At 37.4% G+C, this 64,684-nt stretch overlaps 7 protein-coding genes and 1 non-coding gene across 11 annotated transcripts; 2 read left to right on the forward strand and 6 right to left on the reverse strand.

Moving 5' to 3' along the window:
* Nucleotides 1-1,855: 1,855 nt before the first annotated feature.
* On the reverse strand, nucleotides 1,856-6,435 carry LOC147940058 (uncharacterized). Its single transcript, XM_087461123.1, has 5 exons — nucleotides 6,302-6,435; nucleotides 4,906-6,256; nucleotides 2,409-4,841; nucleotides 2,095-2,332; nucleotides 1,856-2,016 (listed from the first exon to the last, which is right to left on the reverse strand). Exons 1-5 carry the CDS (start codon nucleotides 6,433-6,435, stop codon nucleotides 1,856-1,858), a joined length of 4,317 nt encoding a protein of 1,438 aa, XP_087317249.1.
* Nucleotides 6,436-16,071: 9,636 nt separating this feature from the next.
* LOC147940059 (uncharacterized) lies at nucleotides 16,072-17,523 on the reverse strand. The gene is made up of 6 exons (XM_087461124.1): nucleotides 17,467-17,523; nucleotides 17,107-17,418; nucleotides 16,961-17,037; nucleotides 16,661-16,748; nucleotides 16,399-16,470; nucleotides 16,072-16,299 (listed from the first exon to the last, which is right to left on the reverse strand). The coding sequence occupies exons 1-6, from the start codon at nucleotides 17,521-17,523 to the stop codon at nucleotides 16,072-16,074; spliced, it is 834 nt and encodes a 277-aa protein (XP_087317250.1).
* A 5,317-nt stretch (nucleotides 17,524-22,840) lies between these two features.
* On the forward strand, nucleotides 22,841-25,796 carry LOC104709512 (uncharacterized). 3 transcript variants are annotated; one of them, XM_087463266.1, is made up of 5 exons: nucleotides 22,841-23,053; nucleotides 23,473-24,007; nucleotides 24,085-24,332; nucleotides 24,409-24,658; nucleotides 24,817-25,796. In XM_087463266.1, the coding sequence occupies exons 2-5, from the start codon at nucleotides 23,785-23,787 to the stop codon at nucleotides 25,698-25,700; spliced, it is 1,605 nt and encodes a 534-aa protein (XP_087319392.1). In that variant the 5' UTR covers nucleotides 22,841-23,053; nucleotides 23,473-23,784; the 3' UTR covers nucleotides 25,701-25,796. The 3 variants fall into 3 exon arrangements, with proteins under 3 accessions (XP_087319392.1, XP_087319390.1, XP_087319391.1); XM_087463264.1 differs by having other exon boundaries at nucleotides 23,033-23,361; XM_087463265.1 differs by lacking the exon at nucleotides 22,841-23,053 and adding an exon at nucleotides 23,087-23,209.
* A 303-nt stretch (nucleotides 25,797-26,099) lies between these two features.
* On the reverse strand, nucleotides 26,100-30,156 carry LOC147940060 (serine/threonine protein phosphatase 2A regulatory subunit B''beta). Its single transcript, XM_087463263.1, has 13 exons — nucleotides 29,731-30,156; nucleotides 29,006-29,242; nucleotides 28,794-28,899; nucleotides 28,612-28,711; nucleotides 28,346-28,451; nucleotides 28,148-28,238; nucleotides 27,712-27,853; nucleotides 27,467-27,614; nucleotides 27,233-27,342; nucleotides 26,993-27,149; nucleotides 26,777-26,902; nucleotides 26,535-26,688; nucleotides 26,100-26,412 (listed from the first exon to the last, which is right to left on the reverse strand). The coding sequence occupies exons 1-12, from the start codon at nucleotides 29,887-29,889 to the stop codon at nucleotides 26,545-26,547; spliced, it is 1,626 nt and encodes a 541-aa protein (XP_087319389.1). The 5' UTR covers nucleotides 29,890-30,156; the 3' UTR covers nucleotides 26,100-26,412; nucleotides 26,535-26,544.
* Nucleotides 30,157-30,205: 49 nt separating this feature from the next.
* LOC104707131 (uncharacterized) lies at nucleotides 30,206-32,312 on the reverse strand. 2 transcript variants are annotated; one of them, XR_015564285.1, is made up of 5 exons: nucleotides 32,053-32,312; nucleotides 31,743-31,828; nucleotides 31,477-31,527; nucleotides 30,935-31,051; nucleotides 30,206-30,565 (listed from the first exon to the last, which is right to left on the reverse strand). It is a non-coding gene; the product is annotated as an uncharacterized LOC104707131 (transcript). The 2 variants fall into 2 exon arrangements; XR_015564286.1 differs by having other exon boundaries at nucleotides 30,221-30,565; nucleotides 31,743-31,825; nucleotides 32,053-32,235.
* Nucleotides 32,313-37,975: 5,663 nt separating this feature from the next.
* Nucleotides 37,976-39,105, reverse strand: LOC104709511 (uncharacterized). The gene is made up of 3 exons (XM_087461125.1): nucleotides 38,857-39,105; nucleotides 38,544-38,799; nucleotides 37,976-38,454 (listed from the first exon to the last, which is right to left on the reverse strand). The coding sequence occupies exons 1-3, from the start codon at nucleotides 39,103-39,105 to the stop codon at nucleotides 37,976-37,978; spliced, it is 984 nt and encodes a 327-aa protein (XP_087317251.1).
* A 6,004-nt stretch (nucleotides 39,106-45,109) lies between these two features.
* Nucleotides 45,110-46,488, forward strand: LOC147940061 (uncharacterized). The gene is made up of 4 exons (XM_087461126.1): nucleotides 45,110-45,258; nucleotides 45,303-45,713; nucleotides 45,799-45,988; nucleotides 46,123-46,488. The coding sequence occupies exons 1-4, from the start codon at nucleotides 45,110-45,112 to the stop codon at nucleotides 46,486-46,488; spliced, it is 1,116 nt and encodes a 371-aa protein (XP_087317252.1).
* An 8,727-nt stretch (nucleotides 46,489-55,215) lies between these two features.
* On the reverse strand, nucleotides 55,216-59,297 carry LOC104707130 (serine/threonine protein phosphatase 2A regulatory subunit B''beta). Its single transcript, XM_010423406.3, has 13 exons — nucleotides 58,850-59,297; nucleotides 58,139-58,375; nucleotides 57,927-58,032; nucleotides 57,745-57,844; nucleotides 57,479-57,584; nucleotides 57,281-57,371; nucleotides 56,847-56,988; nucleotides 56,602-56,749; nucleotides 56,334-56,443; nucleotides 56,094-56,250; nucleotides 55,878-56,003; nucleotides 55,636-55,789; nucleotides 55,216-55,512 (listed from the first exon to the last, which is right to left on the reverse strand). Exons 1-12 carry the CDS (start codon nucleotides 59,006-59,008, stop codon nucleotides 55,646-55,648), a joined length of 1,626 nt encoding a protein of 541 aa, XP_010421708.2. The 5' UTR covers nucleotides 59,009-59,297; the 3' UTR covers nucleotides 55,216-55,512; nucleotides 55,636-55,645.
* Between the last annotated feature and the right edge of the window lie 5,387 nt (nucleotides 59,298-64,684).

Consider the following 64,684-nt stretch of genomic DNA (forward strand, 5'->3'; position numbering starts at 1 on the left):
TGAGGGGGATGATGTGATCATGGATGGAGCTAAGGAGGATTAGCTTGTAGCTGAGCTTGAACCTGAGGAATGTGTAGCGGAGCTTGAACCAGAGGAGCTTGTAGCTGAGGAACCATTGCTTGTACCTGAAGGACCAATGACTAGAGCAAAAGCTAAGCAGCTAAGGAATGCACTAAATGGGCTTATTCAAGAGCTTATGGCCAAAGAGAGCATGGGAAAATCTATTGGGATGATACCTATCAAGTCCAACCCACTTTGAGCCTAATTCAAGTCCAAGAAAGCCCAAAATAATCACTCTATTTTGTGGCCGAAGAGAAGTGACGAAGTTCAACTCACCTTGGGAAGACAAACTTCAAGAGTTGAATCTTCATTCAACTATCTATCTTTATTGTTCTTTTTAGTTTCAAGAATAATATTTGGCTTTGTTACAAAGTTTCCTTAACCTATATAAACTCATGTATTAGCAAAGAAATAATCATTCCACCGTTTTTATAAAACTTTTTCTTTTTGAGAGTGATTCTCTTCTGTTCTTTGTGAACAAAACCCAATTGCTTGGTGTGATCCCAACAATCAAAACCGACTAATTGGTTTGATTCCAATAGTCAAAACCCTGATCTCCTTGGTGCGAGGCTGCGAGATCCGATCCTTTTGGTGTGAGACTGAAAGATCAAACCGGTATATCAAGAGTCTTTCCGCAACCCTTGTGCGACCATTCATTCCACCATCCTTATTCTTGAGGCTTCCTTGTCTTGAGAATCAAGTTGTATCTATCTACCAAGTCGAGGGTGCTGATTCCTTGGGAGAATAATATCAACCATGTTCTTCATCTTTTCTCTCACTCCTTCAAGAGTAACCTTAGACGTAAAATGCCTCTTCATGAAGTTCTTACTTCCAGATTTCATATAGTCAACTGGATAGTTGCGGTAGTTGAATCCTGATATCAAGGCGTTTTCCTTGATACCATAACGGGTGGGAACACTATTTACAACGAACAAAACTTCCCTTTTATTTTCAATGCATTTTGTTTGGAGAAGGGGCATTCACATGCCCATAACCTTGTGTTTTGTGTCCTTTGGCAAGTGCCAAATGTGTTTAAACACAGTGGATGGTTCTCAAACCAATTTGATGTGATTCTCCCAAGGAATCGACGCTCTAAGGTAGGTAGACTGATAATTCTAGAACTCTGATTGCTCGCGAAGCTGGATGATAAGACGTGAGATAAACTCAAAAACTCCTTATGCCCCAAACTCTCTTAAAACAAACCAAACAAAGCAAGGCGGTGGAACTTTAGATAGAAGCTTCGTGGAGACTGATGACAAGGCGTGAGACAAATCCCGAAAATCCTTGTGCCCAAGACTCTCTTATAACGACTCTTCAATCCTCAACTAATGAATGGCAACGTCAAGTGCGGAGGAATCACTTGATATACTGAAAACTCTTTGATGTAACCCACCAAGGAGAAAGAACAAGTTCCAGAGGAACAAAGGAGTTTACGACTCTCAAATAAAAGATAAAAGACTTCTTGATTGAATGATTTTCTCAAATGAGATTACATGTGTTTATATATGGATAGAAAACTTGGTCACAAAGCCAAGTATTGATTATTCTTGAAACTAAAAATACATTAAAGATAGTAAGTTGAATGAAGATTTAATTCTTGGTGCATGTATCCCTTCCCAAGGTGACTTGAACTTAATTTTCGTCACTCTTCTTTGACCACAAAATAAAGTGATTATTTTGGGCTTTCTTGGGCTTGTATTAGGCTTAAAGTAGATTGTACTTGATAGATAGCATCCCTAATACAATTTCTCATGTTCTCTTTGCTCCAAATATCTTCAAATATCAACTGAACAGCTCAAGCAAGCTGTTTGGTCCTTGCCCTTGTCATTGATCCAACTGGTACAAGCATAGCATCCTCACGAACAAGCTCAACTTCCACTTGATCATCCTCATTGCTTTCCATTATCATATCATGCCCCTCCTCTTCAAAAGGATTTGTCCTCAAATCCGGTCTATCTGCAACAAATGGAGCCAAATCACTTTAAAAATGGAACTCACTTTAAACATTAAAAATGGAACTCATTTTGTACTTACCTTGCAAATCAAGTTCGTAACCATTGTCACTGATTTTCGTCAAGACTTTGAATGGACCATCAACCCTTGGCATTAGTTTAGACTCTCTTTCAGCTAGGAAACGTTCCTTTCTCAAGTGTATCCATACTAGATCTCCCACTTCAAAAACCAGTTGTCGTCTTCCTTTGTTTGCTTGCTTCTCATACTGACTTGTTTCTGCAGCTCCTTTGTCTCCACATGATTGGTTCTCTAGGCTGGCCTATTAGGAAGTGAAGCTCATGGGAAAAAGTCTATTTGATGTTCAATTCCTCGCCATAGTCCTGCATAAGAGAAACAATATTGCTCGGAAGTTCCGGCTCAAGATTAGTCAAACTCATGAGAGTTTCCTTGTACATAAGCACAAAGATAGGTTGATCCAAAAATAAAGCTCTCTTAATCTCACTTGCTCTCACAAAGAAATTAGATTGTCTCACAGGGGTACTCTCAAAGGCCTTTTGCTGGGTTTTTCTCAAACTCTCACTCTCTTCTTTATGGTTTTTAGTGTTTAGGGGTTCACTCACATTGTTATTTCCAAGTTGCAGCTGATCTTCGTAGACCTCTTGTGGTATTAATGGAACTAGTGTGATGTTTTTCCCTTTGTGCTCAAAAGAATGTTTGTTGGTGTAGCCGTCATGATTAACCTTGCGATCAAACTGCCATGGCCTTCCCAACAAAATGTGACTTGCTTCCATATGCAATATATCACCCAACACTTCATCTTCATACTTCCCAATGGACAAGGGAATCAACACTTGCTGGTTAACCTTCATAATCCTTTGGTTATTCAACCACTGAAGATTATATGGCCTGGGATGCTTCTTTGTATCCAAAGTCAGCTTCTCCACCAAAATAGTGCTTGCAAAATTAGTACAGCTTCCTCCATCAATGATAAGACTGCACACTTTATCCTTCACCAAACACCTTGTGTGGAACAATTTTTTTCGTTGTTCTAATTCCTGGACCTTGTCTTGCATCACCAAAGCTCTTAGCGTAACCAACAATTTCTCCTCTATAGCACAAACCTCATGTTCTTCCAAAGATGAAGTAGAATCACATTCTTTTTCTTCCTCGGGTTCAATCTCTCCATTCTCCATCACTATCATGGTTCGCTGGTTAGGACATTGGCTAGCATAGTGTCCTATCCCATGACATCTGAAGCATTGGATATCTCGGTTCCTAATGTGAGTAGCCTCCGCTTTTTCTTTTGACTCTTGTCCAACAACATTTGGCTTAGCTCCCACATTTGGTTTGAAGTTTGTCCTAAGCCGAAAACTTAACTTATCATATAAGCCTTTAATATGATCAAATCCCATGACCTTGGCCTCCATTGTAGTGATCAAAGCATGTTTTCTTGATAAAGCATCAGCTACAATGTTCTCTTTGCCCTTCTTGTACTTAATCACATATGGGAATGTCTCCACAAATTCAAGCCACCTTGCGTGCCTCTTCTTAAGTGTTGTTTGTCCTCTTAGGTGCTTGAGTGTATCATGATCTGTATGAATAACAAACTCTTTGGATAGCAGATAATGTTGCCAAGTTTCTAGAGATCTTACCAAAGCATTGAGCTCTTTATCATAGGTTGGATAATTAAGTGCAGCTCCGCTGAGTTTCTCTTTGAAATATGCTACTGGTTTTCCTCCTTGAGTTAGAACAGCACCTATTCTTGTACCAGAAGCATCACATTCAATCTCAAACATTTTTTCGAAGTTAGGAAGTACCAAAACGGGTGCATGTGTGAGGCTGTTTTTGAGCAGATTGAATGCATCCTCTTGTGCTTGACCCCATTTGAATTCCACATTCTTTTTAATCACTGATGTCAAGGGTGCATCAATGGTACTAAATTCCTTCACAAATCTCCTATAGAAGCTAGCCAGCCCATGAAAGCTCTTAACATGTCCAATGGTTGTTGGATTTGGCCAGTCTTGTATAGCCTTCATCTTTTCCTCATCCACCTTTAGTCCCTGCGAACTCACAACAAATCCTAAAAACACAACTTGATCAGTGCAAAACGTGCATTTCTTAAGATTAGCATAGAGATGTTCAGCCTTAAGCGCTTTTATTACCATTTCAAGATGCTTTACGTGATCTGCAAGACTGGTGCTATAAATCAAGATATCATCAAAATAAACAACCACAAACTTACAAATGTACTCCCTTAAGACTTGATTCATTAACCTCATGAAGGTGCTTGGGGTGTTGGTGAGTCCAAATGGCATGGCTAACCACTCATATAATCCTTGTTTGGTTTTGAAAGCCGTTTTCCATTCATCACCTTCTTTCATTCTCACTTGATGGTAACCACTCCTTAGATCAATTTTAGAAATGATAGTAGCTCCATTAAGCTCATCTAACATGTCATCAAGCCTTGGAATGGGATGCCTATATTTGACAGCGATGTTGTTGATTGCTCTGCAGTCTACACACATTCTCCAAGTTCCATCTTTCTTAGGCACTAGAAGAACCGGTACGGCACAAGGGCTTAGGCTTTCACGAATGTAGCCCTTTGACATTAGATCACGAACTTGTTTTTCCAGCTCTTTTGCTTCTTCGGGGTTTACTCGGTAGGCTGGTCTATTAGGCAGTAGTGCTCCCGGAACTAGATCAATTTGATGTTCGATTCCTCTTATTGGTGGTAGTCCAGGTGGTATCTCATCAGGGAAGACCTCCTTAAACCTTCCTAATAGTTCAAGCACTTCTGGTGGTAACTTTTTCTCTTCTTGATGTGGTTCCTATGTAAAGATTATGTTTGTTTGACTTAGCTCCCTTTGACATGGTCTGTTGCATTTCATGCACTTCTTGAGGGGTGAGTGGAGCAAGAGTATGCTTCTTGTTGCTATGTGAGAACGTGTAGTAGTTGGTTCGGCCGTTGTGTAAAGTCTCCTTATCAAATTGCCATGGCCGTCCTAGAAGAAGGTGTCCAGCTTGCATAGGAACCACATCACACACAACTTGGTCGAAATATTTGCCTATGATGAATGGTATGGTGACTTGTTCGGAGATCCTTGGTTCAGCCTCATCATTGAGCCACTTAAGTCGATATGGATGGGGATGCTTTGTCTTTTGGAGACCTTGCTTATCAACCAAATACTTGCTGGCTACATTAGCACATGAACCACCATCAATGATTAAGCTACATACCTTGGAGTTTATGGAGCAGCGAGAGTGGAAGATATTTTCTCTTTGAATTGTTTCAGGATCAAAAAGAGTGCTAAGAGCCCTCCTTATGACTAGAAGCTCTCCCATCTCTGGATAGTCCACAATATCCTCCTCAGATTCTTCACGTTCTTCTTCCTCATCTTGTGATTCATACCCTCCATTACTTTTAAGGATCATTACTCGCTGGTTTAGGCACTCCCTTGCATAGTGTCCTTTTCCCTGACATTTAAAACAATTAATATCGCGAGCTCTTTGGTTCGTAGGCTTAACTTGCTCCGGTTTGGTTACCTTTGATGTCTCAGGTGCAGCTCTTTTAAATCTCTGGTCCAAATCAAGAGATTTTCCTTTGTCTAAAGCTTTTTGAGGTGGTGGTGGTGTCCATGGAGTCTTATTGCGGTTAGTAGAAGCTGTCTTCCTTTTGATGTGTTGTTCAGCTTGGACTGCTAGGTGCAACAACTCTTCAAGATCATGATATGTTTGTCTTTCCACCTTTCTAGCAACCTGATCATGAAGACCATCTAGAAACTGCGCCATCAAGTTTTCCTCAGACTCTTCTACCTCCAATCTGTTCTTAAGAGATTCAAACTCTTCAAAGTACTCCTCAACAGATTTGCTTCCTTGTGAGAGCTTGCGGAACCTCTTTTGTAGCTCTTGGTGGTAATAAGCTGGGACATATCTCTTTCTTAGTTGAAACCTCATATCATCCCATGTGGTGATTGGTATATGTCTATGCCTCCTCCTTTCAGACACATCTCTGTCCCACCAAGCTAAAGCATTGTCGGTGAGTTGAGCAGCAGCTAGGGATACCTTTCTTTGTTCGGAATAGTTGTAGTATCCAAAGATATGCTCCATACGTCTTTCCCAATCAATGTAAGCTTCAGGATTAACCTTTCCAGCAAATGTCGGCGGATTAAGCTTAAGATCATAGCCTCCTTCTCTTATGTTGCCTTCGTCACGTCCCCTACCTTGTTGGTAGTGCCTCCTTGGCCTTTGGTGTTGAATAAGATCATGATGTTCTTCCTCTTAATCAGACTGATCTCCATTATCAACCTCATGGTTTCCTCTTGGCAAGTTACGAACTGGTGCTCTTGGTGCAGGTGGGGGTTGTTCAATCCTTGTCATGCGATCACCAAGCGTTTGGAGTTGGGCTTGAATAGGTGTAAGCATCTCAGCGATGTTCACCTCTCCTCCTTGTTCTCCAATGGTTCAAAAAGTTTTGTGTAAGATTAGTAAAAGAGATCAAGTGCACAGGTTGAAAGGTTCAAATAAGGAAAACTGCCAGATCTAGGTTTGAAAGGGATTAACTTGATTTACACTTTTCCCCACTTTAAACCTTAAAACTAGTTTTTTTGTTTGGATAATCATAAAAGATAACAGAACAATAATGTTCGTCAATGCAAAATAGTTAAATTAACTTGTTTTAAAATCTAATTAGTTTTATTATTTATTAAAAAAATAAAAACTTCATGTTCTTAAATCTTTAACGCCCGCAAACCAGAAGTATTGTTCGGGGTGGGTGTCGAGCCACTTAAAGGGTGTCAGTCGACACCAACAAATTTTGTGTGGCAATTTTTGTTTCAAATCGCCGGTTTAGTTTGGTTAGGGCTAGGGAAACCCTAGGGCTCGAGTATATAAGGGATATCCCGATGTCCTTGTTAGGGGGTTGGCCGTCTTGTCATTCTAAGGAAGATAAAAGCGAGGATAGGTGTGCTTTGGTCTCTTTGGGAGAAAGAGAGAGGGGATGCAGATTGGGTATGGACAGGAAAGAGGAGAAGGTCTTTGTATGAGGGAGAAGAGGAGATCGAGCAATGGGCTTGAGGGAAGCTTCTCCTTCATCGTGCATCAAGGATGCTGGAGGAAGAGACATTGTGTTTGGGGCATAAGAGGAGGAGAATGGAGATCTATCTTCTTCATGTGTGCAAGGAAGGATGAGATCATGTATGGTGGATTGGAAGAGACAAGGAATATCTCTCATGGTTGTTATCGAGGTAAATCGTGTTGTTGGATGTTTAATCGATTAGAGAATTGATAGTTGTTAACGATTAAGGTTTTGTCGTGAAAGGGAGACTCTATTCGTGATTTCTGGGTTGGTGTCGTTCCACAACAACACTTATGTACAGACAGCGCGGTCTAGTCCAGGATTGCTACTTCAGAGCAAAATTTGGAGGATGAAATGAACTCCGATTTGGCTGAAATTTGGTGGGGAGCTTCGTGGTGCTACACGCTCCATATCCAATGGTGGATTTGTGGAGTGAATTGATATTTTGTGTTTTAAATAGAAGTTAATACAGATGTTTTCCATGGTTGTGTCATGGCAATGTTGGTGTCAAGCGACACTAAAGTGTTATTGATCGACACCAGCATGTTCTAGTGTGATTGGGTCGTAGAAAAACGACTGGAGTGAGTACTTGTGGAGGAAGGATTGACGGAGGTGATGTCGTAGACGTTGATATCGACCGACACTAGGAGAGTGACGATCGACACCATGTGTGTTGGTTCGCAAGTGGTGCGATGGGTGGCGATCGACACTGGAGAAGTTGATAGAGAATCGGAGTAATCAAAAATTCCAGCCCACCTCTCTTGTTACTCGGTCGCTAGGGGTGGTTGGTTGTGCGACTCAATGACTAGATGAGGTAGAGTTTTTGTGTCTTTGTGGGACTTTTTGTAAGGAGCGATTTCTACGCCGGTTGTCTCATAAGAAGTATGGGGTGTTCCGGGAGGGAATATAGTGGTTGGTAGAACATTTTGATGTGTTAAGAGGATCACGGGGGTGGTCATGGTTAAGGAAATGCTAATAGACGTTATGAGATGGTTTTTATAGGGACGAGGGGTTCTAAAAAAATTCATGAGGAGATGGGGGTTCTCCTGAGGGGACGAGGGGTTCCTTAGGTACTGATAGTTCAAGGAACTGTGGTCCAGAGGGTGGCAGAGGAGATGGGGTTCCTCCTGAGGGGACGGGGTGTTCCCTAGATACCGGTAGTTCGAGGGACTTTGGTCCTAAGAGTGGAAGAGGAGATGGGGGTTCTCCTGGTGTCGAGATCTCAAGCGTGATGACCCAAGGGTGAAACAATATTCCTCAAAGACGGGGGGTCTGAGAGTGAGATCGGTATGGCGCGACGACGGGGGGTTTGAGAGTGAAATCGGTATAACTAAAATGTTGCAACCTAAGAGTAGATGAGTTGGAGGCAAAAGTGTCAAGGATGTGGGATAAGCATTGTAACCGGATGCGGATCTTGGATATCGATGGTGGTTCAATCTTTGATTTTTTTTTGTTCTTTCACGGGAGGGTCAAAGATTATGCTGGCTGGGAGGGCTAGAGTTGAGTTGACCAATGGGGTCGACTAGTGGCGCGAACCATTGCTACAGTGGTAGAATGCGTCTTGTGGATAGACGTATTTTTAGATTCGAGGACGAATCTATTGTTAGTGGGAGAGAATTGCAACGAGGGAACCAAAAGTGTTGTTCGAGGTGGGAACAACTTTGGTGTGGGAATTTATGTTCTAAATCGCCGATTTAGTTTAGTTGGGTTAGGGAAACCTTTGGTCTTGAGTATATAAGGGATATCTCGATTTCATTGTTAGTGGGTTGGCCGTCTTGTCGTTCTAAGGAAGATATAAGCGAGGAGAGGTGTGCTTTGGTCTCTTTTGGAGAAAGAGAAAAGGGATGTGGATTGGGAATGGGCAGGAAAGGGAAGGAGGACTTTGTGTGAAGGAGAAGAGGAGATCGAGCAATGGGTTTGTTGTGCATAAAGGATGCTGGAGGAAGAGACCTTGTGTTTGGGGCATAAGAGGCGGAGAACGTAAATCTATCTTCTTCATGTGTGTGGGGAAGGATAAGATCATAGATAGTGGATTGGAAGAGACAAGGAAGCTCTCTCGTGACTGTTATCGAGGTAAGTTGTGTTGTTTGATGTTTAATCGATTAGGGAATCAATAGTTGTTAAAAATTAGAGTTTTATCGCGAATGGGAGGCTCTGTTCCTGATTTATTGGTTGGTGTCATTCGATACCAAGGTGGTGTCGGTCGACACCAACACTTACGTACCGACAGTGCGGACTGGTCCAAGATTGCTACTTCAGAGCAACATTTAGAGGATGAAACGGAGTCCGATTTGGCTGAAATTTTGTGGGGAGTTTCATGGTGCTACAAACTCCACTTCCAACAATGGATTTGTGGAATGAACGGTTATTTTCTGTTTTAAACGGAAGTTAATATGAATGTTTTTCATGGTTGTGTTGTGGCAATTTTGGGGTGTCGGGCGACACAAAGGTTGTGTCGATCGACACCAGCATGTTCTTGTGTGTTTGGGTCCTAGAAAATAACGACTGGAGTGAGGACTTGTGGAGGAAGGATCAATGGAGGTGTTGTCGTAGGCGTTGGTATCGACTGACACTAGGAGAGTATCCATCGACACCATGTGTGTTGGTTCGCAAGTGGTGTGATGGGTGGCAATCGACACCAGATGGAGGTGTCGGTCAACACTAGAGGAGTTGATAGTGAATCAGAGTATTCGTGGGGAAGTGTTGTCCATGGCTGGACGGAAACAAATATTTCAGCCCATCTCTCTTGTTACTCGGTCGCTAGTGGTGGTTGGTTGTGCGACTCAGTAACTAGATGAGGTGGAGTTTTTATGTATTTGCAGTTTTTGTAAAGAGCAATTTTTACGCTAGTTGTCTCGTCGTAATTATGGGGTTTCGATGAAATCGTTTCCTGTGGATCCTGTGTGAAGATTGATAATCCAGGTACGGTCGGCTTAAAACCACTCACAACTACACAACTTTTCCGACTCTTTATATTATTTTTTTAGTAGATGCATCTCCACTGAGTTCTTATTCAAACCGATTGATTTCTCCTTGAAACCAATGAATTATCCGGACCTATTGTTGTCATCAGTTTCTCAATAATTTTTCCAATGTTTTATTATGACCAACTATTTCCTTGCACATGTATGGTTATTTATTTTTTGGTTTTGATTCCTTTGTATTTTAGTCTTTAGTTTTAGAGGTTTATCAATGATCTAAGTAGAAAGTAACCACTATGATGCAGCAAAGATTAAGGTTGGGCGAAATGTTTTTGGTTGGTCGGTAGATAGAAAAAGAAAATGAACATTTTATTATTATTTTTATTAATTGTTATAAATAATAAAATTAATCTATTTTAATATTTTTGAATACATTTTGTGTTATGTCCTTTTAGTTATAGTTATTTAAAAAATTAACCCCTAGAAAATTACACAAAATAACCATAATTAAAATATGGCTAATCAAAATATATTCATAATATAATATGTCTATAAAATCGCATTTATGATCATGTCGAGATGTTTTCCGAAAAAATGATCATGTCGAGATTTTGGTAATTTGGTATTGATTTTACAATATTTTGATTTTACAATATTCAGTTAAGCATGAAATAATGCGTAAAATTAGTATTACTGTTACTGGTTAAGTTCGCAAACCTTATTTATATACTAATATCTCAACCAAAACTAATATATTAGGAATTAGTAATACATAACAGCAATTTAAGAGTATATTCCTTAACTAGATTCTAAATCATAATTGTATTTTCCAATTTTGACAAGATTTGCTACCAAACCTAATTCTATCCTTAATAAGTTACTCTATAAATAATCTTAAGACCAAAAATACACCAACTCATAAGAAATTTTACCTTTCAAACAAACCTTATGCCTTCAGTGGACAAATCTTTTTACTCTATATTATTTCGTTTCTGCAATTTAGATCATTGGTACTTTTCAAATACAACTCATTATTCATACTTTTTTCCCTATTTTACAACAGCTGAAGAAAGGTAAGTGAAACGAAGGTTAATATCAAATAAACAATTTTTTAAGAGATGTTGAATTTTTGATTTTGGGGAACTTTTTTTCGTCAAAAAGTATCGTATTAAGATTAATCAATGTTTGGATGATACAAGGTTGGAATTAGCCAAGGAGGCTTATTCAAAGAGCTAGAATAAAAGTCAAATTGAATACAACCAAATCTTGCCAAAACATGAGCTGATTGATTATAGAAGCGTCGTACGCAATCAAAACTTGTGTACTTGAACTTTGTTGCCCAAAATGCTATATCCATACAAATGTTCCGAATAGCTACATTATTCGATCGACCATTAATGTTGTTAATTAGAATTGTACAATCTCCCTCAAAAATGACCTAAGTAAAACCTCTTATCCATAATTGTTGTATCGCTCCAAGCAATGCCTTTGTTTCCGCCTCAAGTAGTGATCTTGCTGATCCTAATTTGCTTGCTCCCCATGCTAAACTTTTACCTGTATGATCTCGGATAATCAATCCCCCTGTTACCAATTAATCATCCTCATTAAAGCTTGCATCAAAATTACACTTCACAAATGGAAACCGTGGAGGACTCCATCGAATTGTGTCTAATGTAGGACCATGTAGAGTAGGATTTTCTCTTTGTCTTTTTGTCGCTTTTATCCATTCCTGAACCTCAGCTCTTGTCTGCACACATATTGTCATCGGACTGACTTGAATTTTCAAAAATATGGTTGTTTCTTGATTTCCATCTTTTTCACATTAACCATAATGGAGTCAAAATTTGATCTGTTGATATAGTACAATTAAGCTAGAGATCTAGGAAGTCAGTGAGGATGTTCTCTATATTAGATTTAGAATATTGCAGAAGTGTCACATTTGGTAAATTAGCCAGCTGCCATATTTGTTGTGCATAAGAGCATTCAAAAAGGATATGGTTAATTGTTTCATCATGTAGTTCACATCATGAACATACTGGATCTAGGTTCATTCCCTGTGTATTCAACCTTGTCTTTGTTTCAATTGCTTGGGAGAGGACTCACCATAGAAAATGTTTTTATCTTCGGAAGTATAGGATGTTTCCATATTCTCTTTTTGATGCTGACCGAACCACGTGGAATGAGAGATAACTCTTGCCTAGCAAACCAATCTCCTGATTATTCACCCGACGAGTGATAGTTCCAAAACAACTTGTCTTCACCCACCTGTGACGGGATATACATTTTTCGGAGCCTAGTACTATCTTCAATTGAAACGTGAGCAGCAAGTAGTTCATTGTTCCAAAAACGATTGTTACCAGATAAAGAGATATAATTCTGGATTGGGCAATCTGTTGCTTCGTCTATAATTTGGATCGGTCTAGGAGGATTAGTCGCTATAAAGTTATCTCTCACCATTCGAATCGTAGCACCATCTCCTAACTCCCAATAATACCTTTATTGATTAAATCGATCCCCACAAGTATAGATGACCAGCCATAAGATTGATATTGTTGAGATTTTTCCTCCAAGATGGAGGTGTCTTTAAAGTATCTTGCCTTTAATAACCTTGCCAATAATGAATTTTGATTTCTTATTATCTTCCATGCTTGTTTAGCTAAAAGAGCATCATTGAATTTTGCTAAATAGCGGAAGCCTAATCTTCTCTCTTTTTTTTAGTACTGCAATCTTCGCCAAGCAATCCAAGGTATGCTTTTATGTTAAGAAATTTTATCCCACCAAAACTGCATTTGCAGTGTCTCAATATAATCAACAACTCCTTGAGGAAGTTTAAAACAAGACATGGAAAATACTAGCATTGAAACTGTTACCGTTTTTAGTAGTATTTCTTTTCCTGCAGGAGAAAGTAACTTAGTTGTTCATCCAGAAGTTCTTTTTTTGACCCTGTCAATGATATACTCAAACATCTCTTTTTCTTTCTTCCAAATTTTTTTGGCAAACCAAATATTTTCCATTACCACCATGATTTGGTATATGCAGTAAACCTTTTAGTCTGTTTTGGGCGGATCCATAAACCCTTGAACCAAAGGTAATTACTGATTTAGTTGTGTTTATTTTCTGGCCTGAGTAATACTCATATACATCAAAAGCTTCCTTTAATGCTTTGCAATTTCTGACATTTTCCTGACAAAAAAACGTCATTCCCTACACGAATGCCATGAATGTCACCAGATGAAGCTGAAACGACCGTACCCGAATTCTCAATCCTCACATAGGATCCTTGGGAAACGATCTCACCGGAACCCCATAATTCTGACGAGACAACTGGCGTAGAAATCGCTTCTTACAAAAACTTCCACAAATACACCAAACACCACCTCATCTAGTTACTGAGTCGCACAACCAACCACCCCTAGCGACCGAGTAACAAGAGAGGTGGGCTGGAATATTTGATTCCATCCAGCCACAAACAACATTTCCCCACAATTATTTCAACTCACTATCAACTCTTCTAGTGTTGAACGGCACCTCCACCTAGTGTCGAATGTCACCCATTGCACCACTTGCGAACCAACACACACCGACGCTCATGGAATCACTTTCGTCAATCTCTCCTCATCCAAACCTAACTCCAGCTGTCCTCCTAGGACCCAAACACACAACAACATGCTGGTGTTGACCGACACCACCTTGGTGTCGCTCGACACTCCAAATTTACCACAAAACCATCTATACCAGACCACAATACAAACACTTGATTAAAACACAAACCAACCGTTTCATTTCACAAACCCAACGTTGGATATGAAGCTTATAGCACCACGAAGCTACCTACCAAAATTCAGCCAAATCAAACTTTGCCCCAAGGTAGCCATCTCGAACCAGTTCGTTCTGTTCATCTGTAGGTGTTTGTGTCGACTGTCACCACAATGGTGTCGAATGCCACCAACCTAGAAATCACGATCCGAGCCTCCCTTCAAGATCATTCTTGCCGCAAACCACTAATCCTTCACAACTATCGATTCCCTAACCGATTAAGCATAAAACAACATGACTTACCTGGATAACAACTAGGAGAAAGCGTCCTTGTGTCTCCAAATCCACCACCAATCTCCCATCCATCCCCTCACACATGAAGAAGATGGATCTCCCTTCTTCTCCTTTGTTCCTAGCACCAGATCTCGACTCCACAGGAACAGATCTCTCAACAAGCCAAGAATCACCACAATCTCTCAAGAACACTCTCCCTACTCTTTTTTTGTCTCTCAAAGCGGTGACCAAAAAGCTTCTCTCAAAACCCTGAGTTGACCTCCTCTTTAAATATGTCAGTTTCGGCTTCCCGTGAACCAAAACAACCCAAAAATCGACAATTTAAATCAATCTGGCCGAACCAGAAAAGTTGGTGTCGATCGACACACCCCAAATCTCACTATTTGGTTCGCGGATGTTACTATTCTCCCCCACCAACAAGGATACGTCCTCAAATGCCACAGCACCGTCCATCCGCCGAGGACCTCCGTGCCACCGTCAACATTGCCCGCACGTCCTCTGACCAGACTGAACACCGTCAGCCAAGGTTTCCTGTGCAATTGTCGCAACAGTCGCACACCTCCGACTGAACCCCCGAAATCTCCCTCTAGCCAATATACTCACATCCTAGACGTTATTTTCTCACAACTCAATACTTCCCCTGTCCGCGGTCGCAACCAACGAATCATGATGGCTCGCTATCAGGCCATTCGCCTTAAGCTACGGTATCGAGGAAGTCACTCACACCCACTCTATCTGCTCTCGGGTCGCAACCCTCAAGACATCTCAGCTCAAAGCTATGGTATCCAGGGAGTCTCAAAATCCCGATCTTGGGTCGTCACCCTAAAGCGCACTCTCGGATCGTCATCTGAAGCAACATACTACTCCCACTCTCTGGCCACAAAGTTCATCGAGCTATCAGTATCACATGAGTTGGGCCCACATGGCTTTGAGCAAAACAAGTGTGATGCCATCGATTATCTCTTGACTAGATCTATCTTAACACTTTCGCAAGAACATTTCAATGTTATACGGCCAACACTCGCCACTTAGGCTACTGAGATGTCACAAAGACCCTAAACAAGTCACAAAAACTCCAAAAACATCACGAATACCATACAAACGTACCGTAGGACCGCCACTAAGGCCACGAGAATGTCCAAAAGAACCGCCACAAAGGCAACAAACTTCATTGGGACCGCCGCCATGGTATCCGATATCACTAAGACCACCACCAAGGTATCTGGCGTCACCAAGACCACTACCACTGACCGGCGTCACCAAGAACTCTATCACCAAGACCACTGTCAGGGTACAAACGTCACTAAGACTCCTATCAAGGCACAAGCGTCACCAAGACCACTCAATGCCATGATACCAAACGTCACAATGACCGCCACCCATGCACACATCCTGTAGGATCATCCCAAAGATCACCACACTTTCCATTTTTAGAAACTTTCTAATTATGGAGACCTCCTTTTTATGGAAACTTTCTATTTATGGAAACTTTCCAATTATAGAAACTTCGAGCTATTTCTTTTGCCATGACAACACCAGTCAAATAAAGAAATACTCATCTTACTACTCATCAATGTCATAATCGTTACAACGTCAACAAAAATAGATAATGAAAAAAATAAGATTCATCAACACCGAGCCAACGGTCCGCATCCCCAGCACCACCTCTTCTTGGTACTTCACTCGCAAAACCAACCACCCCTAAGTGACCAAGTATCAAGAGAGATGGGCAAGAATACTTCCTCCACTCCAGTCACGGTCTTCTAACCATCACGACACAGGGACCGAGGTTAGTCAAGCTCAGGCCTCGACCTGCTTCCAGAACCACTTTTGGAACCTTGCCTTCATCCTCACCTTTGGCTCCCATCAAAGGTATCGTCTTCCGCCAAAGTTCCTTGATTCGCCTCTCGAGAACCCTCACTGGTCCCACCTCAAGAGTCATGTTGGGCTGAAGATCTGTAGGAATCTTAGCCAACAGCTCAGCATCCTTGTGGAGACACTTCCTCCGCATTGTCACATGCAAGACCTTACCTTATGGAACGCATGCATAACCTCAGGCAAGTCAAACCTGTATGCAACCGGTCCCACCCGCTCTACAATCCTGGAAGGACCCATGTACCTTAGACTCAACTTAGTCTCTGAGATATACATATTTGGACCCCGCAACACAGCCATCTTAAGGTACACTCTATCATCCACCTGACACTCAATGTCCTTTCTCCTCGGATCAGCATAACTCCTCTGCCGATCCCGAGCCTCCTTCATGTTCAGCTTGAGCATCCGGATCTTCTCTGTGGTCTCCTGAACGAAACTCGCATCCAGTATGCTCCTTTCCCCCACCTGACTCCAGCATAACGGTGTACGACATGGCCTCCCGTACAATGCCTCATAAGGATTCATTCCAATACTAGCCTCGTAAATGTTGTTGTAAGCAAACAAAACCAAGCTCAAATGATCTGCGCAGTGACCACCCCAATCTAGCACACACATCCTCAGCCAAAGTCTGGATCGTCCTCTCCGACTGACCGTCCGTCTGAGGATGATAGGCTATACTCATATGCACCTTCGTGCCCATCTCTGCCTGAAACGCCCTACAAAACACCGAAGTGAACTTGGAATCCCTATGAGACGCAATACTAGTAGGCACACCAGGCAATCTGACTATCTCTATCACATACTTCCTAGTCAACCTGTCCACAATGACCCCAATAGCATCAAAGGTCCGAGACACTGACAATCCTACCACGAATTCCATCGTGATCATATCCCACTTCCACTTTGGAACGAGCAGACTCTTCACTAACCCACCTGGAACCTGATGCTCAGCCTTCACTAGGTGACACACATCGCACCTCGCGACCCAACTAGCTACATGCTTCTTATCCCGACCCAGTTATAGTACCTCTTGAGATCACGATACATCTTAGTCGCTCTAGGATGAACGAAGAACTTGCTTGAATGAGCCTCTCTCAGAATCTCCTGCCTCAGACCCTCATCCTTGGGCACACAAACCCGACCATGCACCAAGATAGTCCCATTAACATAGACCTGATACTCTAAACCCTCAACCTTAGAGGCGTTCACCAACCCCACATCACTCTCCTGAGCCACCCGCACTCTACTTAGACGATCCGCTCTATCGACTGCCTCCAGTCTCAATGGCTCTTGTGAAATAGCACATAACCTCAAAGTACTAAACTCACTCACAAGAGACTCCATATCCTGCTCCTGAGCAGAAGCCGCCCGCTTCCTGCTCAAAGCGTCTGTTACGAAGTTAGCTTTACCGGGGTGATAAACTATATCCAGATCATAATCTGCCACCAACTCGATCCATCGTTTGTGCCTCAAGTTCAACTCAGGCTGAGTGAGGATATACTTTAGGCTCTTATGATCTGTGAACACTTGTACCTTTCCGCCATAAAGATAAGATCTCCAAATCTTCAAAGCGAAAAGTACAGCTGCCATTTCCAAGTCATGGGTAGGGTAGTTGCCCTCATGCTTCCGCAACTACCGTGAAGCATAGGCAATAACCTTCGGCTCCTGCATCAGCACACAACCCAAACTAACTCTAGAAGCATCAGTATACACCACATATGGCTTATCCTGCTCCGGCAAGGCCAATTCTGGTGTACTTATCAACATCTCTTTCAGGCTTACAAACCTCTCCTCGCACTCCTATGACCCAACAAAAAGGGACATCCTTCCCCGTCAACTTAGTCATCGGTTGTGCCCTGCTCGCAAAACCCAAAACGAATCTCCTGTAGTAACCCGCCAACCTCAGGAAACTCTTGATCTTAGTGGCACTCTGCAGCCTCGGCCACTCCCTGATGGCATGAAGTTTCTCGGGATCCACTGAAACTCCATCTGCAGAAACAATGTGAGCCAAGAACCCGAGATCACTCCCGACCACTTCCTGATGGCCTGAATCTTCTCGGGATCCACTGAAACTCCATCTGCAGAAACAATATGACCCAAGAACCCGAGATCACTCCCAACGTCTGAGACACTCCCAACGTCTGAGGCCTACATCCAGTCACTATGCTCATATCCACGTCCTAGACATTGTTTGCTCTATCACTCATACATTCTCAGGCCGCAACCTTCAACTGCACCGCCTGCACTCTTAGATCGTCTTCCTCGAGCCACACCGTGTCTCTCTCGGATCATCACCCTCGAGATCTCAGTACCAGGGGAACTACTCATTCCCTCCAAGGAACTAATCATTCCCTAGGATAACTAATCATCTCCTTTGCCGCTCTCAGGGTCGCAACCCGTCAAGCCCGCTGTGCACCAGGGGAACTAATCATCCCCTCAGGAGAACTAATCATCTCCTCATGAGCAATCAAGTCCTAAGGTCTATATATATCTCCCGACCGGAACTACCTCCCGTGGTTCGCGTAAAACATCGCAATGTCTTACCAACCACCATATTCCCTCACTGTAATATCACCACCATCATGACCATTCTTCAGGCCAATCCCAAACATCCCTTCCACTAAGGCCGTTTATCCACCCACTTCCCAAAAATATATATGTTTTAACTATTCATAAAACTTTATATTTTTAGAATCTGCATACTCTCTCAGCACCGTGACATTTCCAATCACACACATTCTTGAGAACTAATCATCTCATCTGTGACCACTCTTCTTATCAACCTATAAACATTCCCGCCACTATGGCATTTCACATCGCCTTTCCAAAAATAGACAAGTTCTAACTATTCATAGAACTTTCCATTTCAAGAATCGCGTAAACATACAACCATTACGCATCAAGAATCCATAAGAACTAATCATATTATTAAATCCTCTCCCACCAGCATTGTAAAAAAAATAAATTTGCAATACGGTCCATTGGGCCTGAGCAACCTGCTGCCACACTCACAAAACCTGCTGAAGTGGTACCCGCACTAACCACACTCTCATACCCCCTCTTGACCTGCATGCAAATTCCTGACACGCTATCCCGTGGCACTCCAAGCCACTCCGATGAAGTAAGTTCCCAACTTAACTTCTCGAACACCAAACAATTTCTTTCCTAATTGATCAAATATCTCAACAACACCTCTGTGCTTTTTCCATAGCACTTATCACGTCTAAACAACCTAGATAAGTGTATAACCATTATAGAGTCTGTCATAGAACCGTATACGCTCTAATACCAGACTGAAATGACCGCACCCAGATTCCCAATCCTTACATAGGATCCACGGGAAACGATCTCACCGGAACCCCATAATTCCAATGAGGCAACCGGCGTAGAAATCACTTCTTACAAAAACTTTCACAAATACACCAAACACCACCTCATCAAGTTAGTGAGTCGCACAACCAACCACCCCTAGCGACCGAGTAACAAGAGAGGTGGGCTGGAATATTTGATTTCGTCTAGCCACGGATAACACTTCCCCACAATTATTCCAACTCACTATCAACTCCTCTAGTGTCGAACGACACCTCCACCTGGTGTCGAACGTCACCCATCGCACCACTTGCGAACCAACACACACACTGATGTTCACGGAATCACTTCTACCAATCTCTCCTCATCCAAACCTAACTCCAGCTGTCCTCCTAGGATCCAAACACACAACAACATGCTGGTGTCGACCGACACCCCAACTTTACCACAAAACTGTATATACCAGACCACAATACAAACACTTGATTAAAACACAAACAACCGTTCATTTCACAAACTCACTATTGGATATGAAGCTTATAGCACCACGAAGCTACCTACCAAAATTCAGCCAAATCAGACTTTGTTTCATCCTCCAAACATTTCCCCGAAGTAGCCATCTCGAACCAGTTCGCGCTGTTCATCCGCAGGTGTTTGTGTCGACTGACACCACAATGGTGTCGAACGACACCAACCCATAAATCACTATCCCAGCCTCCGTTCAAGCTCCTTCTCTTGACAACTATCGATTCCCTAACCGATTAGGCATAAAACAACATGACTTACATGGATAACAGCTAGGAGAAAGCCTCCTTGTGTCTCCCAATCCACCACCAATCTCCCATCCATCCCCTCACACATGAAGAAGACAGATCTCCCTTCTTCTCCATTGTTCCTAGAACCAGATCTCCACTCCACAGGAACAGATCTCTCAACAAGCCAAGAATCACCACAATCTCTCAAGAACACTCTCCCTTCTCTCTTTTTCTCTCTCAAAGCGGTGACCAAAAAGCTTCTCTCAAAACCCTGAGTCGGCCTGCTCTTTAAATATGTCGGTTCGAGCTTCCCTTGAACCAAACCAAACCCAAAAATCGACATTTTAAATCAATCTGGCCGAACCAGAAAAGCTGAAGTCGATCGACACACTCCTGGTGTCGATCGACACCCATCCCTAAATCTCACTATTTGGTTCGCGGATGTTACATAAGCTCTTATTTTGATTAAATGACTCAATATGTCACCACACAGTATGAAGAGATATGGAGATAAAGGATCGCGTTGCCATATTCCCCTCTTTGGTAGGATTGACCCAAAAGGAGACCCGTTAATCAAGACTGAGTAATGTGCAGACCGAACCGTAGTCATTATCCAACTTATCCACTTATCACATAAACCAAGTAGTTTTAGAGTTGTCTCCAAAAAATTCCATTCACCCTTGTCATAAGCTTTATTGACATCAGTTTTTACAGCTATATAAAGTTTTGGACACCCTTTTTCTGACTTTTAGAGCATGTATTAGTTCACGAGGAACCATTATATTGTCTGTTATCATTCGTCCACGGATAAAAGATGCTTGGGAGTCAGAGACTAGTGCATCTAGGTGGGTTTTGAGCCGTGCCACAATACATTTTGATAGATCTTATATAAAACATTGCACAAGGCTATTGATTTTGGGGAATTAAAAGTATTTGAACACATATGTTTCTTTTATGGTATTTTGACTTTTTTTTTGTTACCAACACAAGTCCTTGCATGATTGTACTCTAAATTGGTTTCATGTTTTCTTTTTAGGTATGTGAAAAAACAAAAAAAAAACAAAAAAAAAAAAAGACAAAGGAATAGATAAAATTAAATATTGTATTGATTTTTTCTTTTAAAATAATCTTTTTTCTGTACTTTTGTCTAATTAGCTAACAATTTGGTTTCTTTCTTATAATTTTCAAGGTAATTTATAGCTTTGAAATTTATAATAAATTGTGTGATTTTAATAATTGACAAAGTCAAACAATTACCTCCATATTTTAAACCATTTAAATCTATATAAACATTTTTGAAATACATTTTGTGTTTAACTCTTTTATTTTTGCTTATGTAAATTTTAAGTTACAATCTTAATCCTACAAAATTACACAACAAAAGTAAGTAAGTGACATATGGTAAATCGACCAAAATCAATAAAGTTTATTCCTATAAATTATCTTGACTTAATTGTTATTTCCCTTTTAAAATTAAGAAATATTTTATTATTTTATTTAAGAAACAAAAACTAATGTTAGCCTAAAGTATCCCTTATATATTAAAAAAGAAGCATTCTCATACAAAATGTTGACGTGTCGCACTCATAAAGCTCCATACACTATTTCCTTTATTTGTCATCGGTTTCTAATAATATAATATTCACATTTAAATACTATTATATTTTTCCAAAAATATAATTAACATCCAAAATTAAATTTTTATATTGTCTTTCTAACTTAATTATATTTTTTAATTACATTTTCATAAAATCTTTAAAATAATTTTTAAAACTTTTTGTTCATATGATATGATAATATAAGATTGATATTATAATAATTCTCACGGGTTAAATTTTAATTATTATAAAAAAAATATATATGTAATATATATATATATATATATATATATACCTAGTCGAATTTTAGATTCCAATTACCGCTAAATAAAATAGATTTGTAAATAAAAATTACAGTAAAAATATTTAATAATTATTTTATACCGCATATAGTGCGTGTTGTTACCTAGTATATTAATATTTGTGTAGTTGTTTCCATATCTTAAATATAAATATATTTACAATGTTATGTCTTAGGCATGAACCATTATTTTGGCAAATTTGAGTTTAATTTTAGTACTCTTATTTTTTCAAAATGAACTTATTTTTAGTTCTTTCAAATTTAACCCACACTTATTCAATAAAAATACTATTAATTCTTACAAATACACCAAAATATATATAATATTATCTGTATTAATTGTTTTAAAAAACTCAATCAATTTATTAAACAATAACATTTTACTAAAAATTATATATATAAATTATGAAAAAATATCCCATAGTGTACCACAAATTAAATCTTAGTTTAATTCAAATTTAAATAAAAAAAATTAAATTTATAAAGTTTAATTATTTCGTGTTAACGGATATTACTTTACTGTATTTTTTACAATAAAAAAAATAAAATAAAAACTAGCTTAAGTTTAAAATATTAATAAATCCGTTCAATATTTTATAGTGTTAGTAAAAAAAATTCGAAGTTATTATAGCTACTTGTTTTTTTTTCTGTTTCCGTCGCCGGTTAGTTTAGAATTTAAACTGTGGTTTTCTCAATTAATATAGGGATCAATTGGCTTGATTCAATTTGTTGATACTTGATAGTATCAGAAGAAAGAAAAAGAGAAATTATTATCATTATTATTCCGTGTTCTATACTAAACTTTTAAATCAAGTCACTTCTACTTTATCATGTCAGCCATACGAATCGTAGTTAATTGCTTCACCGAACATCGAAATGAATAATTAAATATTACTTTTTTAACACGAGAACAAAACACATCCTTGCTCACATCAAACTCTTTTACTTGTCACTTCTATGTCCTAAAGAAACTGAGCTTTTATTAGGGTCTCAATGCTTTTCCTATTTTTCTCACCCTTCCCTTGTAAATTTCATGAATTTTAACAAAATAATTAGAAGTAAACAAACGTGATAGATAAATATACTTCTCCAAGTGGATTATTTGCTTGTATCCAGTGGATGTGTTATGATTCTCTGCCTCATTTTCAGACCAGCTGGTATAAAGGCATTTTGTTCTTTCTTTCTTTATTATCCAAGTGTCGTTTTGTCATCGAAATTCATAATTCATAATCTTTTTTAAAAAAGAATCTAGATTTTATACAGTTCAAAATGTTTTCAAAAAAAAAACAATTGAGGTTTAGATACGATCAACGGTTATGCTCTTCTCTCCTTTAATATCTCCATAATTATGTAACAATCCGTTTCATGGGTTTCTCCACCCTCTTCTTCTCTTCATCATTTTCTTCTGAAATAATATTCATTTTTTGCTTATTCAGCTGCAAAAAAGTCTAAAATTTTAATTTAGGTTCGTCAGATTTTAATCAGTTTTCTTCTTATCCTCACATTTGGTTTTGATCTTGTTTTATTGAGAGTTATAATCTCATGTTCTTTCTTATTATTTTTTTCTCTGTTGCAGGAAATGAGAAAATGGACCACTAATGAAGAAGGAAACAAAATATATTGTGATCGAAGCATCTTGATCAATCCTTTTTTCCACAACTTATAACTTTTTATCTTAGAAAAGAAACAAAAATTTAGAGAAATATCATGTGATTTCTGGTTGATAGTTTGGTAAAGTGTGGCTATAAAACAAAGCATTGTCCGAGAAAATCTTTTGTTTCTTTGGGAAAATTTTCACTAACATAAGAGGAGAAGACGAAAACTTGGAAGTTGGGTTTGGTTCTTTCTTAGTTAGCAAAATAGAGGAATCTTAAGTTGTAGTGTGAGCATGAAGTCATTAGAAAGATTGGTTTCAGAGAAAGCACTAAAGCTTGGTAATTCATTTCCATGTCAAATCTGTGTAGTTGGGTTTCTATGTGGAATCTGTCTCACTTCACTTTTCTTAGCTGCTCTAACAACTCTTGGCACCTTCGAACTCGCCGCCTTCTCCTTCTCCTCCTCATCCTCCTCTGCTATTCCTCCTTGTAATTCATCCACCTCTCACATCATCAGTAAGTCTTACAAAGATTTGATCTTAGGTAACTTGTTGTGTTTTGTTTCATGTAATGAAAAATTTGCTTGTATGTAGATATGGTTGCAAGTATAGACCGTACACTGAAATGGAAGAACCAAGCTGAGACAGAAGAAGATGATGATGTGAAACTTTTGGTCTCTGCTTGGGATAATTTATTACTAAATGAAGAAGACTTCTTGAAGAAGTTAGGCATGAATAAATCTGATGTACCAAACGGTCCACATTTGGAGAATTGTGAGGTTAAGGCACGAGTTAGGGAGCGATTAGATACATGGATAGCAAATGGGACATTCCCTTCTTGGGTATGTTCTTCTCCTTCTTGTTCTTTGTCTTCAAGGAATTACTATGTTGAATGAACAGTCATAAGCTTGTTTTTAGATAAATGGAGGAGATGAAGAGAACTATCCATTGACGAGGAGAGTGCAAAGAGATATATGGATTCATCAGCATCCTTTGGATTGCGGCAACAAGAGTCTCAAGTTCCTTGTAGCTGATTGGGAAACGCTTCCTGGTTTCGGAATTGGAGCTCAGATTGCTGGAATGACTGGTCTTCTCGCAATCGCTTTAAACGAAGGCCGAGTGCTCGTTGCCAATTATTATAATCGAGCAGATCACGATGGTTGCAAAGGTACACAATGTCTATTGTGTTTTTTTTCTATTTTCTTTTAGCTAACATATTAGCTTCATCACAAGCTAGTTACATCTTCTTGGGTAATCTTCTTATGAAGATTTTTGGGAACCAAACTATGGGTTTGATTTTGGTATTACTCTTTGTTTGGTTTGCAGGTTCTTCCCGTGGAAGCTGGTCTTGCTATTTTCTACCAGAAACATCAGAGGAGTGTCAGAAACGAGCGTTTGCTATTGCGAAGAACAGAGAAGCGTGGGAGAGTGGGATTGTCACAGGGAAACAAAACTACAGCACAAGGGAGATTTGGGCTGGGCCTATACCAAAGCTATGGGGTAAGGCTTGGAGTTATATGAAACCCACTACAGAGATCAACGGAAGTTTAATCCCCAGTCACCGGAAAATGGATAGGAGATGGTGGAGAGCACAAGCAGTGAGATACTTGATGAGATTCCAATCAGAATACACTTGTGGTCTAATGAACGCTGCTCGACACTCTGCGTTTGGAAAAGAAGCTGCCGAGAATGTACTCTCTGCTGGAGATTGGAGAAAGAAGAAGAAGAAGCAAAGGACAGAGATTGAGAAACAGGTGTGGTCAGATCACAAGCCGTGGATTCCAAGGCCAATGCTGAGTGTTCACGTGCGGATGGGAGACAAAGCATGCGAGATGAGAGTTGCAGCTTTAGAAGAGTACATGCGTTTAGCTGATCAGATCAGAGATCGGTTTCCGGATCTCAACAGGATCTGGCTCTCTACAGAGATGAAGGAAGTTGTGGACCGAACTAAAGATTATACTCACTGGAGATTTTATTACACGCAAGTTGCGAGACAAGTCGGTAATAAATCAATGGCTGAGTATGAAGCGAGCCTTGGGAGAGAGATAAGCACGAACTATCCTCTGGTTAACTTCTTAATGGCGTCCGAAGCTGATTTCTTCGTCGGGGCATTGGGTTCCACTTGGTGTTTCCTTATCGACGGTATGAGAAATACTGGTGGAAAGGTCATGTCTGGTTATCTCAGTGTTAATAAAGACAGGTTCTGGTAACTTTACGGTTCCGCTATGTACAAAACAAGACTCTTATCCTTATTTCTTCATCTGTTGTACAAAGAGTTCTCAGTATAATAAAGGAAGGTTTAGTAATAGTACACAAACAGTTCAGAGAAACCGCAAACCAACTAAACTGATTATATAAACCTATAACACCCCCTAAGAGAAGCTGAACAGAGCAAAATGGATGTTTCTTATAGCAAACACGTTCCTTAAGAATTCCACATATAATAAGACATTACTACATTCTCACTAGCAATGACACCACCAACCTTTTCCAGATTCAGGAAAAGAACCTTGAGAATGACATCATAATTGTGGGGTTACCACTTAATAAAAAACAAGCAAACCTGAGATTAAACCTATGATTCCTACCAACCAAAAAAAACTATTAAATGAAGGAATTACAGCATTGATTTTCACAATTTTTCAACACAACGGGAGATAATGAAGTAACACAACTACAAAGTACATACAAAAAACCCAGAGATGGAACAAAGTGAAAGAAATACAGGGGAAGAAGGCGTAAAGAGATGAGCTAGACGACAATTCTTGATAAATATAACTCTACTATAATCAGCTAACAAATGAAGAGAAGTTAAAAGAAAAATAAAACAAATCCAAGGTAAGTGTTTGGTATTCAAAGAGGATACTTTGCTTGGTTTTCACTTCCCTTTCTCCAGAGAGCTCCAAAGATTCTTCTCAGGGACTGCATGATTAACTAATATCATGAGATAACAACCTTGACACAACCTTCAACTTCTTAGTATTTTTCTTATCAATTCCACTGGTTTCATCTTCTGGTGAGATTGCGATTTTCCATTGACTTACCTCTATGAACTCAGAAGGGAGCCTCCAGTGACGACTCATCCCAAACCTCAGCACTTCCATTGGATGCATCTTCAACGTCTTCTTCCATTGAAAGCCTAATATATTCTCTATGTGCAAAACGGTCCCACTCAGTCAATGTAGGGTTCTCACGCTCCTGTTTCCGTTTTGACAACTCGAAATGTTATAAGAGGCATGATGTGCTGTCTAGAAAACAGTAAGGTAGAATATCAAATATGAAGTACCTGACGTATGAGGAACGGATCCCGTGTTTCAAATGCCATAAATTTGTTGAGATTAAAAAGGATGTTGAAGACGTTTCCAGAGAGCTTTGAGCCCTTCAGGTCATGCAGCGTTATATGGCTTTCGTTCTGTGGAAGGAAACAAGAAACAATCAAACACAAAACAAAATTGCAGAAGTTACAGAGAAAAACTGGGAACAATGAATTATCATGTTGAACCTCTGGTCCGATCATATCAATCATCTGACATAAAATATCCTCAAAAAGAACAGCTTCTTGCGCCATGCACTCCATTCGATGCAACTGCTCTTCATAAAAGAATTGCATCTCATTTCGCGTAATAATCTCATTTGCATCCAAGTCTATGCACTTAAACCTAGTCCAAAGTATACTTAAGTCAGACAAAAGCACTCAAAATGCTATCTGTCTGCAACTTTGGATCCTTATAACACAGCTTACCAAAATTCTAGGCTAGGCTCTGACGATTTATCTTCTTCTGCGAGTATGAAATACACAAAGTCCTCATACCCCATCTTCCCTTCAACTTTGCTAGTGAACTTCCTAGCAACCTGAGAACCAATGCTTTACTTTTAAGATGACAGTCATCTTAAGAGCAATAAAAACTTTGAACAGAGGACGAATTCTCAAATGGATGTAATATAACTACAATCTTCAAGATTTTTAGGACAGAACCTGGGAGAATATTCTGTCGACAATCCGGTAAGTAAGTGCGTGGTTTCCATATCTCATAAGATTTTCTTTGTCAATCAGGAAATCGTGATCCGTATCCAGCTCCCAGAACTTGCAGTATATGACATAGAAATGCTCATATGAGAAGTATCTAGTTGCCAAAATAAATAGAAAAATGTTGACGTCAAATAAAGAGAAACAAAACCATATATACAACCAATAGGATGAACTCTGTTTGTTAGTAGTACCTCAACACTTTGTTGATATCTTCTTCTTCGTCAGCATGTCGCATTGCATCAATTAAGTTTCCTCGTCTAAGCTCCCTAAACGTAAGTCGACCATTCCCAGATCTATTTATGTAGTAAAATATTCTGTAGGTGACGGTTTCAGCTGACTCATCAAAATAAAAGTTGTATCAGACAAAATTGCATCCTTAAAAAGACGACTTTGACTCCCACCATCTTCAACAGTAGCAGCAAATACCAACAGGAAAGAGAGCAAACAATAAATAAGTTTACTTAATTTCAATATCTAACTGCCACATGATTCATAATGCTATTTTAGAAAGAAAAAATTCCTTAATAAGATAGACAAAACTTGACAGATTGATACAAATTATTTTCTTATATAACTAGTGTGATTCTGTGGCTACTGACTAAACTCTACATGAAGGTAAAACCTCACCATATCTTTCTTGGAATTCAGGTGTGGTTTGCAGGAACCCTAGCCCAGGATGTGTCGCCAACAGTTCTTTAAGTAGTGGTTTGAAATCATCCTGCCAGGAAAAGAATGTTGCGAATTAATAGTGCAAACACACGAGCAAGTAGATTAGGAAATTAACTCAGCTCTCATGACTTGATATGCAAACCAAAAGAAAATTACCTTGACAATGTAGCTCTGATCTTTCTGCTTTAATATCTTGAAGATTTGGGTCGTTGTATCCATTATCAACATGTTCCCGTTTACCCAATAATCAATAAATGCTTCTCTGCATAATCAAACACTCATAAATGTTATACTGGTTTTTACAATATAGTGATCGCTAAACATGTGACAAGAGTAACTATAAAATAAGCAGGAAGCTTGAAGTACGTTCCAAACTATGCACTCATGAGAATCCACAAAACAAAAAGCATGGCATCACACACCTAGTAACAAAACCTGAATTATTGACATCGATCTTCCTGAAAAGTGAAGTGGAGAAGAATGATGGGAGCTTGCAGATTTCTCTGGTGACTAATTTGAATTCTGTGTATTGGAAAGGGTAAAAGTTAGTGAGAAATTTCAGATAAATGTCACTATAAATATTGGAAAAACTATGACTTCTTACCTTGTATCTGTAGTCCATCCATGTGACCATAGAAAAAGTGATTGATTCTAAACATGCATTGCTCTCTCATCTCGCTTGGTGGTGGGCGGCCATTTTTGAAATAAAACTACAGTCATTTCAAGTTTAAAGTAAGTGTTCTTACTCCATTAGTATAGAAAGGAGGAAAAAAGAATGCACTTATCAAAACTTGCAGAAGAACCTATGTTCAAAACCTGAGGCATTGGCTCTCTAACAGGCTCACTGACGACTTTCAGGGAAGAACCTAAGTTAGAAGGGCCTCTTTGTTTCGTTGTACGCGGTGAACCACAACTCCTTGGCGAAAGTGGAGGAGCACTTCCCGCAGGAAACATAGATGGTATAGAATTAGTCGTGGCAGAATTTGAACCAGATGAACTTCCAGTTGCATTTATAGGAGCTCCACCTATAGCATCCTTGAGCAATGATGCAATCTATATATAAACCGATTAGGCAACGAGAAGAAAAAAGAACCAAAGCTTTAGACTTCAGATTCCAGTGAATAGAGTAATTTAGAAACCAAATCACAGTAATCTACGCATCATTGTAATACTCACACAATCAAACAAGAACATACTGCATAACTAACAACAACAACAAAAGTCAAACTTTACACCAATCTTTAACATCACAGAGTAACCTAAGCATCATTGTAAAACTCAAATAACACAATAAGGAAATAACTCATAACTCACACTATCAAAGATTCGAACTTTACAGCAATCTTCAACAGCACAGAGTAATTAGGCAACCTAAGCATCATTGCAACTCTCACTACTGCATAACTAACACTATCAAGCAGAACATAAGCACATCATTGTAACTTTCACTACTGCATAATTAACACTGTCAAAAGATTTGAACTTTACACCAACCTTAAGCAATTCAAAACCCAAATAAAGCAGAAACAGAGCTCAGATACCTGTCGATGAGCTTCAGGAAGAGAAAGCCACTGGTCAAAGAGCTTCTGAGTGAATCCAGGTTTCGAAGTTAGTACAAACGAAGACATCTCTTGAAGCTGCAATAAATCTGCATCCAAACAAGCCATGTCTCCGGGAACAATCGTATCCACCATACTCATCTTCTTTCAGATGAATCGCATCAACAACACCAGACGAGATAACAATTAAAATGATAGGGATCTATGATCTTTATTAACATACCGAACGAATCGGGTCAAATTCTGAGAGCATTGCCATATACTTTGGGATGTCTTTTAGTTTTTTAATAATAATAAAAAAAAAAAGTTTTAATGATTATTTTTCTGAGATTTGTGTCTCTGGGCAGATGATTTTAAACAGTGAAAGACCTTATGGCATTTTCATTGGGTTTTAATTTTGAGCCTCTTATTCTCTTATTTACTGTTTGAATTTTTAATAAATATATTATGTACTGTTTTAAAAATAAGAATCTTTGATCTCCTAATTAAAATTATGGCATTCAATGGTGGGATACATTGGAGATATAATTTTGAGTCTCTTATTTTTTAAAATATAGTTTTCTGAAATTTAAATTTTTCCATCATGAAAAATGTGTAAAACAAAGAAATGCAGTCTGCCTTGAAACAAAAATGAAAACATGCCAAAGTTGTCCAAAACAAAACAATGTCAGATCAATTTTCAGGATAAGCATTAGAAGCAGCTGTGTGAGCATCTTGCTGTGTAAACAGCTGAAGCAGCAAGCATGGAGGGACAGAACATCAAGGTGTCGTAATGCATCATCCCCAATTCAGCAAGATAGTGTACCATATTCTCCATCTACATGATACAACCATCAAAACCAAAGTAAGTCACTTTCCCAAAGTTAAGCAAAATTAGATTCACTTCTGGATCATACATCGAAGCTTTGATGAAGCGGACAAAGAAGACGTATTGAGTCATATCAAAATACATGAAGAAAGGATCAAGACTTTGAACCAAAAGGAGTTCGCTAACACTAAACAACCAGCATCTTGGCATGGTTATGAAATGGGAGGAACGGTTCTACAAAGCTAACCGAGCTCACACACATCTTGTGCATAGGATGAGATATTTCAGAGCCTAAAATAGAATCCAATCATAAGAAACAGCAGTATCCCAAGTTGTCCGGGTCATTATACACAAAGGAACAAGGTTACTTAAACTTACAGCGACAGTCATTTTCTGAGCAAGAATCTTGGAAGATTCATAGAGAACCCTTCTTCCAGTTCCTGAACCACATGACTCGAAGGCAGTACCTTGGGAGATGCATCAGTATCACCATCACTGTCATAATGCATCAGTATCACCATCATCGTCAATATTCCAAATTAAGAAACCAACAAGAAGCAAAATGCACAACTCCAGCTTATAAAAGACCAAAAATTCAACAAAATAGCACATGGAATCTAAATCAATTAGCAGAATCAGAGTAACCAACTGGACTCCATTCAACTTTGATGAAAAAATAAATTTCAGTATGTTTATCCTGGTTATTTGAGGTAATTGAAACAGCTAAATTGGATTACATTATAGTCGATTCAAGTGAAGTATCCTTGGTTTGTTTCACTTATACCCCGAGATTTAGTGATGAACAGAAAATCTATAACATGCCTAAAAACAATGAAAAGGTGTAAACTAGGCAGTAAATATAATGTCAAGGAATTCAATGTGGAGTCACGGCATATCTATGTCTGGTTACAGAAACTTACCTTAGTGCCAAAAGGACCTTCAGGGAAGTCAATATCAAGCAGCCTCCTTTCCTATCCCAAGAAAACAATGACAAAGTCAAATTTTTATTTTTCTTAACTGGAGATTACTATCAAGCACACATATATACTCCATTTTGATGCCAGAAAATTATCAGAGAAGTGAAAGTGATGATCACGAGTGGAGTTGCAGCAAAACAGATGTGTATCATACTCAGATCTTAAAATAGCATTAGATAAAAAAAAAAAAAAAAAAAAAAAGGAATCACCTCCATTTCAGCTTCAAGTTCCTCCTTCTCATGTCCAGTAGCAATAGGCATTACATCCTCCACCTTCTTCTTCGCAGGAGTCTCTACTGCAACATACAAACCGTAATAAGCAATCATTTATCATCCAATAGAGTAGGGGAAACAACAACAAAATCGCAGCAAATAAGTAGACAGAATCTTCAATCTAAGAGATTAACACAGATTTAAGTCTATCCTCTAAAATCCATGGTGAAGTGGTTCTACAATCCCACCATTCTATAGAGTTCCCAAGCCTGAGATCTGAAAACGTTTGTTTAAACTATAAAATCACCTGATTCGGAGCTGAAATGTCGAGGAGAGAAAACAGAAGAAGAAGCAGAAATGGCTGATCGATTGGGGGAGAGGTAGAAGCCGACGGGTCTAGATAAGAATCAGAGTAACCAAAAAACGATCGACCATCCAAAAAAAAATTTCTTCGTTACTCGGTATGCCCAATAAAAACATGACACATACAGTCTTTTATTATCAAATCCAGTATACTAAATAAGGGAAGTAATTCCTATTTCCCCTTCGGAACTGTAATATCGTACCAGATTCACATTGAAATTTGATCTCATTTTATATTTCCCACAAACTTAGGTGTTCCACCTATTTCTCCCTGAATTGATGGTTCTATTGCTATTTCTCCAATTTTTTTGGTTTAAACAGTTTATTAACTAAATCTAATAAAACCGATGCAAATCCGGTATAAAACCAATTTTTTAAATCAGACAAACATTAAAAACTTGACCCGACCGTAAACAATCTGATCCAAGATCTTCTTCTTCTTCACCCGGTTCTTCAAGCTAAAAAAATATCCACAACAAAAGAATTCTTATATCACTCAAAATCATATGCATAAAATATATCTAAGAACAAATGATTCCAAAGAGCAACGAATCAAGCTTCATGCTTCACACAGCACTCAAAATCAGATGTTAGCTCATAATACAACAAGGTCAAGCTAAGTTCTAAAGAGATGAGAACTCAATAGTTTCGATTTCACATCAAATAGATCATAATTTGAAATAGTACCGAGCTGATTGAAACATGTGAGAGATAATCAAATACAATGAACAGAGCTGATTGAATCGAAACCTAATTTACACCAAATTAAAACTAAAAACCAAATCCCCAAATACTTTTAACTTCAGCAACGGTGGCAGTGGAAGAGACGACGGTCGGTGTTCTTCGATCGATGTACTTCGACGCCGGCGTTCTCCGATCTGGTTCTATCCAAAGTGGAACGTCGTGTAAAAAAAGAGAATTACAGTAAATCACAAAACCTAATATTAAAATCATGTCTTGATGCGGTTCAAGCTCAACAAACCACAAAACCTAATATTAAAATCGATTACAGTCACTACCTCTGAACCGTGAGAGGGCCAAGAACCGAGAGCAGCAATGGTGAGCGATGAATATAGGAAAATTTTCACACACCAAATGAAGAAATTTGAGCTGAATTTGAAATCTTAGAGAGATGATGAGGGAGTGAGTGAGAGAGAGAGATAGAGCCAATACGGACGGGAAGAGAGATTGAGATTTCACTCACTTTGGATTAGTTCTAAAGAATTTAACTTTTTTTTGGGTGAGATCGGATATCTCAATTGTTTTTTTTTGTTCAAGCTTTTTCTGTTTTTTTTTTTTTATTTTGGTTAAATTTTTTGTTTCCTTCGCCTGGTTTAATGAGTTTAATTTTAAAATCGGGTTCAAGTAAGGTTTAATTTGGTTAGTAGGATTTGTTAGTTGGATAAGTAAATATTAAACCAACAATAAACCATACAAATCATATTTAAGGAGAATTAGATATAAGTTTTAGTCCGAGGGAGAAATAGCAATAAAACTATCAATTCAGAGAGAAATAGGTAGATCAGCTAAGTTTGTGGGAGATATAGAACGAGATTAAAGTTTGATGTGAATCTGGTACGATATGATAGTTCCGAAGGAAAAATAGGACGTCATTCCCTAAATAAGAGGTCCTCTTAATTTTTTTCTTTTCTTTTGATTTTTTTTTCTTCTGTTAAGTTAAATCCCCCTTTAAAACCAACTTCCCGTTGGAGAAAGCCTTAACGTTTCAAAAATCCATTGGTTGCGTTTGCTTTTTTTGTTTTTTTCTTTTTTCTTCATTTTCATTTGCTTCTCTCTCTTTTGAAACAAAGGAAAGGACGAAAGCATTAATTGATTTTTCAAAATCGAGTAGAAAATTGATCTCTCCTCATCGTTTTAGTTCTTCTCCGATTCCACTTAGTTCTTCTCCGATTCCGCTTAGTTCTTCTCTATTATTGTGTTTAGTCCTCAATCAGTCTTGATTTACCTCTTATTTTGGTTCTGTTTTAAGTCTTGTGGTTAATGTTTTAAGTCTTCTAAAAATACATTTTTGATATAAATTATATTATACACGGTGAAGACACCCATAGTTAAGGATGACTACTGGGAAGAGAAAAAATAAACACAAGTTAGTAGAGATCTAAAATTAAATTAGTATTATTTTTAATAGTATTTAAAATTTAAGACATTCATTTGAGCATTTGACAAAAAAAAAAAAAAAAAAAGACATTCATTTGAGCATTACTGATAAAGATGCCCTGAGAGGACTCCCAACAGAAAAAAAGTTCCTATTACTCTCCTTCAGAAAATATATTTTTTAAAACGAAAAAAAACAGTAAAAGGCTTCACAAATACATAATCCGATCAACATTAATCGGATCATCACATATCCAGATCTATTGTTATTGGGTTATATTCACTAAGACACTAAAAATTATATTACTTTTGGTTTTGGCCAATGTATTTAAACTCGACCCCAACCGGAATATCTTCGGCTTTGCATCATCGGGTCATTGGTTCAACTAGAACCGACCGCGCATCAATGAATTAACTACTTCTTTATAAGATAAAATATTAGGGGTGTATTCAGTCTAATATTCCAAGTGATTTGAATTTTTATGAAATTTTAAATGATTTTGATGATTTTAGGGAAATTGGTATAATTTATTGTAAAATTCTTTCAAATCTCACTTAAAAACATGAGATTTGGATTTCTGTATTTTTAATTAAACAAATCCTCTGAAATCCTCCAGAATCTCTAAATATCATTAAAATCTAAATTCACAAACTGTTTTAAATAACAGTTGATTTTAAAGTAAATTTTTAAATCATCAGTTTAATACCAGTGAATTTTAAAGTAGATTTTTAAATCATCAGTTCAATAACAGTAGATTTTAATAGAATTTGAAAAATCCATGATTGAATAACATATGATTTGTAAATTTTACACAAATCACTTGAAATGTTAAGTTGAATACATCCCCAAAATTATCATTGCATATATAAACAAGACATTCCTAATTAAAATAAAAAGAAAACTAAATCGAACAAAATTAATTTTTTATTAGTAAGAGTTTTTTTTTTTGACAAACAAAAAGAGATTTCTAATTAACAAATTCCATTTGTAATAAAACAAATATTATCCTCCACCAAACAACATAGAATATTTTCTAATCTAATTTGACAAACTATGAAGAAAACAAGGGGTTTAAAAATTATGAAGTTCCTAGCAGAGTGTATGTAGTAATTAAAACCCCCATTATGTTTAGTAAATATCAGTATCCCCCTTACAGCACAGATCAAGCCCACATGTAATGCTATAAATTGTTGATTCGGTTTTACTCACTCCACCGGTTGAACTATGGTATGCAAGTTTTAGCCGGTTTTTGTTGAGTGTTTAGTAGTTACTCGGACAAAAAGATCTGCTGATTCACAGTTAGACTGCTTCGGCCGGCCGGTCCGAGTTTAAAAAGAATTCTTTTGGCAGATTTTTTTTTGTTACATTTAAAAATTTCTCCTTTTTCACACAACACAATAGAGAAATCAACTCTTTCTCTTCATCTTCCACATATATAGATACAGAGAAATCAACTCTTACATTTAAAAACTTAGTACAACTATTCTAGTTTTATATTTTAAAATTTCCCAAAACCAAAAGATACAACTTGATATGGATTGCATGAATTCATGGAGGAAACTAAAGATTTTGTGGGAGAAACCGAAGCAATTCAACCTTTGAATATGTTCTCCAGTCCAATCGAGTTATAACATGACATTCAAGATCTTCATATATACCTTTTTGGGAGGGAGAACTCACAAGAAATCAAATGAACTTGGGAGAGAGAACTCAAGTCTTGGGAGGCAAACAAAAAGATATTAATTTCTTTTGTGTACAACTTTAACAAATTCACATGGTTTGATTATTTGAACTGTTTTTTTAATTCGGTACAACTTAATACATTATAGTACCAAGAATATGATCTTCATAGTCATAAGCATGTTAACAGTTATACTGATTTTGTAGTGATGAATTGAATCTTAAAATCTTGAATTCAAAGTTGAATCTTAATTTTAGGAATCCTAATACTCACATGACCCACAAATCCTAACAGTTACCCATAATCACGAATTCTACAACCTAAGATTCTTCTTCTCTTTCTATAGTAAGAAATGGAAAATTTGAAAAAACCTAATAGAACGTGGATTAAACTGTGCAATCATAAATTGACAGGTGGTGCCAGAAAGCAAGTACAATTAACATGTGACACCGCAAAAAATGAACACAGCTATTGATATCTCTCTATTTTACACCTTTTTAGGCCTCTTCTTAGTCATGTTTTGCATTGTCTAAAGTCTAACTTTAGCATTTTTAGGTCATTAACCTTAGATATTTGCATTTAGGTTGTTTAGGGTGTTGTATTGCTACATTGTTGCATTTTGGATGAAAACATGTGATTTGGAGATTAAAAAGAGCAAGAATGAGGAGTCACCCGAACATGTACCCAAAGGTGTGATCGTGCAGAAAAACAAATTGAGGCCTTAACCCGAACTAGTGAAGCTAAGCACAAGAGGTGTTCGACCCTAGCCTCAGGTAGGACTTCAAATGATAGATGTGCGGCTAGGTCAAGCGGTTTCCATATATAAAACCTTTCCTAATTTCGACAGCCACAACCCCCGAGACAGAGAACGAGAGCCACTGAGAGAGATAGAGAGCCGATTTTACATTCTTACATGGTTTGTTAGGATTTCTTATTTTTTTTGTTTTTGTAACTCTTTTACCTTGATTCTGTATTACATTATGCTTCTTTTCAATACATCATCCACTTTTATTCTATGCAATTCCTGTTCGTTTCTGTGTTTATGTCATTTGCGATGAGATCTGAGTAGTGAACCAAAATTTCTAGGGATGGGATATGCTAGTAAGTGTTCTTAATCGAGTAGGATGTTTTAGATTGATTTTTTTTTTAATTAAATTTCCCTTCTGGATTAGTGATCTTAATGCTAGTTTCGAACCGATAGGTTGGGATTAGAATTTAGGCATTTCTGCACAGAGAGGTGTTCGATGAAATGCCTGAACCAACTAATGCTATTGATTTATTCACTTAGCCTAAGAGATTGGATGAGTAAGGAATTTATTGAAAATAATGAATTGGATTTTAATTCTTTTTTGGTCATGTTTCTCCAACGAGAGTTGGGTAAGAAAGTGATTAGGGTTGATTGTTTCTACCAAGAGGTGGATTAACAAGGATTAGAAATTCATTGTCTATGGAACAGATTGCTTGAGGCTTATAAAACATTCTAGGTTGATTAGGAATACTTATGAACCAATTACCCCATCCTTAGGAGCTTTCGTATTTTGATTGTGTACAGTTTTAATATTAACTCGACCACCAACCAGACCAGGTACTTGATCACCAGCATCATGTGGCATCTCGATTTGTTCTTGAATTGTTCTTACTTTCTTGTTATCTGATCTCTTACTCGATCACATCGTGTATCTTAGTCTTACGAGGGTGTATTGAATTTGATATTTTAGGAGATTTGCTGGGATTTTAATATTTATTTTAGGAAATTTGAGTGTAATTTTGGGAGATTTTGATATTTTGACAGATTTTTTTGAGATTTGGGTTTTGGGATTTGGTGAGATTTGATTATAAATTTTAGGTGATTTTAGAATATAGAAAGGAAAGAAAAAAATAACAGCTTGACTCAACGTCATGTGAATAATCACATTTCACTCGATCACATTTTGGTTAATTTAAGAAGATAAACATAGACATTGTAGTTAAAAGGAGACAAATCATTTCTCAATAAAAAGTATTGGATAAAAAATAATAAATCAACTGAAAGAATGAAAACAATCTAATATAAAGCACAATAGTATTGCATCATGATCCCATATTTATAGCATTTGTCCACATGTTTTCCGCTATAGTTGCTCTCCAGTTATTAGCATGCACTCTTTGTTGGTTTTGAGTACCATGAAGTTGTTCTTCTTCATTATTCCCATCATCAACTCTTTCATCAGCGTCAGTTCCTTCTGCATTTCTAACATCTTCAAACAAGTCTGAACGACATTCTTGACGAAGATAATTATGTAAAACAACACAAGCAAGTACTAACTCTACTTGCGTCTTATATGGAAAGGGTGGTGCATATTTGAAGACGAGAAATCTTGACTTGAAGATGCCAAAAATCCTCTCTACTACGTTTCGTAAGCTAGAGTGACGATGGTTAAACAACTCATTTGCAGTTACAGGATCTTTTCCTTGTCCCCTAAAGTCTTGGAGATGATAGCGAGTACTTCGGAATGGAGCTAAAAATTGACGACGATTGGCGAATCCACAATCAACTAAATAATATTTTCCTACAATTTTAAAGTTATAAAAATATAAGTGAGATAACTTAAAAATTAATAACAAAGAATATTAGTTTTATTATAATGTAATGACATACCTTCTCGAACTATTAATTTGTTGGTGTTTCTAGTTAAAGCATCGTTTAGTACCTTTGCGTTGTGAGCTGAACCTTCCCAACCGCTAAGAACATATGTAAATTCTAAATCAAAATTACATGCAGCTAACACATTTTGCGATAATTGTCCTTTTCGATTATGGTAGCTAGACGAGTCTTGGCCTGTTATCATTGCGGGGATATGAGTTCCATCAATAGCCCCTATACAATCATAAGGAAAATAGAAACACAAAATTAGCTAGCCATATAGCTTTTTGAAATACTAGAAAACAAGGAGAAGAAAACAATCTCATACCTTAAAATAAGGATAAAATCGTGTGCTATCTTTTATTTTTGTCGGCACTGCAAGCGCAGGTTTAGCCATATACTTTGGAGCAAGTGCTTTTAACACCTTCAGAATTGTGTTAAAGCTCTTACTTATTGAAAATCTTGATCTCTGAAATCTAGTTTCAGCTGAAACATATCTTGAATTTTGACCAACGATGAACAAAAATGTGGCAAGCATTTCTTCAACTGAAACATATCTTGTGTCTTTGATGTTCATATATTTTACCTTGTTTTCCCTTAGTTTATTCACAACTTTTGCATCTTTTGCTATCCATTTAGGCCATTATTGTGTAGCTTTAGGACTAATCATGCATTAGAGTATAGTTGCATTGCATTTGCATCTTTTCATGCATAAACAGGTGATTTTGGAGCTTAAGGAGCATGGAAGCAATGCTGAGGAGAAGTGAAGCAATCCTGAGGAGAAAACAAGAGAGTTAAGGCTGTAGAATCAAGGTCCGGAGTCCAACTTGACCGCACACTCGACCAGACACTCGACCGTGTGCTGAGAAGGACTCGACCGAGTGGAGAATGCACGAGAGAAGCCAGCTCGACCAGCCACTCGACCGAGCACTGGTCGAGTTGACCGAACCGTTGACTGCTTTGACTTTTTGTATTTTTAGGGCTTCCACCTCATCTCCTATATAAGGCCCTTGTACCTGCAGCCACCAAAGAGTCCAGCTTTTTAGAGAGTCTAAAACCTAGTTTTTACCTTTTTTAGATTTATTCCTTTTGCACTTTCTTTTATTTTAGATTTTGTACTTGTTTAAGAAAGAAAGACTAGATTCTTGTATTTTGTTTGTTTCATAACTTTCAAAATATTAAGATTTCGAGTTTTGTTTCTTCATCAATATTGTAGATCTCTGTTTCATCTTTCTAATGATGCAAGTTTCAATATTTTCTGGGTTTTTGACTTATTTCACCATGTGTTCTTGTGAGTAGTTTGTTTAGGACCTTGAGGATGGGTTCGGCTGGGTTGATCTTGTGGTTTATTTGATTTGGTCAAGCTTGATTGTTGTAGATCTCTTCTAGGCTAGATGTTCTTAATGCTGATCCTATATCTGAGAAGGTAGGGTTTGATTTCAAGCATCTTAGCATCACACCAATGGCTAAGGAGCATAGATAAGGCTAGATCTAGAGCTTACCATTAGGCTTGCTAAGAGATTAGAGGTCTTGTTTGGTTTGAGATGTATTGCTTAATGCCTGCTTGTGTAGATTCTTTACTTTGTGAGAACAAGTCTAGAAATGCATAGGTTTGATTGTTTCTTGCCATGAGAGTGGATTAAACATGTCTTAGAATAGTATGTCTAGAGATCAGCTCAAAGTTTGCTTGAGATTTGTTGACCAAGTTAGATAACCACAATGATTAGTTCAGCCCATGAATCCCTCCTCAAGGCCTTCTTTGTTTATTAATATCTTAGTCTAAATATCATTGCTTGCTTGTTGTTTGATTCGTTTTTGCATTGCTCTGTTTTTCTTGTGTTGCTCTGTTTTCACGTTTAGTCTAGCTCGACCCTGTACTCGACCTACACTCGGTCGAGTGCTGCTCGAGTTCGTCCCCAGAACTTGTGTTTATGATTTGTGATTGTCTTGTTTCATTCCTGTTTCATTTCCATTGTATTCACTTAGTTTTCTGTTCATTACTTGTCTTGCATTAGTTCATCAGCATAGTGTCTATTTCTGTTCTAGTTTCATTATAGCTTTAATTTGTCTGTTCTGTTTGCATTTAGTATCTTGTTCTAGTTGGTTTTACTTTCTGCATTTCATATCTCATTATAGGATTGTTAGTGACAAACAATCTTTACAATTGACTTGACTTAGACTCATATGCACATCTTGATTGTTCACAAGCACTCAGATTGGATTGACACCTCTTATACTACAATTGCATAAGGGGAATTGAAACACCCTGACATCTATTCATTCCATACCTCATCATTCCATACATCATTCACCCAACCACAAAACGAGTCAGTTTCAGTCTTTCAAACCCATCTCCAATCTCAAAATAGAGCATAGATTCATAAATGCTTCTGGGTCCATACGGTACAAACGTGGAAAAGTGTCACGTTTCTCATGAACTAATTGGTTTTGTATGTATTCATGTCCAAGTCTTGTAGCTGGCTTTCTTATCTGGCGTGGTATCTGCAGAATGGAATATTGAATCTTCGCAATGATTGACAACACCAGCATCATGATATCAATATCTAACTTGAAATTTCTCATTCGTCTTCTTTTTTTTCTAGCTTGTATCTCTTCGCTTTCATGAACAATGCGATCCATTATCAAAATCTTACACAAAACCATTGACAGACCTCATAAACAAAAGGTGTACTTTATAGAGAGAAACATCATCATATAGAGAAAGTTTACACATAAACATATCATCGACTAGAGAACAAGCATGTATTATATAATGATACAAAGAAGAACAAGCATGTACGAGGATGGAGAAACGTGTATCCTCGTACGTACGCTTTTATATAACAATTAATTAAAAAAGAAGAACGTACGAGAATGCAATGGATGTGGCTAGTGTGAAAATGGAGAACAAGCATGGACGAAAAGTCGCTAGTGTGGAAGAAAAGTCGCTAGTGTGAAAAAAAATTGCTAGTGTTGGAAGTCTTTTTTTTTCAGGGTAGATCGAAGAAAAGTTTTTTTAAATAAATAATTTAAAATTTCACCTTTAGAGGTGTGATTTTTTAAGATATAATTTTGAATTAAAATGTTAGAAAAGTCTTCTAAAATCCCCCTCAATAGATTTTTTAAAAAAATTTGTGATTTTTTGAATAACACTAGATTTGAAATTGGATTTATAAATTATTGATTGAATAACAAGAGATTGTGAATGATTTTTATAAATTTCACATCCAATAACATAGGATTTCAGATGATTTTAAAAAATCATCAATTAAATAACAGGGGATTTAAGAATATCCTAAAATCTCTTATAATCTTCAGTTCAATACACAAGTGTTCTTGAGATTTTTAGAAATATTTTGAGATTTCTCGGCTTGTGTTGAGAGATATGTTCCTGTGGAGTGGAGATCTTGTGCTAGGAACAAATGAGGAGTCTTCTGAAGGTTTGGATTGGTCGTTTTTGGGTCAGAAGTTCCTGCAAAAGAGGTGAGTGCATGATCATGGCTGATCTAAGCCTGAGATTTCTTTTGTCTTGCTTGATATGTGTTTTTGTGGTGTTTTGTTGCTTGTTATGGTTGTTATAGGGTTCCTACGAGTTTATGTGGAATTTGGTCGAGTTTTGGATGGATTGTGGGTGAAGAGAAGCGAGATTCGACTCTTGGTTTCAAGCAGATCGCGTCTGCGGAGTCAGTGTCGATCGACACCAGGTGGGTGTCGGTCGACACCAAGGAGCAATATCGATCGACACTGTGGGGTAGTGTCGGTCGACACCAATCGCATGTGTTGGTCGACACTGGTCTGGTATCGGTCGACACCTCCCTTCCAGCGAGCAGATGATACTTGTTTCCCTGGTTTGTGTGTTTGTTTGTTGATTGTTTGACATTGGAATCTCAGTTGCTTGTGCGTATAGCCCAGTAGATGGGATGATTGCCTCACTGAGTGTTTATAAAATACTCATTCATCTCAATTTGTGTTTGTGGTGCAGGTAGAGACAAAGTGTGATCGTGGAATCAAGGCAATGAAAAGGAGAATGTTCTAGTGGCTCGATTGGTTGTTGTCTGGCTTTTGTTAGGTTGCGAGAGTTGAGTCAGTAGAGCATTGCTAGGTTGCTGGTTTGATGTTTTATGTTTCTGTTGGTTGGTTAAAAACTGCTATTGAATTATTGGTTTATTATTTATTGGTTATTGGATATTGGTATTTGTTGGTTAATTTCGCTGTTTGGTTTGGTTGTGGTTAGGTGGCTAGTGGATATGGGACCAGTGGTCCCGGATCACTAGTTAATTATCAATTATTATATATATAAAAAAAACTGGTCGGGTCGTTGCAATAGTAAGTTAAACTTGGATTTAAACTAAAATTAGATTTTGATATGCGGTATACCGCAAGTTAATTTATTTGATAAAAAAAAATATTTTTTGTTTGTTAATTTTATTTGCTTTGCGTAGTATTTAAAATTATATAATTGTATATTGATTGTTAATTATATGACTTAACCCACGTTATACCGTAAAACAATTTATTTTGTTACATAATATTAACTTAATGAACTTAATTAGATAAATATTTATTTTGTTAACAATATAATGAATTAATTTTTTATCCGTATAACACCAAATTAATGACATTTAAAAATTATATTAATATCAACGCAAACACATCCTGCCATGTAATCCCGTCCCGTGATATTTTAATTTGTGGTACAGCGCAGGACAAACTTCATAAAGTTCTAAATATATTATTAATATTTAAAACGTTTTTTAAAAGTTTTACTTTTTTAGAAGTTGAAATACTTATAATAGTTAAACTTCTTCTAAACTTTGAATATTATTAATATGTTAAACGTTTTCTCAAGTTGAAATTTTTTAATTTTTTTTTTAAGTTTAAATAATTTGAAATTTTGAAAATTTTTAAAATTTTAAATTCTTTAAAATAAAAACAAGAATAAACGGAATAAAAATTTCAAATTTGAATGCCTCATAAATCAAGATTCCTATTCATTTGTATTCAAAATTATTTTTGTCTTTATTATAGCATAACTTTGAATCTTTGTCTTTCTCAAGCGATATGGGACATTGTATACATAATTTTTTTATTCATTAGTTGAGCAATATATGTCCTTTGAAAAAATTGAATATGACATGCAGAAAAAAATTAAATATATTATATAATAATACAAAATAATTTTAATAGAAAATTAAATAAAAGTGAAAGGAGAATCACATATTTTTGTTTTAATTAGGTTGAGAGATTTCCAACTCTAAGTGTTACCCATAATTGATTTTAGTATTTTTGGTAACTAATATTAAATACCAATGGCATATGGTTGTAAATAGTTTAGAACTCTAACGCTTTTTTACAAATGTACTTAGAAAGTGAATATATAGATTTTCAGTTGGACTCGGATTTTTAGTTATTTAAGGTACATTTTCCATCTTTTCATCCAAAAATATGTGTCAAGACATTATTATTGTGTGTTTTCCAATGTAATAGGGATAACAATAAGAAAGTCATCTTAAAAGTGTAAGGTCAATTGAATTTAGTGAAGACTATCCTTTAATTTTTTAAGTTATTTCAGAAAATATTCGCACAAAATTTAATTTATAAAGTATGTATAAAGATTTTTTACATTGTCTAACAACTTTAATTGATTAAGTGAATATGATTTTTTTTTCAAAACTGGTCGTAATTGTACCATTAGTTGGAGTAAGTTGTACAAAATAAATGAAAACAAATACATACATAGTTGTACTATTACAAAACCAAGTTTTACCAAGTTATATATCTAAAAGAGAGAGCCCAAATACAAACATGAATACATTAATCTTGGTTTTGATCTTGACTACAATCCTCGCTATAATCCTTGTGTCTCAACTTGACTTGGAAAAAATTCATGCAAAAGTTTTATCCTCCATTGATGATTTCCTAAACGATATAAAGTACAAGATACTTTCTCTTGGAAGCCATTGATACTCATCTCCGGTATTTGAATAATATCCTTCATTAACTTGATGGAAAGGTTGCTCATTGTTTCTCTCTCAATAATTAGAATTTAAACTAAATCAACACCTAATGGAATACCAGTTATACAACTTCTAACTGTTATACTCAGTTTTCTAGTTCTACTTTGTTTACAACTTAATTAATGCTCGGACCAAAATCACAAATCTGCCTACGATTCACTACGAACCAATCACAACAATCCAATAAAATGTTTTTATCGACCTATAAATCATGGTTATCAATCTGACGTTCATTAATTTCTAACACCAATAACAAATCGAATTGAAGTCTCCAAATTTCAAATACAACACCAAAATTTACTACTTGGTGGATTAAGATGTTAAAAGTGGAAGAAGAGAAGGGTTTGGATTAAAGCTTCACTTTCAAAGGTAAAACGACGACGACAAGACAAGGTAAGGGAACGGGGGAGAATGACGTCGAAAAGTGAACGTCAGGTTGTAGATCTCTCCTGTGATTGGTCGATTTTGTTATTATGTTATTCATCAATTCAATCAAAATTGGTTTGCTGAAATGGTTTGGATTCCACAAATAATAAGACATTACTACAATCTCACTAGCAAAATATGGGAAGACGGTTGGGCCTGGAGGAAGTACTTGATGATGCGTTTGTGGACGAGAGGGTTCGATTAGATTTTCCGGCAGGGGAAGATGGCGAACCAGTGGTCATTATTGAATCAGAGGTTTTGGAGGCGATGAATGGACTATGGAAGAGGTGTCTGGTTGTGAGGGTGTTAGGGAGGCACATGTTCATTCCAGTTGTGACGAAGAAGCTACGGGAGTTGTGGAAACCGCGTGGTGCAATGTATGTGATGGACTTGCCCATCAGTACTTTCTGATCCGGTTTGAGTTGGAAGAGGAATACCTGGCAGCACTAACCGGAGGGCCGTGGAGGGCCTTTGGTAGTCATTTGATGGTGCAGGCTTGGGATCCAAATTTTGATCCGCTAGTGGATAATATTGTCACTACCACTGTGTGGGTTAGGGTGGCTAACATTCCTTTTAATTTTTACCATCGAGCAATCCTGATGAAGGTAGCAAAGGGGTTGGGGAAACCAGTGAAGGTCGACTTAACGACGTTGAACTTTGAAAGAGGACGTTTTGCCCGAATATGTGTGGAAGTTGATCTTCACAAACCGTTGAAAGGGACAATTATGATCAACAACGATCGGTATTTCGTTTCGTATGAGGGTCTTACGAACATCTACTCGTTATGTGGAATGTTCGGTCATTCTGTGCATAATTGTTCCCCGGAGACCCGTTGAGAAGCCAACCGCGGTGGTTGCTTCAGTAACAAGGGACAGTCCCCCACAGATGGACCAAGGGGAGGATGGGTTCACGACCGTTAGGCGCTCTGGTGGTCGATCGGGGTCCCAATCCGCCGCTGTTACGTTCACGGCCGGCGGGTCCTTAGGCGGTTCTGGGAAGAATCTCGAAAGATATCAGGCATTAATGGTCCCGGGAATATCTCGGTTTCTAATAAGTTTGATAGATTGGGAGAGGATTGTAATCTTCCCATAATTGATGGGGTTGCGGATTCGTTGGAGGCAAACAAGGAAAATATACCTTTTTTGAATAAGGTGGTTGAAGGAAAGAGTGGGAATCAAGCTAAAGGAAGGCAAGGTATTGGACCCATGTGGAAAGGGAATGGGGCCGTACGGGAGGGCCCAAAAGTTAAGAAAATTGGAAACCCTCCTCATGGGCCAAAGTCGAAGCCCAGTTTGAACAGACCCATGAGAGGGTTGGTCTTTGGTCCAACACAGGGGGAGGTTGAGAGATCTGAATCGGAGAAACGACTACGAGTTGAACAAGTTAGTGTGGGTCGAATTGGAGGTTTGTTCGATGGAGATGGTCAAGCGGAGGTTCAGATTAAGGAACCCGGTGCCTCGGTCGTTGATGGAGGGGGACCGGTCGGGTTGGTGGTGTCGGATGCACATAAGCGGTAGATGGCGCTAGCTGTTTTGGCGGTCCGGCGGAGGAAGCGATGGGAGAGCGATGTGCATAACAAATTTCCACTGTAATTCGATTGCTGTGTTGTTTATTCATGATAAATTGCTTATTCTGGAATTGACGGGGGGCTAATAAACCCAATTTCCGAAGGTCTGTTCGATTAATGTCGAAGTGGTTTAAGGTTGATATAGTGGCTCTGTTTGAAACCCATGCAAGTGGAGATCGAGCGCAGCGCATATGCCAGGGGTTAGGTTTTGAGAATTCGAGGAGGGTTGATGTGGTTGGACAAAGTGGAGGTATTTGGTTGTTATGGCGGTCAGATGTGGGGGATTTGGAGATTGTCCAGAATTCACACCAGTTTATTTATGCTACAGTGACAAAGGATGTAGCGAAGATTCATCTTTTTGTTGTGTATGCTGCTCCATCGGTCAGTCTAAGGAGTGGTTTATGGGGTGAGCTTTCTGAGGTTGTACAGACGATAGCAGAACCGGTAATCATTGGAGGGGACTTTAATACTATTGTGCGATTAGATGAGCGTTCTGATGGGAGTGGGAGCTTTTCTACGGACTCTTTGGAGTTTGGCGATTGGATAAACAATCTCTCCTTGTTAGATTTGGGATTTAAGGGAGCCATATTTACTTGGCAGAGAGGGCGAGAGAAGAGAACTTATGTGGCTAAAAGGTTTGACCGTGTTTTATGTTGTGCAACTACACGTTTACGATGGCAGGAAGCCACAATTACTCACCTTCCTTTTTTCTCTTCGGATCATGCTCCTCTGTACCTTCAGTTATGTCCGGAGGTTAGAGGAGATCTACGAAGAAGACCATTCCGGTTTGAAGCGGCTTGGTTACAACATAACAGTTTCAAAGAACTATTGGTTGCTTTTTGGAAGAATGATTTATCAACTCCGGAGGCACTAGTATCTTGAGAAATAAGTTAAAGCGTTGGAACATTGATGTTTTTGGGGATGTCCAACGCAGGAAGGAGAAAGTCCTGGAAGAATTGAAAGGGATTCAAACTCAGTTGGAGCTGCATGAGACATATGATCTCCTTGACCGTAAACTAGCTTTATCTAAGGAGTTTGATGTGATCTTGGAGCAGGAAGAGATGATATGGTTCCAAAAGTCGCGTGAGAAGCTGATTGCGTTTGGAGACAGGAATACAAGATACTTCCATACTTTAACAATTGTGAGGAGAAGAAGGAATCGTATTGAAATGCTCAAAGGGGATGATGGTCAGTGGGTCTCCGATTCGAGTGAGCTTGAAGAATTGGCACTCGCGTATTACAAACGTTTATACTCCATGGATGATGTGGACCAGGTGGTCGAGAAGTTTCCATCGCATGGTTTTGTGCACCTTTCAGGGTCGGAGGTTCTTCAATTCCATAAGCCGTTTACAGCTCTGGAGGTGGAAAGTTCTGTGCGAAGTATGGAGAAGTATAAAGCACCGGGACTGGATGGGTTCCAACTGGTGTTCTATCAGGAGTGCTGGGATGTGGTGGGGGACTCTGTAGTCAGGTTTGTGTTGAAGTTTTTTGAGACTGGAGAGTTACCAGAGCACATGAGTGATGCTCTTGTGGTTCTGATTGCTAAAGTACAGAAGCCAGAATCAATAAAGCAGTTCAGACCGATAAGCTTGTGCAATGTTTTATTCAAAACCATCACTAAGGCCATGGTGATGCGGCTGAAGAGTGTGATGCCATCGTTGATTGGACCTTCCCAATCGAGTTTCATTCCAGGTAGGTCAAGCACATATAATATTGTTATTATCCAAGAAGCGGTTCATTCAATGCGAAGGAAAAAAGGGGTCAAGGGTTGGATGTTGCTTAAGTTGGATTTGGAGAAAGCCTATGATAGAATACGATGGGATTTTCTCGAAGATACTCTACATGCGGCACGGTTCCCGGAACAGTGGGTATATTGGATCATGAAATCTGTCAAAGGTCCTTCGATGAGTATACCTTGGAATGGTGAGAAGACTGCATCATTTAGGCCATCTCGCGGACTAAGACAGGAGGATCCCCTATCACTGTATCTCTTTGTGTTATGTCTTGAACGTTTATGCCATCAGATTGACCGGTCCATTAAGCTGAAGAAATGGAAACCGATTAGTCTCTCGCGGGGAGGGCCTAAGCTTTCACATCTTTGCAGAAGCTTCAGTGGCTCAAGTAAGAATCATTTGAGGAGTGTTGGAGTCTTTCTGTGTTCCTTCAGGTCAAAAAGTGAGTTTGGAGAAATCCAAAATTTTCTTTTCAGATTATGTCAGCCGTGATCTGGGGAGGTTGATTAGTGAGGAAAGTGGTATCAAGCGAGCATGGGACCTTGGTAAGTATCTCGGGATGCCTATTTTGCACAAAAGGATAAATAAAGACACTTTTGGGTCTGTTGTTGAGAGGGTGTCGTAAAAACTCTCAGGGTGGAAAGGTCGCGTGTTGAGTCTAGCAGGACGTATCACTTTGACAAAGTTGGTGCTGGCTTTGGTCCCAGTTCACTCGATGAGCACTATCTTACTGCCTAAATCCACCTTGTTGAGACTAGATGCTTTATCACGAGCTTTTATTTAGGGAAGTACCATGGAAAAGAGAAAAAAACATCTCGTTGCCTAGAAGAAGATATTCTTACCAAGACACGAAGGTGGTTTGGGCATTAAGTCCTCTGAAAGGATGAATAAAGCTTTGATTGCTAAGATTGGCTGGCGTATAATGTCGGATAAAGTGATCCTGTGGGCTCGAGGGCTTCGGTGTAAGTATAAGGTGGGTGAGTACCCGGACACTACTTGGACTCGAGCCAAGTGCACTTAGTCTTCTACGTGGACGAGTGTGGGGTCAGGTTTAAGGGATGTGGTGTTACCAGGCTTGAGGTGGGTTGTGGGAGATGGACAATCTGTGAAGTTTTGGACAGACCGTTGGCTAGGTGAGGAACCGATGGTGAATGGGAGAATCAGAGATATACCTGTAGAACTGCTTGAGTTGAGAGTTTGTGATTTTTGGGTGGACGGTTTGGGATGGGATTTATCTCATATTACACCGTTTGTCTCTCCATTGGACAGGTTACGGTTGGGAGCAGTGGTGGTTGATTTATTTATTGGAGCTAAGTACATGGTGGCATGGGGATCAACCTCCGATGGTCGGTTTACGGTAAGCTCTGCCTACACATTCTTATCAAAGCAAACGGAGCCAAGAGCGAGTATGGGAAGTGTTTTTGGATGAGTTTGGAGATCCATTCTCCCTGAAAGGGTCCGTGTCTTTCTATGGTTGGTAGCTAGCCAAGTGATTATGACTAATGTTGAACGTCATAGACGCCATTTGAGTGATTCAGGGGTTTGTCAAGTTTGCAAAGGAGGGGAGGAAACGATTATTCACGTTCTGAGAGACTGTCCCGTGATGTCAGGAGTTTGGAGCCGTCTCTTATTTCCAAATAAGAGAGGGTTGTTTTTTAGTCAATCACTATTAGGCTGGTTATTTGGAAAATTGGGTGATATGGTCCAGCGGTTTGATGCTCCATGGGCTACAGTGTTTGGAATGGCAGTATGGTAGGGATGGAAGTGGAGGTGTGTCAATGTGTTTGGAGAGAGTGGACAATGTCGTGATAGAGTGCGCTTTATTAAGGATAAAGCCAAGGAAGTTTTTCAGGCACATTTGGCGGCAGGTAAGGGCACATCTGCGAAGGTGAGCATGGTGAGACATATTGCTTGGGTTCCACCGAATGCTGATTGGGTTAAGTTGAATACGGACGGTGCATCTCATGGGAATCCAGGCTTGGCTGCAGCTGGGGGAGCTCTACGAGATAGTGAAGGGCGCTGGTTACATGGATTCGTGTTGAATATAGGGTTGTGCTCTGCGCAATTGGCGCAGCTCTGGGGAGTTTATTATGGGTTGGTTTTTGCCTGGGAAAGGAGGGTGTCTCGGGTGGAGTTAGAGGTGGATTCGGAGGTTGTGGTTGGTTTCTTACAGACTGGGATCAGTGACACTCATCCCATGTCATTCCTAGTACGTCTGTGCTATGGCTTTCTTATGAAGGACTGGATAGTCCGAATGTCTCATGTGTATAGAGAGACGAATCGTTTAGAAAATGGTTTGGCTAATTATGCATTTGAGCAACCATTAGGATTGTATTCTCTTGAGGATTGTCCTCCTTGTGTTCATTCAATCCTTTTAGAGGATTCTATGGGGTCAGCGCAGCCTCGTCATGTGCCTTCGTAGTTTTAATTTTTTGTTTTGAATAAAGTACTGGAGGCATTGTCTCCCTGTTTCACACCAAAAAAAATCTCACTAGCAATAACACATTACTACAATCTCACTAGGAATGACACAACTTCCAGATTTAGGAAAAAAAACATTGTGGTTCCTTGCTTTGAGAATGACATCAAAATTGTGGGGTACTTAATATTCCCTCCATTAGGATGTTTAAAGTAAAAATAGGCAGATTAAGGAGGGTGAATTGAACTTGATATTTTAAGAGATTTGATGGAATTTTAATATTTTAGAATTTTGAGAGATTTAAATGTAGTTTTAGAAGATTTTGATTACTTGGTAGAGATTTTAAATGATTTAATTAAAAAATGATTTAGAATTAATAAGATTTGGTTATTGAATTTTAGGTGATTTTAGAATATTTAGAAAAAAAGAAGAAGAGCAACTTGAACTTCAACATCGTCACTTGTTCTAATGTTATGTATTAGTGAGTGAGATCTCTAGTTCTCATGCATGTAAACACAGTTGTTCACAACGTAGCTTCAAATCATATACTTAAAAAAATATAAGAGTACTACTTAATAAAGACACACAATTTATACAGACTGACACTATATCAACTAGGTATGCAGCCCCCGCGATATTTCTGGGAACTCATTTTAGTAAAATATTTATTACAAAAAAATTCTTTAACTAAATTTATTTATTAATCTATTTGAGATTTTTATATTATTTAATAAAATTTCAAAAACATACAGTTTTTTGAAAAATTCTTTATATTTTATTGGAAAAAATATATTTTAAAAAATAATCTTACCTTCACCTATGATTAAATAAATAATTATCAATGCTACACAGTACACACATCAAATTAAACAAATTTTTACGATTAACTGCCATGAGATTACATTGCAGTCGTGTTATTTTGTTCGCTTTTATTCGTAACTTTTCGTTCGCATCTTTTCAATGTAACCTTTTATCTGTGTCTTTTCGTAGTAACTTTTGTAAATATTTTTTAATTTCTGAAAAATGAATAAATGCAATCTACAGTCGTGTCTTCTCTTCTTAACCTTACAGTCATATTTTTGTATATATTTCATGAACCATTATAACTTGTTCTCTTGTTGTCAAATATGATATGTAAATGATTATATTTTTAAATTTCTTTCTTTTTGTTTTGTTTTAAATGATAAAATTATGAACATATTGTATAAACACTATAAATTTCTTAAATAAATCATATAATAAATTACAAATACTAAAAATATTAATTGAGGACCATTCTTAATATGACATGATGCTTTTTTAAATTCATTTAAATTAATTATTTTTATCCTTTTTAGCATAACTCAAACATATTTCTATTTCCAAATTCAATTTTTACTTCATAAAAAATGAATATAAATATTACTATTCAGTCAATCAGTAAGAAAATTACCAATCCTCTCAAATTTGAATATAACTAAGCAGAAATTATCACATATTTTATTTACTTGAATCAAAACTCAATTATATATTCATATAAAAAAAGAATATATCTATTTTCATCAAGGCAATATTGTAAATGAATATATAATACAAACAACTATCGTTTTATAGATGAAACATATTTCTATATAAAACAACCTATAGTCAGTAAACATTTTAGAAATTGTAATAGATTATATATATACAATATTGAATGTACTTACTACTTATTTTTCTCCGCCTAAGATGCTGGTTAATTATCCCGAATCACACATAAATAAATAATATAATAAATATTAGAGGGGAACAATAATAGTTAAAACTTATAACAATAATATTTAGGTGTATGATATAGCATCACAATGTGTGCGTCTAAGGAAGATGGTTGGTCAAGGACGATCGGGTTCATTGCTCTCACACGCTCCTCTTTTTTTTTGGCAGTCAGAATCCAAAACCTTTTCAAACTTTTAAAATATTCATATTCAGTATCTTTTGTTGTTAAGATTTCAATTTGAGTGTATTATGACTAAAACTAAATATACAAATTCCCTTAACCTATATAAAGTTGTAGATAAGTCTTTGTCGTCAAGATAGTTTATTGGACAATCATCTCAACCGTCAATATTTCTGTTGATCACTGGTTTTCCATCTCCCAATAAACCGAATATTCCCAACAGTAGAAAATATAATAGAACAAATTTTTATATTTTATTTTTATTTTTACCTTGATATTTCATAATCAGATATTTTTTAAAAAAAAATAGAAATATAGAAATCCATATTGTTTTCTCTAATACAATTAGTTTTCTAATCAAAAAGCATGGAGTAGACAAATATATACTTGTGACAAAAAAAAAACCAAACATATACGAGCCAATATGCTCTCATTTTCTGAAAAACCAACTTGAACCACATTTTTTAACAGCTAAAAACAAAAATTTCGGTTTGGATTCATACCAATAGAATGATAACCCTCGATGAATAGATGGTTAGAGAGATCATCGTAAGATTACTTAAACGAAAACAAAAAAATATTTAAAAATATTTTATTATTGTAGACACAACCATAAATATAAAATTTACCAAAAAATTGCAATGGTTCATAAAATAAATCAAAAGTTTTAATGGTTCATTGAATAAACAAAATTTGTCATGGTGTAATTAAAAGGTTGCAACAATTCATTTAAATATATTTTAGTTGTTTAAAACTAATAAATAATAATTTATGAATAGTTAATCCATGTAATGTGATCTTAAATATTAAGTATACCAATATTGTAATGGTTCAATTAAACGGCTAACATATATTAAAATTAATAATTTATGAAGATGTGTACCTAGAGACTGAATATAATTAAATATTACAACGATTAACAAAATATATCAAATTGCAATAATTTTTTCACAGTGATGAAACATCATTTCTAACAAATTCTCTTTTAATTAATACAAATATTTAAAAAAATTGAATACAATGATAAGAAGTTATTTATATATAGATTTCTAAAGATGTGAACATTCCAATAGACACAAGTGTTTGTAAAAGGCACAACCCTATATTCAACAGACGCAAGTTTTGAGAGAGACGTAACTATAAAAATTTTCTGTCAAAAATATAAAATTCTCTTTTAACTAATACAAATATAAAGAAAATTTGAATACAATGATGAGAAGTTCTTTATATATAGATTTCTAAAGATGTAAACATTTGAATAGATACAACTGTTTGTAAGAGACACAACTCTATATTCAACATATGCAATTTTTTAGAGAGACGCAACTGTAAAGAATTTCTGTCAAAAATATAAAATAAAAAAAAATGAATACAATGATGAGAAGTCACTTATATATAAATTTATAAAGATGTAAACATTTGAATAGACACAACTGTTTGTAAGAGACACAATTCTACATCTCCCTTTTAAGAATACCCTCCCCTCACAATTTTCTAAAATATCAAATTCAATACAGCTCCTCCAAAACATCTACTTTAGAAAAAATTCAACTAATCATAAACAAGACTGCATAATATATAACTAGGAGATATCCCGTGCTTAAAGCACATATCAACATTTAAAAAAAAGTTATAATATAATAATAAAAGTTATTGTTATATTTAAAAAAAAAATATTTTGTTTGGGATAACATTTATTTTTAATTATTCTGTAAATCTATTAGTCTATTTGAATACTAATTATTTTAGAATATTATAGTATTTTATTTTTGACAAATTATTACAGTTTTATATTGTTTGTTCATTGTATTTGCATCATTATTTTGTGAAATATAAAATAGTAATTTTAATATTATAATTGTGAGCAAATAAAAATTATTAATTTATCATCTATTTAAATTTAGTTTTACCAACCGGCCAATGTGGAAATTAAAACACACATTTTTCATAGATTGGATAATATATCTTCGTTTTTAAAAGTTCAAATCACAACATATACAGAAAAAATTCTGCATTTTATTAATCATCAGTATTATATGAAAATTCCAAAAAATTTGTAAATAAAATAAAAATTATAGAAGAATCATAATACGAAATCTTAACAAAATCTTCGAATTTAGTTATTAAAAATAATTATATTGTCTACTTGGATATAAAATCTTAGTTTTTAAAATTCTAATTGGTTTATATATATATTTTTTAAATATTTACTAATTTTGTCTATAATTTATTAGAGGGAGAAAATATTTTTATTTTTATTTTTTTAGATTTTTTAATATTTGATCTGTGAGTGGTTTTTATTTTTTAATTAATTATATTTATTTAAACTAATTAATTAAGCTTAATTAAAATTTTCTAATGGCAATTGAATGTAATTTTTTATATATTTAAAGTTTAGTTTCATATTAGTACTTCTCAATTAATATAGTAGGATAACACAAAATATTAAACTAATCTAAAAATTGCATAAAAAATTAAAAACATTCAATATTATGAAATAAAATAACTTCTCTAACGGAGGGGAGTATTAAACAAACAAACCTGATATCAAACCTCTAATGGTATTTAATGATTCCTCAAAAAAGTAAGACACTTAAAAAAAAACGTCAATGAAGGAATTATCACAATTTTCAGCAGCTCGAGATAACGAAGTAACACATCGACAAAGTACATACAAAAACCCAGAGATGGAACAAAGTGAAAGCAATACAGGTGAAGAAGGCGTAAAGCGATGAGCTAGACGACAATTCTTGATAAATATAACTCTACTATAATCAGCTAACAAATGAAGAGAAGTTAGAAGAAAAATAAAACAAATCCAAGGTAAGTGTTTGGTATTCAAAGAGGATACTTTGCTTGGTTTTCACTTCCCTTTCTCCAGAGAGCTCCAAAGATTCTTCTCAGGGACTGCATGATTAACTAATATCATGAGATAACAACCTTGACACAACCTTCAACTTCTTAGTATTTTTTCTTATCAATTCCACTGGTTTCATCTTCTAGTGAGATTGCGATTTTCCATTGACTTACCTCTATGAACTCAGAAGGGAGCCTCCAGTGACGACTCATCCCAAACCTCAGCACTTCCATTGGATGCATCTTCAACGTCTTCTTCCATTGAAAGCCTAATATATTCTCTATGTGCAAAACGGTCCCACTCAGTCAATGTAGGGTTCTCACGCTCCTGTTTCCGTTTTGACAACCCGAAATGTTATAAGAGGCATGATGTGCTGTCTAGAAAACAGTAAGGTAGAATATCAAATATGAAGTACCTGACGTATGAGGAACGGATCCCGTGTTTCAAATGCCATAAATTTGTTGAGATTAAAAAGGATGTTGAAGACGTTTCCAGAGAGCTTTGAGCCCTTCAGGTCATGCAGCGTTATATGGCTTTCGTTCTGTAGAAGGAAACAAGAAACAATCAAACACAAAACAAAATTGCAGAAGTTACAGAGAAAAACTGGGAACAATGAATTATCATGTTGAACCTCTGGTCCGATCATATCAATCATCTGACATAAAATATCCTCAAAAAGAACAGCTTCTTGCGCCATGCACTCCATTCGATGCAACTGCTCTTCATAAAAGAATTGCATCTCATTTCGCGTAATAATCTCATTTGCATCCAAGTCTATGCACTTAAACCTAGTCCAAAGTATACTTAAGTCAGACAAAAGCACTCAAAATGCTATCTGTCTGCAACTTTGGATCCTTATAACACAGCTTACCAAAATTCTAGGCTAGGCTCTGACGATTTATCTTCTTCTGCAAGTATGAAATACACAAAGTCCTCATACCCCATCTTCCCTTCAACTTTGCTAGTGAACTTCCTAGCAACCTGAGAACCAATGCTTTACTTTTACGATGACAGTCATCTTAAGAGCAATAAAAACTTTGAACAGAGGACGAATTCTCAAATGGATGTAATATAACTACAATCTTCAAGTAGTAGGCATTAAAAATCATTCTAAAAGAACGAGAATTTTTGGACAGAACCTGGGAGAATATTCTGTCGACAATCCGGTAAGTAAGTGCGTGGTTTCCATATCTCATAAGATTTTCTTTGTCAATCAGGAAATCGTGATCCGTATCCAGCTCCCAGAACTTGCAGTATATGACATAGAAATGCTCATATGAGAAGTATCTAGTTGCCAAAATAAATAGAAAAATGTTGACGTCAAATAAAGAGAAACAAAACCATATATACAACCAATAGGATGAACTCTGTTTGTTAGTAGTACCTCAACACTTTGTTGATATCTTCTTCTTCGTCAGCATGTCGCATTGCATCAATTAAGTTTCCTCGTCTAAGCTCCCTAAACGTAAGTCGACCATTCCCAGATCTATTTATGTAGTAAAATATTCTGTAGGTGACGGTTTCAGCTGACTCATCAAAATAAAAGTTGTATCAGACAAAATTGCATCCTTAAAAAGACAACTTTGACTCCCACCATCTTCAACAGTAGCAGCAAATACCAACAGGAAAGAGAGCAAACAATAAATATGTTTACTTAATTTCAATATCTAACTGCCACATGATTCATAATGCTATTTTAGAAAGAAAAAATTCCTTAATAAGATAGACAACTTGACAGATTGATACAAATTATTTTCTTATATAACTAGTGTGATTCTGTGGCTACTGACTAAACTCTACATGAAGGTAAAACCTCACCATATCTTTCTTGGAAATCAGGTGTGGTTTGCAGGAACTCTAGCCCAGGATGTGTCGCCAACAGTTCTTTAAGTGGTGGTTTGAAATCATCCTGCCAGGAAAAGAATGTTGCGAATTAATAGTGCAAACACACGAGCAAGTAGATTAGGAAATTAACTCAGCTCTCATGACTTGATATGCAAACCAAAAGAAAATTACCTTGACAATGTAGCTCTCATCTTTCTGCTTTAATATCTTGAAGATTTGGGTCGTTGTATCCATTATCAACATGTTCCCGTTTACCCAATAATCAATAAATGCTTCTCTGCATAATCAAACACTCATAAATGTTATACTGGTTTTTACAATACAGTGATCGCTAAACATGTGACAAGAGTAACTATAAAATAAGCAGGAAGCTTGAAGTACGTTGCAAACTATGCACTCATGAGAATCCACAAAACAAAAAGCATGGCATCACACACCTAGTAACAAAACCTGAATTATTGACATCGATCTTCCTGAAAAGTGAAGTGGAGAAGAATGATGGGAGCTTGCAGATTTCTCTGGTGACTAATTTGAATTCTGTGTATTGGAAAGGGTAAAAGTTAGTGAGAAATTTCAGATAAATGTCACTATAAATATTGGAAAAACTATGACTTCTTACCTTGTATCTGTAGTCCATCCATGTGACCATAGAAAAAGTGATTGATTCTAAACATGCATTGCTCTCGTATCTCGCTTGGTGGTGGGCGGCCATTTTTGAAATAAAACTACAGTCATTTCAAGTTTAAAGTAAGTGTTCTTACTCCATTAGTATAGAAAGGAGGAAAAAAGAATGCACTTATCAAAACTTGCAGAAGAACCTATGTTCAAAACCTGAGGCATTGGCTCTCTAACAGGCTCACTGACGACTTTCAGGGAAGAACCTAAGTTAGAAGGGCCTCTTTGTTTCGTTGTACGCGGTGAACCACAACTCCTTGGCGAAAGCGGAGGAGCACTTCCCGCAGGAAACATAGATGGTATAGAATTACTCGTGGCAGAATTTGATCCAGATGAACTTCCAGTTGCATTTATAGGAGCTCCACCTATAGCATCCTTGAGCAATGATGCAATCTATATATAAACCGATTAGGCAACGAGAAGAAAAAAAACCAAAGCTTTAGACTTCAGATTCCAGTGAATAGAGTAATTTAGAAACCAAATCACAGTAATCTACGCATCATTGTAATACTCACACAATCAAACAAGAACATACGACATAACTAACAACAACAACAAAAATCAAACTTTACACCATAGAGTAACCTAAGCATCATTGTAAAACTCACATAACAGAATAAGGAAATAACTCATAACTCACACTATCAAAGATTCGAACTTTACAGCAATCTTCAACTGCTCAGAGTAATTAGGCAACCTAAGCATCATTGCAACTCTCACTACTGCATAACTAACCTTATCAAGCAGAACATAAACATATCATTGTAAATCTCACTGCTGCATAATTAACACTATCAAAAGATTTGAACTTTACACCAAGCTTGAGCAATTCTAAACCCAAATAAAGCAGAAACAGAGCTCAGATACCTGTCGATGAGCTTCAGGAAGAGAAAGCCACTGGTCAAAGAGCTTCTGAGTGAATCCAGGTTTCGAAGTTAGTACAAACGAAGACATCTCTTGAAGCTGCAATAAATCTGCATCCAAACAAGCCATGTCTCCGGGAACAATCGCATCCACCATACTCATCTTCTTTCAGATGATCCAATCGCATCAACAACACCAGACGAAATAACAATTAAGATGATAAAGGATCTATGAGTTAACAAAGTCGAGATCTTTATTAACACATCGAACGAATCATCAGCTTCTCTTCTCCTTCTCCGATTCCCGAATACACACACTTTTTTATCCTTTTTCTTTGTTCGATCTGAAATACCGGAAAATAAATAATATAATATTCTTTTGACAAATGTAGACTATTCTTGGAGATGTGGTTGTATTCTATTTGATCTTTAGATCTTTTAGGTTTTCTTTCGATTTTTATTTTTTTAATTAACCTAAACATACCATTATACTTCATTTAATAACTTAAAAAATACAATACATCTATAATATTAGATTTTAATCTGCACTACACTGTAAAAATATATTCTTATCAAAATTATTAAATTTAATATTATAATTATTAGTTAATTTTATCTGTTTTATTTGATTTTTAATATTATATTTATATAGTTATATTTGATTATTAATTTTAAGATTTAACTCGAAGATATCAAATGAAAATTTTTATTTAACAAAATCATAATTTATTATTTTAAATATGTATATTTTAATATTGATGGTGTTAACGGAAGTTTTTGCTTGTGCATTGATTATCATCATATCCCGATAGATGAGGCAGATGTGAGGAAGACTGCATTGAAGATGAGGTGTGGGCATTATGAGTTCATGGTGATGCCTTTCGGGTTGACTAACGCGCCAGCAACGTTTATGAGATTGATGAACAGCTTGTTCCAGGAGTTTCTGGATGTGTCTGTCATCATTTTCATCAACGATTTCCTGGTTTATTCTAAGAGCCCTAACGAGCATGCAGTACATCTGAGAGCAGTTCGGGAGAAGGTGCAGGAGCAGAAGTTGTTTGCCTAGTTAAGCAAGTGTAGTTTCTGGCAGAGGGAGATGGTATTTCTGGGTCACATTGTGTCTGCAGATGGAGTTTCGGTAGATCCGGAGAAGATTCAGGCCATTAGGGATTGGCCTAAACCGCAGAATGCCACGGGGATAAGGAGTTTTTTGGGTTGGCAGGATACTACATGAGGTTTGTGCAGGGATTTGCGAGCAAGGCACGACCGATGACTAAGTTGACAGGGAAGGAGGTCTCTTTTGTTTGGTCACGGGAGTGTGAGGAGGGCTTCACAAGCCTGAAGGAGATGCTGACTACTAGGCTGGTGTTGGCATTGTCAGAGCAGGGTGAGCCCTATGTGGTCTACACAGATGCATCCAGAGTTGGTTTGGGGTGTGTGTTGATGCAACATGGGAAGGTTATTGCCTATGCTTCGCGGTAGTTGCGGAAGCATGAGGACAACTATCCTACCTGATATGATCATGAGACCATCTAAGAAGATTCTTGAGTTTTGTTCAACACGAACGAAGTCAAAGATCAACTCTTCCAACAAAACTACTATTTGGGATACATTCCATTTGCCAAAGGAGGTCAGTCTAGTTCTACACTTGAAGAGTTTTAGGTCCAATTGGTTTAGGAGCTTTCAGAATTATGTATGACAAGCAGGAATTGTTTTCTACTAAGCCCAAAGTGAAGAAATGATACAGTCTATGTTGTTTCTCATCAGCAAATTGGATCAAGGAGTCAAAGAGCTAAGAAGCTAAGGAATGCACTTAATGTACTTATTCAAGAGCTTATGGCCAAAGAAAGCATGAGAAAATCTATTGGAGATGATACCTATCAAGTCCAGCCCACTTTGAACCTAATTCAAGTCCAAGAAAGCCCAAAATAATCACTTTATTTTGTGGTCAAAGAGAAGTGACGAAAATTGGAGTTCAACTCACCTTGGGAAGGACACCTTGGGAAGGACACCTTGGGAAGGCAAACTTCAAGAATTGAATCTTCATTCAACTATCTATCTTTATTATGTTTTAGTTTCAAGAATAATCAATACTTGGTTTTGTTACCAAGTTTCTTATCCCTATATAAACTCATGTAATCTCATTTGAGAATCAATCAATCAATTTCCTTTTCATTTTATGAGTTTATCTCTTTGTTATTTGTTTAGAACATTTCTTTGTTTCTTGGTGTGTAATATCCAATTACCAGCCTCCTCTTGCTGGACAAGTGTGTCATATCTAGCAGCGATTGGAGTTGGGAATATCAGCAGCCTTCTGCAACTGCTGTGCGACCCCTCAATCCATCAAATCTCCCTTGTTGCACCTTGCACCTTGGCGAGTTTCTATCCTTTCTAATCCGGCTGAGTGATCCTCGAATTTGGGCGTATCACTATCCATGACTTGGAGATGTCTATTGTAGTTTTGCCCTGAAGATTTGGATATCTTATGTTTATGGCGCGAAGATACATGTATTTACAGATCATAAGAGCCTGAAGTATATATTCACTCAGTCTAAGTTTAATTTGAGGCAGGGGCGATGGATGGAGCTGGTGGCGGATTATGATATAGAGATAGCCTACCACCCTGGTAAGGCTAACTTGGTTGTAGATGCTCTGAGTTGGAAGTGGGCAGCTTCAGCTCAGGAGCAGGACATGGAGTCTCTAGTAGGAGAGATTAATGCGTTGAGGTTGTGTGTTGTGTCTCAGGAGCCGTTGGTTTTTGAGGCAGCTAATCGAGCAGACCTTCTGAGCAGAGTGTTGTTGGCTCTGGAGAAGGATGTGGAGCTGGTGAATGCCTCTAGAGATGTTGATTCTGAGTATCAGGTCTCTGTCAATGGTACCGTACTTGTGCATGGTCGGATCTGTGTGTCCAAGGATGAGGAGTTGAGGTAGGAGATCTTGAGGGAGGTTCACGCGAGCATGTTTTCTATTCATCCAGGAGCGACTAAGATGTACCTTGACCTCAAGCGATACTATCTCTACATTGGGATGAAGAAAGATATAGCTAGTTGGGTCGCGAGGTGTGACGTCTTCCAGCTACACGAACCGGGTTCGTAATCTTCTAGTCCGACTGTATCACAAGAAGCACAATCACTTGTGTGTCATCACATCGATTCATCCTCCGTCTATAACCGAACGAGTCAAGCATCTCCTCGTGAATCTCTATTTCCACCTCGTTCTTACATCTCTTGGAGCTATTCCTGCCGAGTCTCCTAGTCGGATAGCTTATCCACGTTCCACAACCTAGTCCGAGATGTCCGTTTGTATCTGTTCTGTTGTTCAGTCGTCCGTCTGTATGTTCGCGTGAATGACAGTGACCAGGGTTCATATCACCATCTATCGACCCCCATACACCAAAGCCGGCTGAACTCCACATCCATCTCACGAACCGTCCGAGAGCCCTACGACTACTATAGAAAATCCACCTCCATACGGTCCAGCACCTCCCGAGGAAAATACTTGTGGTTGAACTCCTCCACAAAATTAACCCAAGTCATCTCACTATGCGCCCTCCTAGTAGCCACCAACCTCCAGCACAAATGAGCATCTTCTGCCAGGTGGTGGACCCCTATGTCCACCCAATACTTTTGAGGACATCTGAGAGGCTGGAAGTTGCGTTTCAGCCTCATCCTCTACTTGTCATCCATAGTAGGATCGGCTATCCCGGCACTGACACCGCCCACACCGGCTCCATCAGCGCCTACATCCACACTTACTGACCTTTTCTGGAATGCCTTCGACTCGCCGACGCCCTCAATTGTCACACTCTGGTCCACAGTGTCACTAGAAACTTGGCCTCTGCCCCTACCACAACCACGTCCGCGTCCACGACCAGCGACAACAACACCTTTAACCATCCGCACTACTAAGATAGAAGGCTAAACACATAGTTCAAACCGCATTCCCAAACACACAACTTACCATCGAACCTGATTGAAGGCTCGAAGAAGATAATACTAGGACTTCATACCACATGCAAATTGACTAACTACTCATAATCAATTCCATTACACATCATCATGCATCAAGCAACGGGAAAATAATTCAGCCAATTAAATTCCTAAACCGCTCTAAATCATCCATTAACCCGCCCTAGAACCGTAAGGGCTCTAATACCAAACTGAAACAACCCGACCCATTTTTTATAATATATAATTAAACATCACATACTACTTAATTAAACAAACCACATAAACATTATTAACCAACCATAATACCAATAATAAACCAATATCCAATAACATGCACACCATAAGACATATCAAACCAACTCCAATACAAGGTTCTATTTATAACCATTCTATCTAACAACCTAGCATACTTCTTACAAGGTTCCAACAACATATAAATACAACCAGAACACAATAACCGAGACCCTAGATCACCCTCCTCCTCATCACCATGATTCCACATCACATACCTGCACACTACAAAGAACAATTGAGATTCATGAATATTATCACAAATACTTAGTGAGGTGATCATCTATCTACGGGGCTATACACACAAGCGAAAAGATAAACACAATCAATACACAGACAAGCAAACAAGGCAATTATGAACATATGCGTAACTCTACGACCTTGCGTCGACCGATGCAACATATTTGTGTCGAGTGACGCACTTCTTGCGTCGATTGATGCAACCTCAGATGCATCAACCGATATACTCCTTGCATCAATCAACGTAACCCCGCGTTTCCTCAAATCCCTAACTACATCATCGACCGATGCAGTCGCGCGAAGCATCCCCGAACATGATCTCCACCGACTTCTCTTGGCTCTGTGATGCCAAAACGTCCTCCAAAGGAACAAACATTTCTTTTTCTTTTATCGAAAAACGGAACCCAAATTCTCAGATCACGATTGTACAACAAATTCTCACCTTCTAGATCTCTATATTCGATTGCTTATTGATCTACTCGAATTCAATCCGTGATGGTTGATTTCAATCTCCGATCTTGTTGCTTGGTAAGTTCTTGATTAAAAACTCTCTGTATTCGGTCTTCTCAATAAATGGATTATTTGATACTTCCAAACATATAATCGGAATTGTACATCTTTCCCTTTCAACTGTTGTTCAATTTGTAAGTGTAACTAAGTTCGAATTTACAATCTAAATTTTTGTCCAGAGGGTTATATCGATATATTCAATTCACTCTATTACAATCTGACCTTAAATTCGATTTTTAGGGTCTGTGTTTTGAATTTTTTTGTTATAAGATGAATTCAGATCTTAACCAATCTATCTCTTACAGGTATTTCCTGAAGTTGGTAAAGTATAATGATTCAACACCAAAGCAAGATAAGTTCGAGTTTGATTTTGTTTATTCAAATTACAATATTCTTTAAACTTCCTCATACAATAATATATGTTTTTTCCATGTATACAACGATTCTGCAGAAAGCTGGAGTTATAACATCAACAATTACAGACAAATAAAAGGACACAATGATGACGTCTTACTCGGTTAGTTACATTCCTCTCTGTTTTTGGCATTGTTTGTTAAATTAGTCTATGAATGAATGGTCATGTGAAAACAAATAACGAAAACAAAAGATTTTATCACCCCTAAAGAAATTAAAACACCATTGTTTTGTTTTAGTTGGTCTATGCTTATTTAAGATATTAGTATAATACGAAATATTAAGTATATTAAGTAAATTTCTTCGAATACGAAACAAACCAAACATCCCCAAAATGTTTAACTAATAGAAGACTGGAAAAACAAAATTCACACTTGCAATTTAAAAAATTAAAACAACAAACACCAAACCAGACCTTACTTCTATAGATTTTG

This window comes from Camelina sativa, chromosome 8, assembly GCF_030686135.1.
Source record: "Camelina sativa cultivar CO46 ecotype springtype chromosome 8, ASM3068613v1".
Taxonomy (NCBI): Eukaryota; Viridiplantae; Streptophyta; class Magnoliopsida; order Brassicales; family Brassicaceae; genus Camelina; species Camelina sativa.

Coding starts and splice junctions, on each gene's coding strand:
- LOC104709512 (XM_087463266.1), top strand. CDS start 23,785: ATGAAGTCATTAGAAAGATTGGTTTCAGAGAAAGCACTAAAGCTTGGT. Junction 24,008..24,084: donor ATCCACCTCTCACATCATCA/GTAAGTCTTACA, acceptor GCTTGTATGTAG/ATATGGTTGCAAGTATAGAC. Junction 24,333..24,408: donor ATGGGACATTCCCTTCTTGG/GTATGTTCTTCT, acceptor GCTTGTTTTTAG/ATAAATGGAGGAGATGAAGA.
- LOC104709511 (XM_087461125.1), bottom strand. CDS start 39,105: ATGAACATCAAAGACACAAGATATGTTTCAGTTGAAGAAATGCTTGCC. Junction 38,800..38,856: donor GATTTTATCCTTATTTTAAG/GTATGAGATTGT, acceptor CTATATGGCTAG/CTAATTTTGTGTTTCTATTT. Junction 38,455..38,543: donor CAAATTAATAGTTCGAGAAG/GTATGTCATTAC, acceptor TTAAAATTGTAG/GAAAATATTATTTAGTTGAT.
- LOC147940058 (XM_087461123.1), bottom strand. CDS start 6,435: ATGCTTACACCTATTCAAGCCCAACTCCAAACGCTTGGTGATCGCATG. Junction 6,257..6,301: donor GAGGTTGATAATGGAGATCA/GTCTGATTAAGA, acceptor TCAACACCAAAG/GCCAAGGAGGCACTACCAAC. Junction 4,842..4,905: donor CTCCACTCACCCCTCAAGAA/GTGCATGAAATG, acceptor ATCTTTACATAG/GAACCACATCAAGAAGAGAA.
- LOC147940059 (XM_087461124.1), bottom strand. CDS start 17,523: ATGGCAGCTGTACTTTTCGCTTTGAAGATTTGGAGATCTTATCTTTAT. Junction 17,038..17,106: donor TTGAGGGTTTAGAGTATCAG/GTCTATGTTAAT, acceptor GGTCTGAGGCAG/GAGATTCTGAGAGAGGCTCA. Junction 16,300..16,398: donor CACCGTTATGCTGGAGTCAG/GTGGGGGAAAGG, acceptor CGGGATCGGCAG/AGGAGTTATGCTGATCCGAG.
- LOC147940060 (XM_087463263.1), bottom strand. CDS start 29,889: ATGAGTATGGTGGATACGATTGTTCCCGGAGACATGGCTTGTTTGGAT. Junction 27,343..27,466: donor TCGACAGAATATTCTCCCAG/GTTCTGTCCTAA, acceptor ATTGGTTCTCAG/GTTGCTAGGAAGTTCACTAG. Junction 26,903..26,992: donor TTGATATGATCGGACCAGAG/GTTCAACATGAT, acceptor TTCCTTCCACAG/AACGAAAGCCATATAACGCT.
- LOC147940061 (XM_087461126.1), top strand. CDS start 45,110: ATGGGAAGACGGTTGGGCCTGGAGGAAGTACTTGATGATGCGTTTGTG. Junction 45,714..45,798: donor ATTATGATCAACAACGATCG/GTATTTCGTTTC, acceptor TGTTCCCCGGAG/ACCCGTTGAGAAGCCAACCG. Junction 45,989..46,122: donor AGAATCTCGAAAGATATCAG/GCATTAATGGTC, acceptor TTTTTGAATAAG/GTGGTTGAAGGAAAGAGTGG.
- LOC104707130 (XM_010423406.3), bottom strand. CDS start 59,008: ATGAGTATGGTGGATGCGATTGTTCCCGGAGACATGGCTTGTTTGGAT. Junction 58,376..58,849: donor TTCCTGAAGCTCATCGACAG/GTATCTGAGCTC, acceptor GTTTATATATAG/ATTGCATCATTGCTCAAGGA. Junction 57,372..57,478: donor ATGAGAGCTACATTGTCAAG/GTAATTTTCTTT, acceptor TTTTCCTGGCAG/GATGATTTCAAACCACCACT.